We start from the raw sequence: 72,089 nt of genomic DNA, 5'->3' as shown, positions 1-72,089 counted from the left end.
AGGTTATTTTCCTGGTGAAGTCGAGAACATGAATATGGGGATTGTCGAATCAGGTAGCGTGGAAGCAGATGCGACAACCTTAATGTTTTCATGTGCAGCGAAATATGAGTGCGGAATAGTCTGTGCATTCCGTTTATATACGAATGTTTCCGCCTTGATAATCTTGAAACAAGCACCTGTGTAGAACAAAGCTCAGTGGTGTTGCCGCTGAGCAGTCGCGGCAAGTTTTATTCCCAATTTTCATCTCAACGACAACCGCCTAAGCATAACAGCATCAAACGGATTGAAAATCGAGAATTCAAACTGGTCAGCTTGTTTGAAAGTGATGATGATCTTTTTTTGCTGGCTACAGTTTATTTATTTTATTGAGGAGCTCAAAATGCTAGATGAAACATGAATTAGAGATCGTAACCGCGCTGTATACTTCAGAATTTCGCGGTCATTATGGCAGCTTTTCGCTATATTGATAAACTAAAGCAATAGGCCGGAAGGATGGCTTTAGTATTACCGCTATAAACCGCACTAGGATCATTGTTAGGCAACGTTTGAACGTGACGTGCATAATTTGCAGGGGCATAGAGGAGCTTCTAGTATGCCCCGTGAGCACCTATTTCGTGTCAAAGAGTTTATAGTTCATTAGTAGGCTTCTGCTTATATCATTGCGATGTCAGTTAGTACCTTCGCACTGCTCACTAAAGTGTCGTCTTAGAATTTGTTGCCGTCCCTAGCTGAGCAGCTCTATCATTCTCCTCTCCTAACTCACCGCATCCCCACTGTTCTAACGCGATAGATTTAAGGGTCCCGTTACGCGAAAACCCGTCATTGCCGGCGTGAGCGAAAAATCCCCACAGGAGTAACCTAGGTGAGCCACCTATAGATGGCGGGTGGATCGCCTAGGTCATGGGACCCTCTTGCCCACAGAATTGTGACCAAACTGCCCACCGTGGCAGGTGGTTTTTAACCTAATGAATGCCTGGGATAGGTTATTCATCGTCGACAGCGCTAAAAGAGACCACTCTAGAATATTTGCATGAGAAACACGGACACCGACTGCACGTATACAACGATGGCTCAGTGACTCATTCCAGTGCCTCGGGATCCGTAGTCATCCCCGTAAGGACCATAGTTAATAAAGTGAAAACATTACACCGAAATTCATCGACTGGTGCAGAACTTACTGCTATTCGTGTTGCCATTGAGCACATCAGTGAATAAATACCCCAGCAATGGTCTGTTTTCATAGATTCAAAGGCAGCCCTCGAAGCGTTACAATCTGCTCTTCGTCATGGGTCCCATGAACGACTTGTCGCCGAAATATGAGAGCTCCACCACACAGCCATCAACAAAGGGCACGATATTGTTTACCAATGGCTGCCAGGACACAGCGGCAGCGCAGGCAACCACCGTGCGGACGAGGCCGCGTGAACTGCACACCATGAGGGCGGTTGTGTGTCCATCCGCATCACGAGAACCGACGCAGCGGGCAGGCTTAGACCACTGCCGCGGGACATCACGCTTGCCGCGTGGAATTAGGCCAATTCTCGCATTCGCGTTTAAATCCTTGAACCCAGATCTGAAGCTTCGGCTTCCATCCGGCCTACCACGACGGGAAGCAACATTGTTGTGTCGACTGTGGCTTGGTGTAGCTTTCACCAAGCACTACTCTTTCTTAATAGGTATGGCTGACAGCCCTGTATGTGCCATCTGCGGGTGTGATGAGGCTATAGCCCACATTCTTTGTGAATGCCCTGCCTACAGCGCCGAAAGACAGTCTCTCACTGGAGCATCTAGACCTGCGCCCACTGACGGAAACGAAGATTCTCGGCCCTCGGCCACTGTCCGCGGCGGTCGTCGGCGGTGAAGGCCTCCAAGGCACTGCTCCACATTTTGAGGATTTCTGGCCAGCACGATAGGCTGTGACTTCACTGAACGCGCTGACATTGCATAGTGGAATTAATTTCCTGCAATTGTATTTTCTTTTTCACCTTTTTCTTCCCTCAGCCTTTTGCCCCCGTGCAGATTAGCTAACCGGCTATTCTGAAGAAAGGAAGGAAGGCCTCAGACGTTGCTGGCACATACCCACTACGGGGGAGTGGCCAAGACACAGGCAGTTAATTGCTGGATACAGGAAAGTTTTGACAGGAAAAGGAGTGGTAATAGGATGTAGCCTGATAGATTGGAAGACGGAAGGACAGGGGTCGTGTTAACGTGGAGATCGAAGACGGGACAATGGCTTAATGTGCATAATAGTATACAATGCCTGTAATGTTTCAATGTCGTACTGACTGAGAGCGGGAAAAAGAAATTAGAATGGGAGGCGCTGAGTTTCTTGAAGAAACTTCTATTCTTCTAATCTTCTGGTTAACCTCCCTGCCTTTCCTCCTCCTCCTCCTCTTCCTGGGATAGGTTGCTCGGGGAAAGCAGCCTTGGTCGCATTTTGTGTCTAAGAGGTACGATCACGAACTCAAAGAGAATTTAATTGTGGGACAAATGCCTTTCGTTATTCATTTTTTTCCACACAATGTCAGTGAATGGAATCGACTTCCACAGAAAATTGCTGAATGTCACAGTGAAACATTGTTTCACGCTTTCTTGTCAGATGTGTAGCTGCTTGCGTGGTGCCTTCGTTTATTTGCTCGTTCATTCCTTTCAATTTTTTTTTTATGTTGGGGCCATTCTGTGTTCTTTTCTCGTAATTTTTTTTCACACAGCGGCCTCTCGCAAACAATATGTATTCCCCCTGCAATAGTCCCTTCGGGCGCTGCAGTTATTTTAAATAAATAAATAAATGAACCTACAAGTGGCAGCACCTGCCATCGCAAAGATGTGTCGCATCGCTTAACAGCTGCAACACTCCGCCAGGGGCAATAGGAGGACTTCAACGATCTACGAATGCAAAGTAGAGAATGATAAATTCCGCATATGTGGGCATTAAGTAATTAACGCAATGGCGTAATACCATTTAGACGGAGTTTATGCCCAGTCCAATTTTTTAAATTCCAAATAGTTGACGATTTTTCTGCTGACCTTTCATACGATGAGTGGGGATGCTACATTGAATATCAGTATGTTCACCTATTTCCCTATGTTGCCTGCCCGTGGAGCTCATATCGTCTGCAGTGTCAAATTATGGCCCCAAAATTTCCATTAGCAAGCACCCGGCTCGGTTTCACAAAATTACTAGCTTCTCTTTAATTGTACGGGAAACGGCATTTTACTCTCTGCGATTTTATTTTTAGAGTTTTTCTAAACACAGACCCTTATTGTGACACCATCGCTGTCGCCAGCGAAACCATGGGGCTGAAAAGCCGACGCAACCACGATTCCGTGTGAATCTCAGCCGGCGGTGCGCATGTCGCGGGCACTTGTAGGCATGACTGCGCGAGTTTTTCCGTCATGTGTGGGTTGCTTGCTCTGTATGAAGGGGCATGATTTCTGGCTTTGCATAGCCATCAAAGAAAAGAGTTTTTCCAACTATTGGACGCTAATTTTACAATTAAAACGAAGAATGCGTAACTTCACCAAAATAAATCCGCCAGAAAATTATATTAGTTATAGCCAGGTATATCCAGTTAATACATCTAGGGACTTTCCCGATATCAGACATCAGTGACATTTGCACGTCGGAGTAATCTCACTGTACACCCAAACAATTTTTTTAGATTGTTGACAATATTCAGGGCCAAAACAGGTATGGTCATGACACACAACAAAGCCGACAGATGCCACGAAGGTCTCAACTCAGTTTTATTTTAGAATTGAGATAGCAAAAACCCATAGAAGTACATGTCTGAACGGCGTACAAGACTCTTTATTCCAACTACCATGGCACAGAGCCTGAAGGGTTTTAGTGCTAAGCACAGGGCCACGGAACGTTCACGCCAGCTGTCCCGGCCGCATTTCTCAGGAAGTAAGGTACGAAAACGCTTAAGCAAAGAGTTCTAACTGCTGTCGAAAAGACATTAAATGGTTGAATTCAATCCGGAGGCACTACACTGGGGCGTAATTCAGAGCCAACATACAGTAAACAAATGCCGCTCTAGAGACATTCCTTGCCAGCTTTCGCATCAGCTGTATACTATTATAGCGAGAATAGTATACAGAGTGTTTTACCTAAGACATGACACAAATTTTAGGGATAGGATTTTAGAGTTAGAATAGCGCTTTTTTCAGCATAGCACTGTCAGCTCTGTAGTACATCAGAATGCGGCTAAGACGTGCTATCTTGCTGGCCGGTTAACTAATATTGAATAATTAACTTCTTAACTACTGTTTGGCTCCTTAATTATTGAGAGGCGTATAGCCCACAGTAATTAATAGCAATATCATTTTCAGAATTTCGAAAACGCGGTTACCCTCGGCGCTGTGGCGCAACAATTTTCGGCTATTTCGATCGTTTACGTGCACTAGTGAGGTTTCCATGCCTGCAAGCTTCTTGGAGCGACGTTGCCGAAATTTGTTGCGCCGCAGCGCCGAGGATAACAGCGTTTTCGAAATTCTGAAAACCGACATCGCTATTTATTACGGACCCGCCGCGGTGGCTCAGTGGTTAGGGCGCTCGACTACTGATCCGGAGTTCCCGGGTTCGGACCCGGCCGCGGCGGCTGCGTTTTTATGGAGGAAAAACGCTAAGCCACCCGTGTGCTGTGCGACGTCAGTGCACGTTAAAGATCCCCAGGTGGTCGAAATTAATCCGGAGCCCTCCAATACGGCACCTCCTTCTTCCTTTCCTCTTTCCCTTCCTCCCTTATCCCTTCCCTTACGGCGCGGTTCAGGTGTCCAACGATATATGAGACAGATACTGCGCCATTTCCTTTGCCCCCAAAACCAATTATTATTATTATTATTATTATTATTATTATTAATATTATTATTATTATTATGATTATTATTACAGTTAAACCTCGATATAACGAAGTCGGAAAAATCGGCACTTTACTTCGTTAAATTGAAATTTCATTACGCCGAAATTCGCCTCCCAGCATGCAAAGGAACTTCCAAAACGTGTTGTGAGTGCGGTGCACGCACGGCAAAACGCTTTATTAATGGTGAAAATAGACTGTTATCTTTTTCTGCGCTTTTTTCTTCATCAACAAAGGCGTCACACGTCGTTCGTAGGCCCAGAGTGACTGGATGGCATCTTGGTCTTCTTCTGCGCTAGCAAACCGCCTGAGCACGTCGATCGCGTCGGCCACTTCGCGAGTGGTTGGGATGTCGCACTCATCGTCGGCTTCGCCTTCGCTGTCGTCTTGAGAGTTTCCCAACACGTCGTTCACGATCGTTTCCACCGTCACCTCCTCCGTCGCGAGGACACAGGAGTCTCCAAAAAGATAGTCATCCAGCTCGACTCCTTCCGGGATGGCACCGTCGCTGCGAAAACGCTGCCACCTCTCATCAAGCGCCTCTTCTTCCAGCGCGGGCAAGTCCGCTTCAGAACTAGCTGCTCAGCTGTCTTGAAGCCCGCTTTGCGGAAGCAATTCTCAAAAATCTCCTTTGAGGTGGAGTTCCAGGACGCGGACAACATCTCAAGGGCCTGAAACAAGTCCACTTTAGTGGGGCGTTCTAGTCGGAGGTCAAGCAGCAGCTTGTCAATTAGCCGCCGGCGATATGCACACTTTACGCTGTTTATTATGCCCTGGTCCAGGGGCTGAATTAGTAACGTGCAGTTCGGCGGCAGAAACTTCACCTCAGCTTGCGACAGTTCTAAATCTTCAATGTGGTGTGCGGAGCAGTTATCCAAGATGACGCACACTTTGCGTCCAGCGGTTTTCATGTCCGCGTCGAAGGCTTGCAGCCAGCCACGTAAAATATCACGCGTCATCCATGCTTTTTGGTTGGATGCGTACTGTATTTCCAGCTGGCGCGAATTGCTGAAGCACCGCGGCTTCTTGCTGCGCCCTATCACGAGCGGCACACGCTTGTCGCTGCCATCCATGTTGGCACAAAGCAAGACCGAGATGCGCAGTTTGCTATGTTTCCCACCGGGACACTTTTCACCTTTTAATGTCAACGTACGACACGGCAGCATCTGATAAAACAACGCCGTTTCGTCGGCGTTGTAGACGTCGGCTGGATCATAGTGCGCCAAGATCTTCGGCACTTCTGTGTCGACCGAAGAAGCCGATCCTGTCGTGTCAGCTGATGTTGATTCACCACTTATTTTGCCCACGATAGCATGACGGGCTTTGAAGCGGTGCAGCCACCCGCTGCTGGCCTGAAAATCGTCGTGGCCGAACAGACAGGCAAAATTCCTCGCCTTTTCTTGCAGTAATGCGCCGCATATGGGAATGTTCTGTTCTCTAACCGACACAAACCATGCAAAGACCGCCTTATCCACATCTTCGAAAGTGGGAACCTTCAACCTTTTTCGTTGAGCGTTTGTTCCGTTCTTCAGGGATTCGAGGATAGAGTTTTTCGCTTTCAAAATCGTCGAAAGGGTGCTCTGCGGTATGCCGAACCGGACGGCGACATCCTTCTTCTTTTCACCATTTTCCACGGCTTTGAGCACATTCGCCTTCTCTTCAAGAGCTAGGACTTTGCGTTTCCCACTCATTCTTTCCGAGATGTCAGGCGCGCGCACAAAAACACAGCGCGAGACACATCGACGCGTACACTTCAGCAGCACAAAACCGTCAGAAAACTTGCCGTGCATGCTTCGGTGGCAAGGCCTAGACTGCGTGGGCGAGAAAACTGCGCGACTGAATGTGTCGATGCTAGTGTCCTCTAGCGGACTTACTCGACACAACGTTCGGCAGTGTCACCCGTGCTACCCCAGATGGCGCGGCAAACGGCACCTTGTCATCATCATCGCGATTTCCAGCCATGTACAGCTGCGCCGCGGCCGTTTTTAGGGGCGCAGGTTAGTGCGCGCGCACGTTTCAACCACTAAACTTCGCAGTATACTGTTATTAAATTATTTTGGTTCATCTCGAGCCAGCAACAAAATTTCGTTACGTTGAAAGTGCGCCAGAACTACTTCGTTATACAGAGGTTGAAAATACATTGTGTTCTATGGAAGCTAAGTTATAGAAACTGAAATACTTCGTTACATCGAGGATTTCGTTACACTGAAGTTCGTTACATCGAGGTTTAACTATTATTATTATTATTATTTATTACGGTGGACTACACACCTCTTAATAATTAAGGAGCCTAACAGCAATAGTTAAAAGTTAATTATTCAGTATGAGTCAACCAGCCTGATAGTTAGCACGTTTTAGCTGTATTCTGATGTACTACACCGCTTACATTTCTGTGCCGAAAAAGGCGCTTTTCTAACTCAAAACACCTAAACACAGTGTAGTGCTTCTCGCAGCAAAAGTGCTGGCAGAACATGACACGTCCACAGCCTGGATATGACTAAAAAAAAAATTGAAGCGTACTCTTAAGCACCGTTTTTAGAGTACTGCACGGTAGCGTTAACAGTTTATTGCCCATGAATGCGGACTTGGTCATTTTCTACATTAACGCCATGCTCTGGAGTCCTGGTTTCAATTCTGGCGTAGTGGTGCAGCGGTAAAGCGATGCGCCATTGCCCTGCAATGGTAGGTGCTGCCATGCGTGAAGCTTGTGCGACGTACCCTTACAAAAATATCTTTAGACAGCCTATGGACTGTCCATAGACTTCTGTCTATAAGGTCTATAGACTTTCTCTAGACAAACCGTAGAGAGCAGTCAATAGGCAATGAAATACCTATAGACAGTCTATAGACAATCTATAGATTTATGACCATACACATTTAGTAGACTTTTGCCTATAGAGAGTCTATAGACAATGAATAGACAAAAAGAAATATCTATAGCAAGGCAATATAGTCTATGAGAAGTCTATAGACTGTTTATAGACCATTTTTATGAGGGTTGGTTCGTCTTCCCGAGCAACCTTTCGCCACCAATCATTAATTTAACTGCTACCGGCTACAGTGGACACAGTTTTGCCGCAATCCGGCGGGCAGGTTGTGATGACCCCACAAGATTACTAGACCTGTATACACAGGTGGCCTGCGTAAGGTGCTTCCTTGGCGATTTGTCGTAGATTTTTCGCTCACGGTCAAATAAGACGACGAGGACGATGACGCCGGCTTGTCTGCGAGAGATTTACTTAACGCTGTCGCCGTAATATATGCCGGAGCCGAGGAAAGGAACGTTAGTGGTAACGTTATTGCACAGTCATCACTTTTGGACCCCAGTTACGAGCCTTTCCGACGGCAGTTGGCCGCCTCATACGCGAAAGTTTTTTCAATCTATAGCTCGTGGCGTTCTTTAATTTTTTCCAGGTAGAGATGCACGAAGGATTCGCGAGTATTCGCGAAGGAAGTAGAGAGTGTAAACCTAATTCGATCCGGTGTGAACGTGACAGGGATGCCTGTTTCTTTGAGACACTTGATACAAAGTCAGTGAATATGGAGATCTGAGGATCAAGGGTGCCTGCTGCTGGCTTGCGAAGAAACGTCGCCTGAGCATGTGACTGATTGTGCCTGCTTTTAGGAGCGCACGTGATCGTGAACTATGGCGGGGTGCCAGCTGCCTCCGTTCAATACCTTTGTTGCTTGTCCATGCCGTCGGCTGCTATCTTTGTGGTCAGGCGACGAGGAGCTGTGAACTTAGGTCGGCAAAAAAAGTTTAAATTACGTTTTTCCTGCCAGCTGGATGAAAACCGGCCAAAGATTCAAAATCCCTCGTTCCTACGACATTTATTTCACGAACGAAAATTGCGTGTCCTTTACAACAATAAATGAAACACATGACAATAGCAAAAAATGTTCAAGGTCAAGTCAACAAATGTATTTCGAGACGGAGGCGGTACGCGTACATGGTAGTCAGTGCAGTTTCGAGCTTTGTCTCAAAATTCAGTGTACTAATAAAATATCCGCAAATATATAGCATTGAAATATTTTGTAAATGATACTTTATGGGATAAATAGTGTAGCGGCATTCAGAGCACGACTTCTACAAAAGGCACGCGCGTTTCTCGCCTGAAATAGAGTAATCGAATACTGGGGAAATAAAAGCGTGGAGTAACAGTGTGGAAACGGAAGGTGATCAGCAGCTGCAGCGGCAGCGCCGGCACACACGATATTACCGGTTGTTCCAAATAAATATGTTAAAGTTTATGCGCGCGCGCGCGCGCGTGTGTGTGTGTGTGTGTGTCTGTAGGAAGCCAACAGCCACCGATACCGAGGTGCTTAGAGGAATGCTTCTGTTTTTTTTTAATTTGTAGCGCTGATCAATGGGAGAATAATATGTCGATTAATCTGCCGCTTAAAGAAAATTGGTTACAAAGCCGCAGAAAAAACAATCATGCCGCCGGTAGTATGCAAAGCCACGTCCTCCGAATTTCGTGTGCGGTGCTCTACCAACTGAGCTACGGCGACGGCTGTCCAATATGCTGCTCTCGAGGGTATTTATGTTTACTGCTTGAAATCGAACCCTAGTTGAGAGTGTTCACCAGCGCCGCCCTTGTCCATAGGGGCGCACGTAGTACGTCCTGTGTTACCAAGAGTGTGACCTCTAACGCCATCTAATGGCGAGAGCAGAAGCGGTGCTAGACCCCTCTTATGCTACCTATGGCATCAAGAATGCCAGAACCAAGACCCTCGTTAAGCTATTAGCAGTGGAAAGGAAAATGAGGGGCTCGTTTAAAAGAAAATATGAAGGAAGCCAACAGTCACCGAAACCAAGTTGCATTGGGGAATGTTCCCTTGTATATATATATATATATATATATATATATATATATATATATATATATAAGCCGCCGCGGTGGCAGCGTGGTTATGGCGCTCGGCTGCTGGCCGGAAAGACGCGGGTTCGACCTGGCCGCGGTAATCGAATTTCGATGGAGGCGAAATTCTAGAGGCCCGTGTACTGTGCGACGTCAGTGCACGTTAAAGAACCCCAGGTGGTCGAAATTCCCAGAGCCCTTCACTACGGCGTCTCTCATAGCCTTAGTCGGTTTGGGACGTTAAACTTTCTAAACTAACTAAACTATATATACATATTAAGGAAGCCAACAGTCCCGAAACCAAGATGCATAGGGCAATGTTTGCTATTTTTTATTAATTTCTAATGCCAATCAATTGGTTTTTAAAGAAAATTACTTATAAACCAGCAGAAAAAACAACCATGCCGCCGGTGGGATCCGAACCCACGACCTCCGAATATCGCGTCCGGTGCTCTTATCAACTGAGCTACGGCGACGGCTGTCCAATCTGCTGCTTTCGTGGGTATTTATGTTTTGCGTGTTAGCGAACCTTGAGAGTGTTCACTAGCGCCACCGTCGTCCATAGCGGTGGACGTTGCACGTCGTGTAATACCGCAAGTGTGACGTAGAACGTCATCTAACGTTGAGGGCGGAAACTGTGCGAGAGCCCTCTTATGCTACCTATGGCATCAAGACTGCCAGAACCGAGTCCTCCGTTAAGCTATTAGCAGACAAGGCAAGTGACATGAGGGGCTCGTTTGGCAAACATATTAAGGAAGCCAACAGTCACCGAAACCAAGGTGCATAGTTGAATGTTTTCTTTTTTTTAAATTTCTAATGCCAATCAATTGGTTTGTAAAGAAAATTACTTATAAACCAGCAGAAATAACAACCAAGCCGCCGGTGGCATCCGAACCCACGACCTCCGAATATCGCGTCCGGTGCTCTTACCAACTGAGCTACGGCGACGGCTGTCCAATCTGCTGCTTTTGTGGGTATTTATGTTTTGCGTGTAAGCGAACCTTGAGAGTGTTCACCAGCGTCACCCTCGTCCATAGCGGTGGACGTAGCACGTCTTGTAACACCGCAAGTGCTCTCGCACAGTTTCCGCCCTCACCGTTAGATGAAGTTATACGTCGCACTTGCAGGAAACATACGCCGTCAACAGAGCGGTTTGAAGTTCAATAAAATGCTAGAAAATGAAAACTAAGTCTACGTGAATTGTGAAATTCAGAGAACAGTCCTAATTCTTTCTTTTGAATTAGAAATAAGGGCTCGACGAAACGAAGTTTTCTCACCGTTGCGAGTGTCGTTATGATGGCACAACCTGACTAAATACGCGTGTAGTAGAGCCCAAATTCAGTCGCTGGTTGTTCAGTGCATCCATCCAGGCACACTCACTAGCAGTTCCATTGACGTGACATTTTTGGCCAACTTTTGGCTTTGGCTTTAACTTCTCCCACATACGGCATTCATCCTTTTTCGAGGGACGGGGGTTGAAAGAAGGTTTCTCGAGGAGCTCCCCATACGAGGAAACACCGACTATAGCGTTCTTGAATTACAACCGTCCTTGGACTGGAGGAGTGCAAGTTTCCCCCAATGCACAGAGTGAGGGCGGAACGTCGAGTCGAGGCCCGTTTGTGAATTCCGCGGTTAGACCACTTGGGGTAATTTGACGCAGACTCACACGGTTCTTTTTTGCATTGTTGCTTCATTCCAAGGAAAGCTCAAGTGGCCCAGGATCCGGTAGCCCTCAACTTAGGTTTGCCAGTTTTTTTTTGTTCTTGTTTTACTTCACCTGTAATCGAAGCGACAAGATTACATGTTTCAAGAGAGGAAAGTGGCCGTCGTTGTTAACGTTAGTTAGATTTTTCTGTTTCCTTTCGAGTCCGGTGGGAAGAAAAAGCGGGAGCTATCATAGTAGACAGGCGTGCGGCTTGAGCTAGTTGAAGCTATTGAAAGGCATGACGGCCTGTGCGATTTGGTTATGCAAGAAGACACTTTTGTAGCACATGCACAGCAGAGCCCGTAGAGATGCCAAAGCACACACAAGCGCTCATGAGTGCCTTTCAATGTCTGCGCTAAAAAATTTGTCTGCAGCGATTGTGTCCACTGTGCGTGATGGAGGCGCACGAACGGCCTGGGCGCTTTTATGTTAAAATGCAGTTGTAACCTCCGTCTCGAGATATGCGCTTCTGTAACAGAACTACGGTCTTCGAGCGAAGCAGTTTCTCTGGGTGGTAACAGTGGATCTGTTTGGTAACACTATGACCATTAGTACCAGCAACATGAAATGTGCCCACTATAACAGCCATGATATAGTTAGCGGGTTTATATAATTCCCTGAAGCATCAACATAGTTTCAGAAATGTTTTTGTTCAAACAGCAAGGGCCACAAAAGTTTTCACTGTTTGTGTTGACATCAGCGCTGTGTGAAAATCGCTCCTCTTTCTATGTAGCGTAAGATGAAGTTGAGTTGAGTTGAGTTGTTGTATGCTACACGTGGGATTAGCCTTGCTTATTCTGCCGGTAATTGCTCCACCGTAGCGTCACTCATATGTTAATATTTACCTAACACCTGTCGGATGCACCCCGCTATGCCCACAGTCACTTATAATAGGGCATATTCCACTCCCGCCGTCACTATTTATGCACACGTTCACTCACAGTAGAACATAGTCCACTCCAGAAGACACCATCTACGCATATATTCAGTCACAGTAGAACATAGTCCATTGCAGTTCATTACAGCACTTTTCCATTCACACTTCGCGGCGACTCCCTTGCGTCTGCATTGCAGAGCTAATGCGGCTAGCAATCGAGCCCCCACCTCATCTGAATTGTGACAGAGAGCACCCATGAAGGCTATAAATAGAGTAAACTCTGCATACTTGGCCGCCCAGCTTTGAAGGTAGCTTATTCTTGTTGTGCAGGTGAGTTTGGACGAACAGGAAGGTGAAGAAGTGGAAGAGGTTATAGGCAAAGGAGATAGCTTTGGCAGTATGCGGGAGTGTCTATGAGTAATCAGCGGGATTAGGTTTCTGCAGAACAACACCAAAGACTTTGCGGGTACATCTGTATTTTTTAGGTCCTCGTGCATTCTGCTTGTAATGCGCCGGTAGTTTTCAATCTGATCTTCTAAGTTCTCCATAATTTTTTGATACGTCCATCTCTCTCTACAATTTGTGGCACCTCACATATGCGTTTTTCAGTAGATGTGGTATAACTGCTATGGTACATAACGTGTTTTTTATCAAATGCGAAGACAACGTGGACAGTGTCGCACTAAATTCTTGCGCTTTTTCTTATCGGAAGCACTAGGCATGCATTTTAATGAAATCTCTTCTGCTTGTTTTCGAACTTTCCATTTGGTGTATCGCCTTGCTGAGCTCACCAGGGACGTCTCTGCTGCTCTCACGTGCATGCCGGAAGCATTTATCTTAGATATCTAATGAGCTGGCTGGACACGTACATGTTTGCCAGCTCAGAGTTTGGCTTGAGTGTCCTTTCTATATTTAAGCGATGCGGCACTTCTTCAAGCTTAACTAAGCTAGAACTGATGCTTTTTTTTTCTTCGAAAACATCTCGTTTTGCCTAAGGTGTAAGTGCAGCCCGAAGCATCAGTAGGCCTCGAAGAAGCTAGTATTACAAAAAGTTGATCACCCAAGTGGTTGCTGTAGCAAGAATGCACTTTCACTAACATTCATTCAAAGCCACTTTGTTATTTTCCTTAACAATCTTTGTGCTGATTGTAATGCTGCTTGCAGATATGATCACAGGAGAAATGACAAATGTGAATTGTATATAGCTTTAGAATTTAGAGGAAAGAGAATGGAGGAAGGGACAGGCAAGAAAGAAGATAATGAGGCGCTGCGCAATGGCTCCCGTAAGGTCTCAAAAACAGGATACAATTTGTATGGACAAAGCTGGAACGCAAAAAAAAACGCTGAGTACTTGCAACGCTGATAACAATATAACGTTAAAGAAATAATGCTATAAAACTAAAAAAAACTGGCAAATAAAATTAATCTGAACCACGAAGTCTAGTGCTCTACACCTGGATGAAGAATATGGTACACTTCCAATGGTGGAGGGCGGTTTTGGGGTGAGGTCGCTGCGGGAAGGCAGCAACGGATACCAGCGAAATAATTAACTACTGAAGCTCCATCTTGTGGCACCCTGCAGCGGCACACGCAGAGGGAACGAAGGACCTTGAGCGCGAGCGGAGCAGAACGCTAGAGGCGCCTTGCTGGCACACCAGCCAACGCTACTTTCTGCGGCACTCTCAAATAAATGTGGCCGCACTGCATCTGGTTCCTTTGTGCGCCACAATATCTAAAGCTCTCGAATTCATGAAGTGCAGAGGAGCCTCATATTCTTAGGCACGCCAGTAACACGGCCATGCGAGAGAAGGGCACACTCTTGTGGGCGAAGAGGTAGTCGTAGTGGCCGCATTCCGAATAATGGGCAATGCTCAAAAGAAATGAACACTCGAACCAGGTACCATATTATAGACTAGGTGACCGCCTTAGGTCACCGCAAGCGTTCAGCCAGCATCAGTCAGCCACCTTGATGCCTTGACATAGTACAATATATCTCCGAGGTAAACCAAGTCTGTTACGTGAATAGATAGGGAGCCAGCAGATGCCGGTGGTGCGGTTGTTTGAGAAGGTGACGGCAAATTTGCTGTCGTGCCTCGTCGTAGTGATGTACAGCTAACAGGAATATGAGAGTAAACACGGAAGGGTGCTGCCGCCGACAGCCGAGACGAGAATGGTCGGAAAGAGCAGTCGGCCATGCTTACAAGGCATGTAACATTGGCGCCGATTCTCGCCACATATCGGTGACAGCGAAGTGCAGCGGCCACGCACACCCGCGTTCCCTCTCTATTGTCATAGCTGTACAAACCTAGCGGTGGAGTTGGCGTCACAAGCTGCAAAAGTTGACCACAGGCGTCATAGCCAGTTGTGCTTTTATTGGAAGAAATCCACTGATAGATTAGACACCTCTCCGAATAATATTTGTGAAGCTATCATTGAGCACTTTACACGATTAGACAATTTGTGGGACAGCTGGCGAATGAGCGCATCATGATGACTAGAGAATATTATTTGTCCTCAGCAGCATAGCGTTGCCTCTAACAGGTCAACGTCGACGACGGTATTTTTTCTTTCACAACTTATTGTGTCTGATCTTTATAACCAAAGCGTTGCTATAAGCATGTTTATAGACATAATAAAGCTTTCGAGAGTGTTTCGCGCTGTATTCTTTTAAAAGAACTGAAAACAAACGATGTACGTAGCAGCGCACTTGAATTCAATAAAATTTACCTATCCTCACGGCAGCAGCAAGTTGTCTTAAAACTGTTCAACTCTGCATAACAAAATATTACATGTGGGGTACCACAAGGCTCAGTTCTGAGACTTTTATTTTCACTCTCTTTTAATGACATCTTTAATGCATTTAAAGTGCTCTCAAGTTCTGCTGCATGCGAATGACATTGCAGTTGTCTGTACCGGCAACTCGCTTCAGGTAATGGAAAATCTTATAAACAGTGATCTCTTAAGCGTTTCGAATTGGTCGCTTATAATTGTCAAGCTTAATCACCGAAAAAACCAAATATATTATTTTTATTCAAAACAAAAAGGTTTTTGATTCAACTGTATTTTCTACATGTGTTAAAAACGATGTTATTTAAAGTATGTTTTTCTTCTTGGAAGGAACAGGTACATAGTGTGTGTAAAAAGGTTGCGTGCGGTTCAGTTACTTTGACAAAAGCACGGCGGCACTTTCAACGCACTATTCTTTGATTGCTCTGATTTTCATTATGTCACAGTCATCTGAGTTAGAGCAGTGAGTCATGGGGAACAACATACAAAACGCACTTATCATCATTCATTGTTGAGACTAGAAAAATGCGCTTTGTAAACCCCGGGTTACCACCTTCGGATAGTGCTTAAAAATTTTTTTGACGCCTTGCAAATCATGTAGATTATAACTATACGCGACTAAAAATACCTCTCATTTTGAACAAAATAATAAATGCCAAATACCGCTACCTCTTTGCACATTCAGTATACAGGGGCGCAACACTACGCAAGCCAGTAATTGTAGTTTCAATCTTCGTATTTGTCACAATGTATACGGAGAAAGGCGAATAGAATTTGCAGGTGGGAAAATTTGAAACTAGTTTCCAAATGAAATAAACAAGCTTGGAATTTCAAACTTACGTGCAAGCGACATATTCAAGGAACCGAAGCAAGACTACAACGTAGTTTTCCTCTGTGTTTGTGTAACGGCTGACTTACCCGTTATTCTTTGTATTGGACCATTGAGTAGCTGCAGTGGCTATCGGTCCAAATATTTGACTACAAATTTCCTTTCGCCATTCAGTTAAACTTCTTGAATTTTGAACAGTCCTTTAATTCGGGTTTTACCGCATGTCTTTCATTGCTTTATTATTTGCTACAAACTCTTAAGTTTATTACGCCGATGTTTTTCGTAATAGAAAAACAGGCCATGCATTTGTTTTCAAGCACAAAATAGTCCAGTTTGGTCAGAAGTACTTCCATTCCTGCTTTGCATAGATACCTTCGTGAGTACTTGAATGTGCCAACCATAACTTCATCTATGTGTGAGAGAATCACCGCACGAATTACCAGTATATGTTGATGTGCCTTTGCACGAATTCTGGGGTCGGCTAGCTTTTTAAGAAATTTTACGGGCCTTTGCCGCACGTATCCATGTATGTCGTAACAAGCGCTTCGTTTTGCTACCCTTGCTGCTCATTATCTCTCAGTATTTGAACTATGGCGGCGAAGCAACCAATTAAAAATTCTTCTTTCTTGTGGGCCTGAAGCAGTCCTTCAGTGTTCTGCAGAACCGATCTGTGAGCTTGCAACCTTAGAAGTAGCTGCCGCGCTTCATCTAATATAAACGAAGAAAGAAATCAGCCCCCCCCCCCTCCCCTTGGAACCAAGGATTAGCCAGAGAATAATACGATAGTGCCGTTCCAGCTCACCTGCCTGTCCTGGAAAAACGTTGACCCGAGGTACAGCATACATTCATCCTGCCTGGACACCTCTTTTTTACACTTGTGAAAGCGCTGCTGATGACATGCGTTCCCAGTGCAGTGATAGCGGCTTGTTACTTAAGAAACGATAGTGAACTGAACTCTGCCGATTTCACTGCATTACATCATGGGGTACGGTTGTCATTCGCCACCAGTCTATATTGGTTTGGTTTGGTTGGTTTACAGGGGTTTAACGTTCCGAAGTAGCTCATGCTATGAGATGCGCCGTTGTGAAGGGCTCCGAAAATTTCGACCACCTGGGGTTCTTTAACGGGCACTGACATCGCACAGCACACGGGCCTCAAGAATTTCGCCTCCATCGAAATTCGACCGCCGCGGCCGGGATCGAACCCGCGTCTTTCGGGCCAACAGCCGAGCGCCATAACCACTCAGCCACCGCGGCGGCTCAATCTATATTGCCATATACAAAATGCAGTGATAATTGCAAGCTTTAATTAAAACGTGAATAACTATCGCCATTGCGGAGTGTTTGCACGGTCGCTCCTTTTATTGAGTTCATCTACACTTGGAGGGTGCTGCTCAAGTGCTCGTGCGAATAACAGGAATGGACCGAAATGAAATTAACTGTACGCTTACCCTGTTTTCTGTTGTATTCCTGAATGATTATTATCTGCAACCTTAGATGACACCAAACTTTGCCGTTTCCTACTGCTCCACAAACCATCATTAACTTACGGCCTCATTGAACAAGGTAATAGTTGTTTGCGGCTACTCAGGACTTGTGCGGTGTGTACATTAGTTTTGCGCTCCTGGTGAGCTGATGTCGACGCATCAGCTGAGTTTTTCTGCAGGAGGTTACTTCAGCCAATTAGACTCTAAAAGCACATGTACTTTTGCTTGTGTGAGTAACGCAGGAAGCACACCTTCATAACAAATGAAATTACTCGCAGCAAAAAGCTGGAAGAACGCGATTATGATGAGCAGTCTGCCAAGCAGTCGGACACACAGAGCCAGAGCCCACATTCAATGCTTCACTTGTCTATAAACATGACTCGAAAGCGCTCGTTAGAAGAATAAATTAGAGCGGTTCATGCATGGAAGACACAGCGTTAACCACACTTCCATGTGGAGATGATTGCGCACGTTTAACGATTACGCGTGGAGAAATTAACGAGTATATGGTTGATTTAAATAACGTCCCAGCACGTAAGTTGCGTCTCGTGGCTAAAATCTCATTAACTTGTGCATGCATGTCTCGTAAAGCTGTAGCCGTGAGCAGAAAGCTGCGGCATGCCTTTTCCTCTTCCTGATCACAGAACATACGTTCGCAGTGCCACGCACCGTAGGAACGTGGAAGCTGCTGAAAGGAATGCGTGCTTGTGGTGCCCAATGATTCCGTCTTTTTTTTAGCTATGAAGCAATCTCCAAGTGTTTTTTACACTTTATCTTTCTCTTTAAGCCTGCTTTTCAACATACTGTGTTTTTTTTTTCTATGTGAGGTCGGAAGAGTATAGAAAAAGTATTACGGGTGGTGAACAGAGAGAAAAAATAAGTATAACAAAGTCTAAGAGGATATTTTTTTCTTGTTTCTGAATTGGAGTCAAACATTATTCTACGGAAAGACAATCATACCACGCGGTCCTTGAAAGACTGCTTTCATGAAACCCTGAAGAGAAGGCGCTGCAGAGATACGCTTGCTCAATCATAAAAATGCTGCCGCGTTTGGAAGGCTTAAGAATGCTTAGATCAGCGCTGCCCTTATTGGGTGCGCACTCTGCTTTCATGGGAGAAAACGCAGCCTTAATACTATTGAAGAGAACGGTTCGTTGTCGACTCTGTGTGTTGTCGACTGTGTGCAAGCGTCACAGTATCACGCTCTTTGGCTACATATGAGCTTCAGCTGGCTCTCAAAGAGAAGTGCCCTGTCAAAAGCAGAGATTACCCTGTTGTGGAACAAACCTTGTGGACCAAAACGTTGCGGCCTTGCGTGGCTGCAATTCATCAACCATGCTGCCACTTCTATGCTGAGAATCACTAAGGAATACCACATGCCGGTAAATGCAGCTAAACAGATCGTATGATTCTACGATACTTCAGAAGATCAAGTAAAATTACAGGGGTGTGCCATTTATTTTATTTTCTGCGTCACAATTACCCTAGTTGTGCCAATATTAGACTAGTAGAAACCAATAGCAACCGTTTGAGCTCAATCTTGGTCGACATCATATTGCACCCCTATGTGCACTGCGGATATCTTGCTTTTTTGTTTTTTTCTTCTTATGATATTAAACCTTGAACTTGTTAAGTGCACACCTGCTTTGGACTTGAAGCAGTAGAGACTTAAAGTTTTTGGGTGGCCGTTATTTTGCCTGAAAGGGGTCGATGGGCCTATTAATAAACATAGTGAGTTCACAACATTAGTGCGCAGCGTTAATAATTATTTACAAACAATGTTTTTTGCACTGGCAGTTTCAGTCTTGGTCGACGTCAGAGCTGAAGTGTACCTTGACATCAGGGTCGACAGGCCAATCTGGACTACCACGATAATGACAAAGTCGGCGTCGCCGGCAGGCACTGGTTCTTCCTGAGAATAACCACTGGGTTAGTTGACGTCAAAATAATTCGGGCAAATCCAACTTGACGTCACTCGATGTGGGTTGAAATGATGAGGGGCTCCTCAGGTAACATTCAAAATCAAATAAATTAAGTTGCGCTCAACGCCTGCAGCTTAAACCTGATTGAAGACATCTCCTTACGCCCATGAAACAAATCATATCGTTTGTTAGCGCTCGGAATTATGTTTCTATATTCCTTTAAGCACAATGTAAGTGGGTGAAAACTGCTATGCTAAAATGCGTCCTGGCACAAGATCTATTTCTGTAAAGTCATAAGAAGCATACAGTGCTCCTTAGAGGGCAAAGTTATTTTGTAAGCCGGTAATTTTGAAAACAAATCTTATCGAATTTGATGCGTGCTCTGTTTCTGTGACGTTTCGGTATCACTGCCAAAAATTCAGTACATGCTAAAGTTCAGTAAAGAAGAAAGAAAGTTGTACAGCCTCTGTGATCCGAGCCCAACGTAAGTGCCCATCACGCATCTCATTCGTGAAATCGGCTCGTGACAGTGACGCCTTCATTTTGTTATTTGGTTTTTTTCCAAATTATTATAACTCAGCTTTCAGTGAGAGGGTATTTTTGCCTTTACACTGCCGTAATTAACCGATATAGGCAAATCAAAACTTGCCCTCAGTGTCCTCTTAATTCGCGGCTTGCATATCTGATTCTTGTGACCCCCTGACTTTCCTGCGAGTTCGGCTCGTGTAAACGGTAGGTTGTATTTGAACAGCGCCATCTGTTAAAGCCAAAGTTTTCGAAAGAGGCGTATAGTTGTGTTAGTAGCAGGCAACACAAAGCGTAAGCAATCACGAGATCCCCCCCCCCCCCCCCCCATGCACACAGCCAGTGTCCAACGCCTTCCGCTATCTCCAAGCTGCAGGCAGCAGCAAGACGGCGTCAAACGCCTTAAAGCGCTGCCCAAGCTAACAAAAAAAACCTGAAATTATCGCATGGTGCGACCTCCTGTGCACCTGCGCATTGGAATCCTCAGCAGATTCCGCATGGCGCCAGCGGCAAGTAGCACACCAGTCGCGTTGTTAAAGGGTCAGTCCTGGATGCAGCTGAAGAGGAGCGTCTTGATCTAAACGCTGCACTGATGTAGGAGTCAAAAGCCACAAACGTACGGCAGGTCGAAAATAGGATGAACGCTGTGTGGACACTGACCGATTGCGCGCGGCATGACAAGATGCTCGATTCATGCCAGTTCACTGCTGTCCCCTACCATTTGCTGTAATTAAGAAATAAACAAAAAAAAATGTCAGCGCTCACTCATTCGTTGCATAAACATGGAAAGCAAAAAGTAACAAATTAAAAAAACCGAAAACAAACAACCTAGCGTTGATCATCTGCATTTTAACGGTCCTAATCGCCACTGAATATCTTTGCAATAATTACGTTTCACTTGGAATCATTTTTAGAACTTTGAATTAGCTCCGTTCACTTTATTATTTCCTCGCATTGTTCTGGGCCAATCAGTATCAGTGTCCTAGACAGGCAATGCCCAACAGTGTGTCTAGATATTAATTTCAAGCGATCTAAAGTAATGATCAACAGACTCGGAAGGTAGGAAGGCGGCGGCTGTTTAAGGTAGACGGTGCTAAATTGGATGTATTAAGAAACTACACAAACTCAGTACTGGCAGTGATCGCAGATTGGGGGCCATGATATAGAAGTGGCTAGGAGAATAAGAATGGGGTGGACTGCCTTTACAGGGCACTATCAGGGGATGAAAAGTAGCTCAAAATATTTTTCCCGCGAGAAAGCTATCAGACATTTATCTTTACGTTATGGCTCAAAAATATGAAAGGCAATGAAGTTGGTTGAGCATAGGTTAAGGACAGCGCACCGAGCCTTGGATAGAAAAATGGTTGCTGTAACAATAAGCGACAAGAAGAAAAGAGAATGGTTTAGGAAACGCTGATACCCTAGTCAATATCAAAAAGTAATGTGCATGGAAATGACATGTGCTGCGAAGGCAAGACAGCCGACGGCCCTTAAGTTAGCGGACCAGATTACAAGAAAGGGAGAGCGTATTTGACGCCGCCAGAGGGTCAGGCAGGCGGAGGAAGTTACGAGTTTACGGGGATTAGGTGGCCGGAAGTGGCAGGGGACAAGGTTAATCTTTTGGATAGGAAGAAGATTGTCCTGTAGTTGACGTGGTCAGGCTAACTGTGATGATGGGTCTGACCGCGGCAACCTCGACACGAGACTTTTACTCAGTGCAAATATTTATCAAACTGACATATGAGCATTTTACCTTTTCCGCAACATTACCAATATCGTGGCACCAATTGAATCACTGTGCCAGCTGTCGTTTTTCTCTGTGTGACTGAATCTGTTGCAGGGTGAGTCGTGTAGTCGCAACTCGCCTGCCTCAGCGCCATCGTTTGAGGCATTTATTCGGTCCTAGAATAGTTTGGGCTGCTGCCGTTTGGGAAATCACGAGAGAAGGAAAAGGACACTGCAATATCAGTGAGTTTCTTAATATTGGCTTCAGCCGCCGTAGGATTGACAGGAGATGTGAGCATTGTATTCAGTTTCTTTCAGTAGTGCCAGCCGGTCTTGCATACGTTACAAAAAACACGCAACCGATTACAATTACTCCCTCTCATGTGCAAATGAAATAATTTGTTATTCGCAAGCCTAGAATAGGAAAAAAAATCAATTGTAGAAAAGTTATCCTGAACTATTATCTTATTCTCATTCATCGTCTCTTCTTACAGCACGTATAGTGTCACGCAGTGGTGACGGCAGTCCGGCGCGCAGGAAGACAGGAAAAATGGCTTCAAAAGGAAATTCTTTATAAGGCTGACTTGCGTTAAAAAAGAACTCGGCTTTGGTGTAGCAACAAGCGTTGTCGGCGGTCGTCGAACAGAATGCCCGCTGATCGCGGTCGTGCTCAGTTTGTACGAGTGGACAAGAATTAAGTGGACAAATGGACAAGGATTAGTAGCCAGGGCTGTTTGCTTGATTACTGCTGTTAATAATTTCACCTGCAGTGGTTTTTCAAACTGTTCTTCGCCTTTTCCTCCATGGTTCCTTGTGAACACATCAGCTGCGACGCTCATGAATATCGCGATGTACTCGAACAAGTCAAGTGCGTTGCTTTGACAAACGAAGACGTTACACACCATCTCGAAGTTGCACAACGCGCAGCACTTCGCTGTTGTTCACGCTTTGAAGGGAGAAAGCATAAGGTCACTAAATATGACATTCCGTAGTGCCGTATTCGTAAAATACGAAGAGCGGAACCAGGCGCTGGTAAATGCAGGTCGTTCGGGCCTGCATTTGCTGACGTTCAAATGCGCGCTGCTTCTCCATACATCGACTAAGGCCGCCCTTGTTCACAGTTTGACAGGTTTTGACAGGAAGACAGTACTTTAATCTATTCCAAATAAGTTCTTTTGAAATCTGCTGTTATCTCTTATATCACGTATATCAATCAATGGACGCAATTATTATTGACCGTTGTAAATTTGAAACAGCACTTTTGAAGTCATGCGTAAAACACTTGTCCAGCTGTGCTTTAAAGAACGACATCTACTTTTATGGCAAACGAATCCAGCAAACCAACTGCTAGTGGAATACGAAGGTAGTATTTTCCGGAATCTTTCTAGTGGGTAGTAACCGGAACGCAGGCTTTAACTCTGGAAACATGTTTCAAACGCTATCGTTTTGTGCCGCCGCGGTAGCTCAGTGTTTATGGCGCTCGGCTGCTTACTTGAAAGATGCGGGTTCAATCCCGGCCGTGCCGCTCAAATTTTGATTGAGGCGAAACTCTAGAGGCCAGTGTACAGTGCCATGTCAGTGAACTTTAAAGAACCCCAGGTTGTCAAAATATCCGGAACCCTTCACTACGGTGTCCCTCATACCATGAGTCGATTTGGGACGCTAAACACCATATACCACATTTTTTTCGTGAGCTTAACAAAGTGCCTGAGATCTTCGTCTTTATCTTCCACACGTTCCTAGTCGCCCTTCTCTAATCCTGCTTTCATGGATCACTGGCGCAATTGATGCGCTCCGCGCACTGCTAAACTCCGACTTTTTGTGCCGTCTTTGTGATTGTCTTCGTCGTCGCACATTCCATGGCGGGCAAACTTTACCTGTACCCAATCACATCTTTGTCTATTCTTGCATTTCTTGTCCTCCGTTTCTCTTCCAGCGCTACGAACGCGCTGAAGGTAGCGTGTACGCTCTCTGTGGCGTGTCATAGAAAACTTGTTTCTCCCTTGGCATCGACGCGGCCGACCATCCATGCGTCGGGACTGCGCCTGTTGTGCGAGGGTTCATCTTCCTCATGAGGAAACCGGAAGTAACGACAGAAGCACCACCTAGACGGCTGCGCTCTATGCGGTGGAGCAGGTCAGCGCCTCTTCGAGTTCCGGCCAGCGTTACGAGTGGTTGAGGCCACACGCTCTCGGCGCCTCCAACTGCAGGCATGCGTGTCTTCGGTATTCTGGTCCTGGGCAATGAAGCGAGCCGAGCAAACGCACGCTCTTGTGTCCTCTCTCATCATGAGCCCGGAGCTGTCTTCCCCAAGAAAATGACGTGCTCCGCAAGATCCAATTGCGCTTTGCCGCTATACATCCCGCCGATGCCGTTGAAGTCGCGCCTCTCCCCAGCCTGTAATTCGGAAGCCCTTCTTAGGTGGCCTTCTACTTCCGAAGAAAGTCTCGTTAATGACTTGTAGCTAGCCGGCGTCCTCTCTGTATAAATTTTAAGCGCAATAAATAGCATCTGAGCGTATAAACGCTGTCGTCCTGCCATTTTGTTCCCTCTGCGGGTAACGAGCAGAGACGCAGCATACAGGTAGGCGGAGCGGGGCGCAAGATTTTAACGTATCCTCACAGAATCTGGTTCGTACTGCATGACACAAAGCCTAGTTATCTATGAGTAGTGCAGCCGAGTAGTCGCGAGCAGCTGAAGTGGTGAGACAGGTGTGAAAGTTCTGAGCTTCAAGAATTGAATGACTGCCCTTAAGTAAAATTTCATTTTCCTTATCTCCTAATAACCCACGGTGTCATTGATGGAAATAACCTGAATTTTCAGACCTTGCAGGAAACCCTTATTCCATTAGCGCAAACATTACTTCCTTTGCGGATGTGGCTGTGCTGATGTCTCAACAAACCACGTGTCAGTTGCTAAGTCCACTAGAGTTTACGTCGGCAGATTTAAGGCCAAAATGACTGGAGGCGTACTTACATATTTCTACATGCCCGTACTGCATGCAGCTAGACTTTATTGCGATGCAGCTAATCGCATCTGGGGTAAAGAAATATAGCGTAACGGTCGTAAGCATAATGACGTTTTTTACAGACTGAAAGGTCGTTATATATAGCGTTTGCCTATTTAGTCTTTTGCTTTTTTGGATTACAGGCGCGAAAACAGACAGACCACAAGGTAGATAAACGGGACGGAGCGCCACTCACAACTGATTTATTCAAAGGCACGACAAACATATATATACCCGCTGACACGCAAGGAATACCATCATGTTCCAATCTGATATGACAGCGAACGCGTGAAAAAATCGTTCTCTGCCCTATACAACGATATGGACGTGTCGCTGACACACATGCTTCTTTTCTTAGCAATAAAGAATGCTTCGATTATTTCCCTGGCTTTTGTGTCTTTACTTCTTGATAAAATTCGCACACCAGAAAAACATGGCTCACAAGAGCGTGACGGGCAAGACCTTATATGCTTAGGCAAATTTGGCCCTTCCTTATTTTGCTCCACATTTCTTTCATGTTCCCTGATTCGCTCATTAACACAGCGTCCAGTTTGCCCTATATAGGAGCGGCCGCACGAAAGGGGGATTTCATAGACCACACCTTCAGTGCACTTCATGAACGATCGCCCATGTTTGGTGCCACACCCTCTCTCATCATTTCGTTCTCTTTCAATGCGAGAACAAAGGCTTCCGAGCTTTTTTGGGGCTGAAAAGACAAGCGGCACACCATGCCTGCTCGCAACCTTTTTCAAATTGTGGGATAACTTGTGCACATAGGGCACCACCACCGGTCGCACCACCTCTTCTCGAGGGACATCTTGGCCAGCTCTCACAGCCTTTCTTTTTATTTTCTGTAGTAGGCTTTCTGCGACCGCCGTTACGAGCGAACCAGGGAACCCGGCTGAAGACAGCCTAGCCAATTGGTTTTGGAAACTTAGTTGCATCTTGTGAGAGCATGATTTTCTAATAGCGGATTCGAGGCAGAGTGTAGCAATCCCCCTTTTTATTAGCTTGGAGTGAGCAGAATCATATGGCAGAAGCCCCTTTTTTGCGCGCGGATCATACGCCCAACAAACCTGTTCCTCACAAAAATCAAAACTAACATCTAAAAACTGTAAAACATTACGTTCAGGAACTTCACAAGTAAAACTTAAGCCATTTCCATTTTGTCTAAATAAGGATAACACATCACGCACACTTTCTTCGAAGTTTAAACTTCCGTCCTTGGTAAGAATGATTAAAAAGTCGTCCACATATCTGAACACTTTAAAAACTTTGCTGGCTGGTAAAACCTGGTTCAAAACTTGATCCATTTGGGAAAGAAAAATATTACACAAAACCGGTGCAACACAGGAGCCTATACATATGCCAGCTTTTTGCAGAAAACACTGCTCGTCAAACGTTACGAAGGTAGACTGTAAATAAAACTGTAAAAGGGTTAAAAAGTCATCGATGGATACACCCGCAGTATTTTGAAAGGAAATAGGGTCTTTACTTTCAATGCAATCTCTGACAGCAGTAAACAAGGCTTCGTGAGGAACAGAATAAAATAAATCCACAACATCTACCGAAAAGGCGCGTCCAACATCACGATGCGATTCAAAGAATTCACACACTTGATCGGACTTTTTGGTAAGAAAGGGGTCTTCTATATCAAGCTTACCCAACTTATCTAACAAGAACCGGCTAAGCAGCCTCTGCCATGACCCCTTTTCAGTAACGATAGTTCTAAAGGGCATACCTTGCTTGTGCGTTTTTACTGAAAAGAACACTTTTAATGCATTATTCTTGCATTTGGCAATCTGTTTGCTCAACCGGACTAAACCGAGCTGCTCACACAATGCAACAGCTCTGTTCTTAACTTTTGTCGCTTTCACTTTGACAGGCGAAAAATTCTTATCAATTGCCCGGGTTGCTCTTTCCGAGAAATTATTTTCCGATAAAACTACAAATCCACCTTCTTTATCTGCTTGTAAAAGCTTTAGGTTATTGTTCTTAAAGAAAGACACAATAGCTCGGGGTGAAGTTCCCTTATGACGAACAGGTGCCCGGTTACAGGATTTAAGCAGGCAGTCCACGCCCTCAAGTAGACACTTTTCATGCTCCTCTGGATTGGCCTTACTGGCGATTCGACGATTGATGGCTATCAGTTCTTGAGGCGGCACTTGTGGTTCCAGTCCAAACTTGGGCCCCTTTTGAAGCACTGATGACACTTCCTCAGGCAGATGAATGTCCCCCACAACCACTAAACCTCCCCCACAATTCTTCTTCTTCATACTTCTTTCCTTTAGCAGCTTGTCTAACATGCACACCCAAAGTTGTTCAGTCATTTGGGAAGCTAACGTCTTCACGGAGCGAAGATTTCTGTCAGCGAGCCAGGTAGGATATTGCTTTTGGCAGGATACACGTAGAAGATCATTTAGCAGGCGGATTTGACGCCATAACTCAGACCTGAGGATCCTACTTATCCGCTTCACATGGCCCCAGGAGGGTAGAATAGGCCGGAAAAGGGCACTTACTTCAGCAGGCACCAGTCCATTCTTGATACAGAAGGCAATATTCCTTGCACGACAGGTGGTAGCCACGGAACATGAAATCCATTGGTCAATAAAACATGGAGACGACACACACACAGACAGGCCCACTGTACTAGAAATATAGCTTAAAAGAACGTCTTGCTGGGCAAGTTGGTACATCTTTGGATTACAGGCGCGAAAACAGACAGACCACAAGGTAGATAAACGGGACGGAGCGCCACTCACAACTGATTTATTCAAAGGCACGACAAACATATATATACCCGCTGACACGCAAGGAATACCATCATGTTCCAATCTGATATGACAGCGAACGCGTGAAAAAATCGTTCTCTGCCCTATACAACGATATGGACGTGTCGCTGACACACATGCTTCTTTTCTTAGCAATAAAGAATGCTTCGGTCTGTCTGTTTTCGCGCCTGTAATCCAAAGATGTACCAACTTGCCCAGCAAGACGTTCTTTTAGTCTTTTGCTGCGGTTTTATCAGACAAAGGAAAGAAATCTTGTGTGAACAAGTTGTGAGGACAATGCAGCAGTGCCTATAAATTATGTGTGTATTTAAGACTCTTATAGCTGCATGTAGAGATGCCATATTTTAAACTCTTATAACAGAACAAATACTGCAGAGCGAAAAATGTTGCGTCATATTTGCAGAGCAATTTTATAAAAAACCGAAACCCCAAGTAGCACACTGCAGGCTCATCGGCTAAGCCTGGACAGCCGTCTTCGGCAATCATTTTGTGGGCCGGCACGAAACACTGGCGTAGTCCTTCTAAACTAAAAAAAAATTTGTTGTCCCTTTCTTTTTGGCACCTGCAGGCACACATTATTCTTCACTCTTTTTACAATCCCACAATGTCTCTTTCTTGTTAGGGGAAATCCGACTGCGTAGCCTGCTCGTGCCTCCTCCCCCCCCTCCCCCCCCCCACCCCGCGCCTACAACTTCTGGCCGGTGTTATTTCGGCTACTAGGGTTTGTTCTATTGGAATGCCGGTTGTGGGGATGGGAATGGCCGGGACTCATCCTCTGGGGATGCAAACCCCATGGGAGTGGCAGCGACTGCCACGCAACTGTGAGGGCCAGTTGCGCCCTCGAGGCCCTATATTTGAGTGGAGGCAGGCCTAGGTGGTTGGACTCACGGAATCTGGCACGGAAGGCATGTACAAGCGCCAAAGGTTTTCAAATACATGCTACCTTCGTCCGCACGAAGGGGCTTGTACGTCTGGCTACCGACGCGCCGGTTTATGGTTCCGGAGAAACCAAATCCGCGCCGCGGGGGTTTATAGTAGCCGGGCTCTAAAGCGACGTCTCGGGGAAGCGGTCTTAGGCCAGCCACAGGGCCGTAAAAGTTGTTGCGGGACGCCGAGGAAGAGGATCGTAGTACGGCCAAACGCAAAACCCGATGATGTTGTGGAGTGCCGACGCAGTAGGCTCGGGCCATCTCACCCTATGCCAGGTTCTTGGTATGTGGCCGTCCAGATCTGCCTTGAACACTCCCTCCTTTGTGGGTGTGGAGTAAGCTTGGGGAAAAATAAGAAGTGCGCGTTTGGTTGGATCCGGTCTCTTAACGTTGCACCTATCATTTTTCTTTCCATGGCTCGCTACATTGTCCTTAAATTAAGCTGAACCCTTTACGCTAACCTCCACGTCTCTCTGCGTAGGTAAGTACCGGTAAGATACAGCTGTTGTACACTTTCCTCTTGAGGGGCATAGGTAAACTGCCATTCATGATCTGAGAGAACCTGCCATGTGCGCTCCAACCTATTCTTAACCTTCTAGTTAATTCCCTCTCACAATCTGGTCCAGCTGTCACTACCTGCCCTAGCACCTCGCTGCCAATTGTGAACTGTTGTTCCGTTGATTGACAGTTGAACATTACTTTGGTGTTCTGCATGTTAATTTTAAAACCTACCATTCTGCTCTGCCTGTCTAACTCATTGATCATGATTTGCAGTTCCTTCACCTCCCGAGTGATTTAGCAAGGCAATCCCACCAGCGAAACGCAGATGATTTAGGTGTTCTCCATTAACTCTTATACCCAACTGTTCCCAAGCGGGCGGAGTTTGGAAACAAACTGGGGTAATGACATCCTAACCGAAATCAAGTGAAGGAAATGGACTTGGGCAGTGCATGTAATGCGAAGGCAAGATAACCGCTGGTCTTTGAGGGCAACGGGGTGTATTCCATGAGAAGGCAATCGTAGTAGGGGGTCGCAGAAGGTTAGGTGGGCGGATAATTTAAGAAGTTGGCAGGCGTAGTGTGAGCGCAACCGGCAAACCCTTCGAAAGAAAGCCATTAGAGCAATAGAAGGCTTAAATCCTGGGAAACCAACCAGAGATTTCTTCGAAAGGCACATCGTGTTTTATATGCATCGGTTATATACTTATGAACTTGCAATGCACATTTATCTAGAGAGAAGGGATAATCGCGTTTTTTTTTTGGAGCAATTGTAGTTTGAAAACAAAATGAATCCTTTACTTTTAGAGCAACTGAACATAGAATGCCACGACATAGAACCAACTAGGGCCAACAAAGTTTTAAATACCTAAAATACCCTCCCCTCTAAATCAAAATAGGGAAGTTAACATTGAAATGGAAACTTCTTCAACCGGAGTGTTTAGACAGACTTAGTTAAATATTTATTTGAGCAATGTTCCACTCTTTGATGTTTTGATGAATTTTTCTTACTAATGGTGACTTCTGTCCGCTAACAATTTTCAGTTTATTAATACATGATTCCTTTTCGTGCAAGACACGTGTGTGTTGTTTTACATGGGATATTATGTCTGGTTTGTTGATAAATTTGACTACCATTTTGCTTGAAGTATTATGTTTGTTGTAATGCTCCTTTATTAACTCTGTATGTAATGTTATTTTATTGCTGTATTTGTAGTTGCTGCATTTGAATTTCATAGGTTCGAATTTGTGTTTTTTGTTCTGAAAAATTGCGTTGTTTCCAAACAAAGCAAGGGTTTAGGGACGTAGGCATTTACACAGTACCGTTTGTCTCTGATCCTTTAGCTTTATGTTTACAGAAAACTAAGAACAAATAAAGGAAAAAAAAGCACTGGGTTAATTGCAGAGGCGTGGGGGAGGCCTTTTCCATGCGGCGACTGTAGTCAGATGATGATGGGTGGTTGGCTGCAAACGCGGGTGAATCCCACTGGAGGTGTTAGGTCATGGTTCGGAGGGCTGGTCACGATAGGCTGACGATCTAAGCTTCTAATGCAAGGATATCAACATACATACTTCTGGTGTCTCAAAAACCGCGAAAAGCACTCGACGACTAGTACCTAGTAGGATGGAAACAACTCGCTTGAGTGGGAATAACCGACCACTTGGTCTGCGATTGGAACGGGCTGTGGAATCAGGCGTCGTGGAGGGGCTCCAGATAGCTAACCCTGTGTTAGGCTCTCCTTTCTGCGGCAGTCGGGGCCCGTTGCGTCGGTGGGTGGTCGGGCATCCCGTCAGTGGGGGCCACGCCACTGAATAATCTTGACGCTCTCCCTGTCCTCTCCAGACAGGTAAGTAAGGTAGTCAAGACAAATTTGAAGGGTCTGAGCAAAAAACTAGCTGTCCGCATTCTCGTCCCATTTCACATAACCCATTTCCTGACAGCCATATATCTCATTCATGCAGCCCACCATTACCGCTACTTCCCAGGGGCGACCTGGGATGTCTCCACGGGTCCGCTTTCCCGGCTGTGGGTGGCTTTAGTAGCTTTCCCTTATTGAATTCTTTCCACCTTGCACTGGCAAACTCCCTGTAGTCTAAGGGCCACATCTCTTATTTAACAATTTGTATTATACCCGCGATATATTAGTAATGAAGGAACTATTTTTCTTGTTCCTTTTTTAATGCCCAATATACATTCTATATATGTCCCTCTGTTGTTATGATGAGAAAATTAAAAGTTCTGAATTCCACCTACTTCAAATAATGAAACAGACACAGTATTTTTGCCTCAAATGTTACTTTATTATAAATACCGACTTGAGGAATGTTGGCACCTAAAGAGCAGCTATGACGTTCTTGGTAATGTAGATGATTTTCTGAAAAGAAAAGAAAGAGATGGTTAGTTTTCTTTTGTCAAGTAGCCGGAAATTTCAACCTAAGAGTTCCTTTCACTAGCTTTTCTCGTAACACCAAAAGTCTGATGCGTATGATTCTCCAAAATTTTTGTTTCTTGAGGCTTAACGAGAAAAAGATACCTCCTTAATACCTTACTTCAGAATATTTTGTTCATTAACACCATTCACAATACATACATGAGAGCTATTTATGACTCAACTTAAGCTGCAGGGAATGAAAGCAGTTGCTATGATAGTATTTCCATACTTTGGAATTTCGCGAGAGTAAGATTCTTCTATCGTTTTACAAAGATCACGAAAGGAGGCCAGAAAAATATTTGTTCCACTTTGCTCCATATTCGATCCAGTTTGGGCTGACTTTATGCAATTTATAGCCCTGCTCCTACCGCAGCAGAACGCAATGTTCAGATAAATTACAAAAATTCAAGGGATCACCCTCTTTACAAATTCAATGACCATCATGAAGGAGTCGAAGTGCACCCCATGGACATTGAAAGCGCTTATTGCAATCATAAATATCCAACCGCTACGTGCCTTCGCTGAAAAAAAAATGGTCTACTTACACTTCTTCTTGCGGAGGAGGAGGTTGGCATAGTTGAAGGGAGTGCCAAGCCCGTAACCGTAGTTCAGGCCGTAGGCGCCAAGACCATGACCGTAACCGAAGTGTCCAATACCATAGCCGAGAGTTCCAATGCCGTAGCCGTAGACTGGAGCGGCGGCCACGATGGGAGTGGCATGGAGGGTGGCGACAGCAGGGACGGCGTGGGCAATGGTGGCGATCTTGGTCACAGCTGGAGCGGCAGCCACAACTGGTGCAGCAGCAACAGTGGCAACAGCCGGGGCAGCGTGGTAGGTGTCAACGCGGGTAATAGCTGGGGCAGCGTGAACGGTGGCAACGGCTGGAGCTGCCTGGATGGTGGCGACGGCTGGAGCAGCGTGAATGGTGGCGACAGCTGGAGCGGAGTGGTAAGTGTCAACACGGGTGATGGCTGGTGCGGCCTGGACGGTGGCAACCTTGGCGACGGCTGGAGCAGCGGCAACGACTGGAGAAGCCTGGTAGGTGGCGATGGCCGGAGCAGCCTGGTAAGTGTCAACGCGGGTCACAGCAGGAGCAGCCTGAACGGCGGCAACCTTGGCAACGGCTGGGGCAGCGGCCACGAGTTGGGCAGTCTGGTACGTGTCAACACGGGTCACAGCTGGAGCAGCCTGAACGGTGGCAACCTTGGCAACGGTTGGGGCAGCCTGGACTGTGGCGACGGCTGGGGCAGTGTGGTAAGTGTCAACGCGGGTCACAGCTGGAGCAGCCTGGACGGCGGCGACAGCTGGAGCAGCCTGGACGGCGGTGACGGCTGGGGCAGTGTGGTAGGTGTCGACGCGGGTCAGAGCTGGAGCAGTCTGGACAGTGGCGACGGCTGGAGCAGAGTGGTATGTGTCAACGCGGGTCAAAGCTGGAGCAGCCTGGACGGTGGCGATGGCTGGAGCAGCGTGGTAAGTGTCCACGCGGGTAACAGCTGGAGCGGCCTGGACAGTGGCAACCTTGGCAATGGTTGGAGCAGCAGCAACAGTGGCTACAGCTGGGGCAGCGTGGTAGGTGTCAACACGGGTCACGGCTGGAGCAGCAACGTAGGAAGCTCCCAGAGCGACACCTTGGCTCAGTCCGACGCCGGTCGTGATGACTGGGTGACTCAGAGCGCTAGCTACGAGGGCCAGGATAAGGCTTGCACGGAACTAGAAAAGAATCACGTGCTTGTACTAACTGTATTGCCGAAGGTGCTCTAAGTGTATGCTTGTAAGACATATTATCGCGTTATATGTTTAGGCAGCACAGCTGGCGCGAAAAAAACGAAATATTCACGCTCCGCTTAGTGTAATACGGATGCGTTATGATTCCGCAGCGTAATTTTGCCAATCGTAACACGTCGTAGTCAGCCAACAGCTTAAATGAAAGGCACAGCAGGTAGCGAAGTCACTACGAGGATGATTATGCCGTTCTTAGAGATTAGCGAATTCAAGGTGGCTTTCGAAAGCTTCCAGTACAAAAGTCATCAAACGTTACTAGACTCACCCTGTCGGAGCATGAAGACACCAGCGATTTCGTATTTTTGGAAGGATAATATAGCTTTACTTTCCTTTCCTTTCATTTCTGCCTTCACCCCTGCCCATGCACCAGGGTGCAATGCATTTATCACCAATATCATCCTATCGATTTGAAGGACAGGAATGAAATAGTGCCGTAGGAACGGTAATATCACGACTCACATTACACAGGCGGCGGGCTGTGAATATTTCTGCATACTAGGCATGCACTATTAGTTTCAAGAGCATGGCAGGGACGGTGTAGGATCATTATGTTGTCTTCAGAGAAAAAGGTATTTCGACGTTATGAACAAAAGCTCCTTGTCATGCCACAAGCTTTAGCGATACCCTGGTGCATTCGGCTTCAGTGATTCCAGAAGTAGCAATTCTGGTAGTATTGCGCTGAATTTACAGGCTCTGTTGAAAGTATTTATGACAAAAACTATGTTTAAATTATATACTTCTTGCTGCTATTGTTGTGATACATAATGCTTTTCTGTAAATTGTGCCCTTGTTTCGTTCAAAAATATCCGGCGAAAAGCTGAGCCTAGGATGCCATTTTTTGTGTCCAAAAAACAGCGGTGCAACCTGACTTCTCTTTTTTAAGCACTGAAAATTTCATGTCCAAATCACCGTAAGGCTTATAACTGAAGTCTGCGATATATGTAAAGCTTTTCACTCAAAAATTCGCAATACCAAACAGGAGGTATACTCACGGCGACCATAGTTGCTGCTTGCTCCAGGCCTGCAGAGGTGAGAGTGTACTGCTGAAGTGTGCCGGGAGGGAGAGTCCTTATATACTCCTCTTATGCGGCGAAATGAAACAGGCAAGACACTGTAAAATGAAAAAAATTAAATGGGAACATAGGAGCCCTCTCCGGCTGTCTAATCACTAGTTGACGAGAAGAAGAAAAAAGTATGTACTCTGCATGTGAAATGCTCCCGCAGAAACCTTGTCTCTCGATGCAGAATGAAAGAACAAAGATAATAGGTGTGTGTACAGTTATGTTAAGCCTCCTGCTGCGCTTCGTGAACGTGTCTCTAATCCCGAAGGAACTCGGGGCAGCCCCACTGCCCTTGTTCTTTCTCGCGTTTTTCGCTTTCCGGTGAATTTCAAGGGCTCGGGCAATTTATCGGCGTAGATGTTACGTAGCCATCTCTCCGCGACCGCGTAGTACATCAGGATCCGCATTTATCTTGCAACAAATTCCTAAGCACTTGGGATCTCGCACGTAGTCTCACTGAGTATGCATTGCAAGGATTTGCTAACCAATATTTTCAAACATAATGGATGCTTTTCTGCGCCTTTATTATGCACTTGGTTTCATTATTCACCCATTTTTACACCTGATCATTCATTTATTGCGCCACTTTCTTTGCCGATATTGATCTTACTTGGCGGTACTCCCTTCAAAGTGCGCACAAAGCCATCATTCTGTGTTTAGCATGCACCTGCAGAACTACAAAGGATACTGAATTCCCACAGTGGGTGTTCCCCCCAAAAACGATTCTGTGGCTTAAGTGACCACAACCGAGCATTGTGGCATACAAATTTTTATTTCCCCACACCCATTTCTATTCCGTGTGCTACTCCTTATGAAACCTGACTATATCAGAGCGAAAGCATTTAACTGGCGCACTTTGTCTTCCGTATTGCGACATCTAAATACGTGCTCAGCCTTCACACCACTTATTCTCCCGCATTCAGCGCATCACTCAAGCTGGCGGTGCCTTTCGGCGCCACTTTTTTTATTCTTGAGCTTCATCTTGACTCCTCCTTTAAACGTGCTGAGAGCTAAAGCAGTGTTAAGCGGATATCCGCCCCAATAAAAATTAAATTCCGCTTTATTCCTCAGAACCGCCCTTGAAAGCCTGCAAGACTAGTCGGATGACGGCACTTGTGACCGAACGACTCTGTCCTTTTGACTATACCTACTATTTCGCTTTCAATATTTTATTCCCGCCAAGTTCTGAGGCCGGCCATGGTCAGACACGGTAATTTTTGAGCGCTCAATTCTGGTCGGAGATCCATATTTGTGTGCACTGTTACGGCAGTGTAATTCAAGTGTTGTTCATGCCTCTGCTTGTTTGAAAAGAAAAGAAGAAATGTGAAAGCGAAATTCAATGTGCTGGATTTTCCAGCTTTCCTTAAAATAAAGCAGCTTGAAACTGGACGCTCAGTAATGTTTCTCTTAGTGTTCCAAACGCATAAGAAAATTTCTTGCTTCATTTCTTTAGCTTCTCTTCCCGACCGCAGGCAAAACGGGCGACGAAGCGTCCGAATTCAAACTCTTACATCCCTATATATAGCCTGGAGAACTTTTGTAGGCTGATATTTTTTTAATTGCTTCTTTTCTGCATGAATTAAGATTAGGCTGGCTCAAATTTGTTCGTACAAGTTTTGAAGCAGGTGGCTACGGATTTTTTACAACATTGTTCACTCTTTCAACTGGATGAAGCCGACTGAAACGCTTCGAACTGACATATAGAGGCTGAAACGTGAAAGTTAACTGTTTAGGACAATCAGAACACAAAATACTTGGTGTATTTCCGTCTGCTGCTTTAAATGCGGACTAACATGTGAACAACATATGTTAAAGGGACACTAAATGGTAGTATCATACAAAGTAAGACGTGCAGGTTAACCCTAGGGAATACTAGCCACGAGTTTTATTCAGCGCGGAAAAGTTGCTGAGAAAACTGCAAATGAAAGTGCGAAAACTCTGCCACATTCGAAGCGCCTGCGAAATATAAACTTTTGTGAAGTCATTTCTATGAAGTCTTTCTAATGGAGCTCTCCTCCCAATCAGAGGCTCCACTTTCAAGTTCATTGCAATTTATTATGCCTTTTTTGGTCATGGCATTGCGTGGCTATGAGTTGTTCTGCCCGATCTTTTAGACATAAATTTTCTCCGCTGGCCTCCTGTTGAGCGGATCGGTCAAGCCCAAGCTCGCCTCAATGCTGGCCGGAACACGATTGGGCTTGACTGGGGGCCAGTGCGGGCCCTCTTGGTGGAGCGGGTGATGTAACCGTTGGTCAACCGCCAAGTGTATGAAAAGAATGCGCTTGAGGCCAAAGCGAGGAGAGAAGGAGAGAGCGAGACGCATTGAGCGAGCATTCGTTGTTCAAGCAAGCCCGTCTCGGGGAGCCGTCCCGCTATCGATCAACGCGCCGAACCTTCGTATTTCCATAGAAATATTCTATACAGGGTGTTTCTTCTAAGACTTCAAACAATTTTTAGAAACAGGCTTTTTGAGTTAGAAGACAGCCTTTTTCGGCATAGCATTGCCACCGGTGTAGTACATCAGAATACTGCGAGGACATGCTAACAACTGCAAGCTGGTTGACTTCTGTCGAATATATAACTTACGAACTATTACTGTCAGGCTCCCTAATTATTGAGAGGTGTGTAGCCAGCCCTAAATAAAATGCATATCAGTTTTCAGAATTTCGGGAACGCCGTTACCCTAGGCGCTGTGGCCAAACGTATTTCGCCTACATCGCGCCAGAATATATACTTAGTCGATAAGCTCACAGGCAAAGCAACTTCTCCAGTGCACGTAACTCCTCCAATTAGTCCAAATTTGTTCGGCCACAGCGCCGAAGGTTCCCGCGTTTTCGAAATTATAAGAACTGATATGAATATTGCTTGCGGTGGGCCAAATGCCTCTCTAATAGAAGAGCCAAAGGGAAATAGTTAAAAGTTAACTTTCAGCATTAGTTAAACAGTCTTCTAGTTCGCACGTCTTAGCTGTATTATGATACATTACGTCGCTGGCAATGCTATGCCTTAATAAAGCGCTCTTATGACTCAAGAAGCCTGCTGTTAAAAACTGTGAAGTGTTAGGTTAAACATCCTGCATATAGCCCTTTTCATAACGGTGCAACGTCGACTTTCTTCGGCTGGAATGCCCTTGCGTGGACGCTGCGCCGACTGTCAGCTAACGTGACCGCTATACCGCAACCACCACAACATCACAACAGTGGTGACAGCGCAGGGATTCCCCAGTAGCGACAAAGCATAATCATAGTCACACTCCTCTGCCTGCTGAGCGCTACGTATTTCGTGACGATGTAGACTACGTTGGGTTCTTGTCTAGTTGATTACTAGTTGTTTACTAGATTACTAGTCGATTGTTCTTGATGACATCAGCATTTAAGTCGCCAATTGGGGCACTTCAGGGAGTGCCATCGAAGTCACCGAGTGAGCCTTTATAATTTCCAAGATGCTTTCCTGAGTGGCATTTGGAGGGATTTGAGAGCGCCATGTGGAGTGTACACGCCCTGGGGAACAAGAAAAAAGGCAGCAGGATATGCGAGGCACACGTTCTTTCTTTTGTTCTTTTCTGTTCTCTCTCTCGCACTCCTGTCTTCTTCTTTCGCGGCGAGAGAGAAATAACTTTAATTTGTACCCGTGAAAAATGACGGGGGAGAAGGCTATAGCCTAAACCCCCATTCATTCCCCTAACCGTCGGCCGGAATCACTTGGGACTCGGCGGCGGTCAGGGCGATACCGATGACTTTGCGTTGTTCTTCTGCTTCGTGGTTGCTCAATAAGATCTCCCAGGATTGTACATTTCTATTCGGGTCGGTATAGAAAGGGCAGGTCCAGACCATGTGGACTGGATCTGAAATGCTATTCCAGTGTTTACATCTAGGATTATAGACTTCTGGATGCCATTTACTGCACAGTGGGGGGTTTGGAAACACCCCGGTTTGCAATTTCCTCCACCTGATTTCCTCTTACGTACTCAGCTGTATATCTGCTACTGGATAGGTCTTACGACCGAGCTTATAATGAGAAATGATTTCATGGAATGCTGTGAGTTCGTCAACCGATGAGAGCTGTTCCTCGCGAGGAGGAGGCGCGTCAGCGGCGATCGACCGGAAAGTGAGTCGCATGCGCCTTCTCGTTCCCCCACAGGCCCTGATGAGCCGGGGACCAGATCGTGGACGCTCGGATGTGGGCGTCAACAATGAGATTCGCAGGGATTTCGAACTAAGAGAGGCGCAGTAAATCGATTTGCTTACCGGCACTCCAACTCACGCTGCTGCCCCGGCATCCGGTGCCTCCGAGCATTACTGCTGCCTTTTTTTAGTTCATAGAAGAAAGGCTCTTTCGTCTGCACAATGTCTTTCCTCATATAACCAGCCACTTTTTTGCGATATCTCTCTCAAGTTTTACGTGCTCTGTAAGGAGGCTCCTCGTGCATGTTGAAGACGTGCAGAGGTAGCAAGGATGGGAAGCTATCTTTGGAGGTTGGCTTTGCTCCACATGTGGGCTACGCAAGCAGTTCTCGAACACTATCTCGTCCACCGTCGCGGTGTCGAATGACGGCGACCTCTCGCCGTTATACTGTTTTAGAGAATAAACCTCCAATTGACATGATATATGTCTAATGAAGATATGGTTTTTTCCCCCTGAAAGCCTAAACAGCAGCGCAGAAGGAATAATGCCGGTTTTCATTTTCCGACTGCACTTTGTGCCAGAATGATGCAGGGTCACGACGTAAAACTAACACTCAATGGCTTGAGCAACAGTGGGGCAAGCACGGCACAAAGTGCTATCCACCGCGCTAATGTGTATGTTATACTTCGTAGTTTTCACGCAGCATGTCAGCTGGGACGCGGAGAAAGTAACTTTGTCTTATGTAAACTCGCCCACTAAGAATAAAGCAGCAGCTCATTTACGAAGTACCCAGAAATTGTCACCAAACTTCATTATGATTTGCGGAATATAAAAAGAAAAACTCTACTTTATTGAAGAGCTGGTGGCGGACGTCTAACGGTCTTAACAAAAAACTTACCATCGAAGCAATTATTGAAACTCAACTACGGTGCGGGGAGGGGAGTGAAGGTAAATGATCGCGGAGTGAGATTTTGTTGAATTTTTACCCAAACGCATTTGAATGCATTTGTGTGATCTTGGCCCAGGACCGCGCAGAGTACCTGGGTTCGAACCCGACCGCTGCGGCCCCGTTTCGATAAAGGCGAAACGCGAAAGGCGCCCGTATGCCGTGCGATGTTACTGCACGTTGAAGATCCCCGCTTGGCCGAAATTATTCCGGAGACCTCCATTACGGCACCTATTTCTTCCTTTTTTCTCTCAGTCCCTCGTTTATCCCTTCCCTTACGGCGCGGATCGGATGTCCACCAGGATACCTGAGACAGTTGCTGCGTCACTTCCTTTCCTTAAAACCATTTTGTTTTTCATTTTTTCGCCATTTCTCCTAACGTGGAGAGCAATGCGCGCTCCTCAGAGTGCATGCTTCAGAGGGAAATACACAACATGGCAAAGACGGTAACATGGTCGGCAACGAGATAGCTCCACGGCGGTGAGCGCCACTTGCTCGCACGGAGGTCCCTCACTGGCAATGGAGAAGCTTCGCCTGTGTCAGACATTGGCCCTCCCCTTCACGGGAAACGCCTCAATATGTCGAGTCCCGATGGATGTCTCACTTTTCATCCCGATCGGTCACATACGTAGGCGCCTTCCGCGTTTACGTCCGAATCCTTTTGTGCGCATTGCAACGGTTTCGCTGGCGTAGCTACACCCTCGTTTCGCTGACTGTCAACGCGATGGCTGAATTGTTGTCACCATGCTGCCGCAAATCTGTGGTGTCGCAATGTATGATATCCCGCCAATTGTCTTGAATAATGGAGAAAATTGTTTTCGCTGTAACCCTGGCTCCCAGGTCATTGTTGCCTACTGCTACACTGCGGCGGCATTGCTCGTAATCGCAATTCAGCGACAGTTCAGGCATCCATGCTTTTATGACCATCGCTCCTCACATGCTAGGCTTCAGCCAGTTGCACCGCGCGCGGTAACACATGCCCCGGAGCAGCGCGAACAGAAGCTTCCCTCCGCCTCCTCTTGTTCCCTCCTTCTTCATGCTCAGAGCTGGCAGATACCCCCGGGCTCCCGGAAGATGGAGCAGCAGTTCTTCCCCTAATATTCAAGATGCACTACAGCCCTTACCTTATATACCGAATAAGTCAAAGCATACGGCGCCGTCAGGTGCTAAGGCGTGTTGTTATATTGAAGGTGGACGCAATAAATTTTGTGTTCTATGCCGCAGCTTTAGGTAGAGTTATATGCTGAAGTCGCCTTAGGAAATATGAAAGAGAGTGTACATTCAAAGTCATGAGCGGAAAATATGTTGAGCCTTTTTTGTTGACATCAAGAATACATTTTGTTCGGTTTATAGATTTATCGGGTTAAACGTCTTAATATGCCACCCTGGCGATGACGGACGCCGTAGTGGAGGGCTCCGGGTAATTTCGACTGCCTGAGGTTTTTTTAAAGTGCACTGACATCGCACGCTACGCGGGCCACTAGGATTACCTTCATCGGAATGTGATCGGCGAGGTCGGCATCGAACCCGATTCTTGGGGATCAGCAGCCGAGTGCGATAACTTGAACCACCTCTGCGGCTCGTAATTAATTTTTGAACTTAGCATAACAGTCAACAGCTACTAATATGCACGGAAGTAGTAAAACGGGTACTGCGATGATTCTCTAGGCAGGGAGATCAATTTTCCTGAATGGGCAAAACACGCAGCGTATGGCAGCCATGTTGTTGTCATTATCATGGTGTGATGTTCCTTGTCAGCTTCTTCCCAGTGTGCCCACACAGGCATGTGACAGCAAACCTTCTATTCTTTACTAGAACGGCTGTGATTAAACAAACGCGTTCCTGCGGTAACGGTCACGGTGTAAAAAATGCAGGTAACGACACGACACGCGAAATGCTCAAGACGCCGCAGCCCAGATAAAAGTACCAAACACGCCGCTCCAAGCCGTGCTTGGGATCGCAGCGTTTTCTACCGGCCAAGCGGCGAAATTTGTGCAGCAAAAAAAATAAAAAATACTTGCACTTTCTCTTTGCCGCCGAAGCTGGAAGTTATCGAAGGGCCTTAGTTTTTTGGCGCTTGGGAACTGTTGAGCGAAATCATGCCACAGGCGTGCGGTAAGCGACAATTTTTATTTATCATTTCTAAGCGCGGGCACTGTACGGGGCTCGGTAACGGACGCTAAATGTGGCGTTGAAGGAACTACCCAACTATCGAGTTAACAAACGAAGTAACTATAGGGACGCCAGACCAGCCTACTGCTTCGCCATCAAGATACCGGTTTATAGCCACATGACAGGTTCAATTAAGAGGCGAGAATGGACGCCTCCCGGTACAGTTGTCTTGTTGCTACTGGAAGAGCTATAGCGGGCATGTCTTCCTACGCCTCTGGCCAGTGTGTCTCCACCCATGCGTCTTACAACATGGTCAAGGACAGTCGATCGAATGTTATTTTTTCTACTTCTTCACACATTACTTATAGCTGAAGCCCAGCACATAGACTATTCAAACCTGTTAAGCAATTACTGCGACGCACTTATCATCGCATGTGGCGCCTGGCTAAATAAACTGCTAGCTGTAAGTTATGCAGCCCTAAGAACACGACCACATTTTCTGTACGAACGTATGAACTCACAACATGCATTATACCATATTATCCAGCCCCAGATGACATGACTGAGAGCATATACGAACTTTAAACTTCAGTCTTAAATTAATAAGGAAGCAACTTGTTTCTGTAGCTCTCAGAACCCATCTGAAAACCAGAGGAGGAAACGGCTCGCCGGTGCTTCCTAATTACTGACCTGAGGGTGCCCAGCAGAGCAGTACGATATGGGGCAACAACCACAAGAGGTGACGGTGGTTGTTCAGAAACATTTTTCCCCTAAACCAACAAGACTACGATAGAAACCCGCTGAGAAAACTTAAATTCACATGTTAATTCCTGTTAATTCCGCTCGACATCTCGCTGGGTCTCTCTGGCTGCCTTCTCGTCTTGACCTAATTCCACAAGCTGTTTGTCTTCCAGCTGGTCAGCGTGCTCTTCATCGCTCGCCGCTCTCGGTGCTTTGCGTGACACAACGTTCATCGGCTTTTATCCGGCCTGGACAGCGCGTTTGTCGTTCCAAGCGGATTTCGCTGCTGGAACCAGCATTTAACGGCGCCAGCGATGCGTTCGGCCCACTTGAAGGCGTTTTTACGTTTGTGTGCAGTCACATATTGCTGCCGTTGGCAACATATTCAAGCCATTTTCTGCAGGAAACAGTACAGCGCAAAAAGAGGACTAAATGAGCGGACAGACACAAGGGACAGACAAAGACCGAACAAGGTAAAAAAAAGGAAGCTCTGCAAAAGTGTTAGAGGCTCGGCCTGGACAAGCTTGCGGCTGCTGTGAACAAAAGTTCGGTCTTAATCCAGCATCCCCACAAGAATGAATGTCCGTTTTGGGTCATTATTAGCGAAAAAAGCACATGGCAACTTCCCCATGGCTCCTACCTTCAAAAGAGCCTCTACAAGCTAACAATCCGGGACCCTTTCCAAGTGCGTAGCACAGCAGTTGTGTCCGATTTCTTTAAGGAGCACAGACTAAAAAATGTCAACGCCTTGTCCATCGACATCAAGCACATGTCCTATTCCCTTCCTCAAGACGCAATGCACAGTGCTGTGGTTCGAACTATTGACGAGTATGGCATTACAAAATTCCAAAACCACTGTGGCATCGACTTGGACAGCCTTCTCGAACTCCTAGCCCTATACCTACGCACTACGGTCGTACCCTTCAGCGACAGACATTTCATCCAGAAGGAGGGCGTTTGTATAGGCTCAGGGCTAGCTCCTTTCCTCAGCGACTGCCTCCTAGTGTGCTTTGACCAAAGACTGCAAAAGTCCTTACCCAGGGCTTCAGTGGTACGTGTTTGTCGTTATGTCGACGATTTCTGGTGATTTTTAATAAGGATGACTACACCGATGGAAATCAAGCCAACGATATTTTATCCCTGTTCAAGTCCGGTCTGCATCCGTTTCGACTAACAATGGAAGTTCCTGATCGAGACGGGATTTGTTTTCTGGATTCACAGATGCTAACGAGCAACGAAGAGTTGTGCTGGCGTTACGCACCCCGAGCGCAAAAAGGATTTTTACCCTACTCATCTTCGCACTACAAGCTAGTTAAACCATGCGTCGTGACAGCTGCCTTGAAAATGCTATTTCTAGATTATGCTGCCACCAAATGCAAGCCAGCTTCAAAAGCCAGATAATGAGCCTGGGATTGGCTGGTTTTCTGGACCACATCATGAGCGCAGTGGCGGAAAAGTTTCTTGTCCACTTCCAAGCAAGAACAAACGTGCCTCCCGTAATGATGTGCACAGCTGTGTTTTTGCGGTTATACCTTATGTACAGATGGTATCGCACAAATTGAAAAGGATAGCCGGGAAATCCCGTGTGCGAGTCGCTTTTTCCGCTCCTGACAAATTGCAGCGTGTTTTCAAGAAAGACAACTGTGAAAGACCGCCACCTTCCGATTGTGAGAACAACCATGAATTCCTTTATCTGCCGGGCCGAAAAATTGTAGTGTACAAAATTGAGCTATCTTATGAGCTACGCTACAGCGGACAAACTGGGATATCCGTAAATGAACGTTTAAGAGAACATGAACGCTCCTTGGCACCCCCCCCCCCCCCCCCCAAAACTAATCTTTGCCTTACATTGGCTTGAGTGCAAATGCACCCCAGCTTTCAGTACGATAATTTTGTACAGGCATAGAGACCAGCACACGCGGGAAATAGTTGAAGCGTTCCTGCTTCATGAAAAGCCTGAAAAGTGCGTGAGCAAAAAATCTCTTGCACTCGCTCGCAAAGAAATTGATTATCTCAGCGCCTGAGTGAGTAGTGCTGGTTTTACCTCTTTCCTGCATTCCTTCTGTTTTTTTGACGTACTCAATCAGAGATGCAATGCCACACGTTGATTGTGCTTAGGTTCTCATATTTATTGCCCTTCATAGCAATAAAATCATCAGTCCTAAGTACAGCTCCTCTGTCTGTCCGCTCCTTTAGTCCTGTCTTTTTGCGCTGTACCTTTTCCTGCGAAATGTACCGTCTAGATCAGACTAATAATAATTTGCCCTTTTCTGCCTCGGCTTAAAACTCGCGTAATTTCTTCACATATAGGAGGCACCTGCTATTTCTTGCGCGCTCCGTCTGAACTATATGGCGGCATCAACTATTGCCAGCGAGAATTTGGAAGCTCAGAACTAAGGGATGAAAAATTCCCACGATGTGCTTTCGTGCAGCAATGGCCAGCACTTTTGCTGTGGGAGTATATTTTAAACGCCCACCTATTTAGAGTGTACTGCTGTCTGAGCTGCATACCTGCTACAATACGCCCTGCGGGTCCTTGAGGTAGTGACTACACGAACGACACATATCATATCTCTGAAATGAATGCCTCGCTAGATGACATGTCACAAAGCTGCTCAATTTGCGCCTATGGTCGGTTGAGATGCCGCTTAGTGGGGCGAGAAATATACTTTATTCTCATAGTTATCATTTGGATTGACATTCTGCCGTCACAAGCTGTTCGTTTTGGTGCTAGTTTCAGCTCCTTTTTCTGCGGCACGTTCGAAAGCATTCGGGAGCGATTTTTCAAGAGCGTGTTTATCGAGGTTAATCGCTTTGTTCATAGAAGGTTGTGGCCAAGTACTACACCATGGTTGCCAAATCCTGTTCTGGAGAGGGAGTGTGTTGTCCGTTCTGGTCACCGGGGTCACGCCGCACCCCAGGCCTGAATATGCAATTGCATCGACTCACGGAGTTTTTTTCCCAGGCCGGTGGAGAACTTTGCGGCACCGCGATTCGAGCACCCGTCCTTTTGCACGTGAGGCTGATGCTATACGTCTACGCTATCGCCATAAACTAGCCACCGTATACGCAATGCCTTGTGACGTCGACCTTATCAGAAGTTATATTAATTCATAAGGAAGGAGACGCGAAGGACTTGAAAAATTACACACCCACCAGCTTATTGTCCGTTGTCTACAAGGTATTTACTAAGGTAACTGAAAACAAAGTCAGGGCTACCTGACACTTCAGTCGCCCCAATGATCAGGCAGGCTTTCGTAAAGAACATTCCACAACAGCTCATATTCACATTATCAAGCAGGTGATAGAGAAATGGGCAGGATATGACAAACCCCCATATCTAGCCTTCGTTTAGTACGAGAAAACATTCTACTATATATATATATATATATATATATATATATATATATATATATATATATATATATATATATATATATATATATATATATATATATATATAAAGCAACTGCAAAGCTACCATAGTCTAACCCATATAGGCCATTTAAAATTACAGTAAGGAAGGGAGTCAGGCAAGGAGACATGATCTCGCCAATGCTATTCACCGCCTGTTTACAGGAGGTATTCCAAGGCCTGAATTGGGAACAGTTGGGGATAAGAGTTGATGAAGAATATCTCAATATATGCGGTTCGCTGATGACATTGCCTTACTGAATCACTCCGGAGGCGAACTGTAAAGCATGATCAATGAGTTAGACAGGCAGAGCAGAACGGTGAATCTCTAAAATTAACAGGCAAAAAATCCAAAGTATTGTTCAAAAGTCTAGCAAGCGAGCAGCAGTTCACAATCGGCAGGAAGGTGTTGACATGGTAAAGGCCTTAGTAGGGCACGTAGTGACCGCTTTACCGGGTCGCGAGATGGAAATAACTACAAGCATAACAATGGGATGAAGCGCATATGGCAGGTTCTCTCAGATCATTAATGGCAGTTTACAAATATCCGTCAAGGTAAAAGTGTGCAACAGCTGTATCTCACCGGCACTCACCTACGGGGCAGAAACGTGGAGGCTAGCCAGAACGGTTCAGCCTAAGTTAAGGACAGCGCAGCGAACATGGTGTTATACAGGGTGTCCTTATACAGCTTATACAGGGCGTCCTAACTAAATGTACACATGGTTTACAATTCTGCCGCCGCAATCTAAAACAACGCGACCAAATGCATGTTGCTAACTATTCCGCGGAGCAAAACACAATAACTTTTGTTTAGGGCCTAACTGCATAATTAGTGGAAGTTAATCAACCAACCTCGAGAGCGAAGAAGATAGGCGAAAAAGTCCAATGTGAAAGTTGTAGAAAGGTCCGCGAAACCTCCAACTGAGCAGTTGTAAGTTTCCATCTATTACGTATCGGCTTTTTTTCGGTCTCTGCAGAAGGCCGAGAAATACAAAAAGTAATATAGTATTGTGCGTTGTTATCGTGAAGACTTTCAAAAATATTCCAACTCAACCGCTGACGAATTTGCGGTGAAACTGCACACAGAGCTTGCATATTATATTAACCTTTGTATCATAGCAAGGTTTACGACGGTACCCACTTAGTTGAGCCCTGCATGATGCGAAAACGTAATCGTCTACGTAGAGATCGGCGAACCAAAAAAAATAATAATAAACCCGCCAATGCCATTTTTCACAGAAGGGCGGCAGTGTCGCCATCTGTTTTCTGCACCGGAAAGCGGCGTGACGACAAGAAGCCGAGGCGAGCGTTGCAAGAGGCGCGGGCCCTTTGAATATGCCGTTCCGACCGTTTCGTCTGCTTCAACTGAAGCGATTCCAACGTTTTTGGCTAACTGAGTGGGAAAAAAACCCCACAACCACTGATTTAACGAGGCTTTTCCTCTCAAAAAATAGTGTTTGGTCTCTTATTCTGGGAGTGACTTTATCCAATTCAGCTCATATCGTCTTCTTTCGTGACTCTCCGAAAGGATCGGAGGGTTGCAGCAGGAAACAGATGGCGCCACTGCCGCCCTTTTGCGAAGAAACGGCGTTTGCGGGTTTTTGGGGGGTTTTTGCTTTTGGACCCGCCGCGGTGGCTCAGTGGTTAGGGCGCTCGACTACTGATCCGCAGTTCCCGGGTTCGAACCCGACCGCGGCGGCTGCGTTTTTATGGAGGAAAAACGCTAAGGCGCCCGTGTGCTGTGCGATGTCAGTGCACGTTAAAGATCCCCAGGTGGTCGAAATTATTCCGGAGCCCTCCACTACGGCGCCTCCTTCTTCCTTACTTCTTTCACTCCCTCCCTTATCCCTTCCCTAACGGCGCGGTTCAGGTGTCTAACGATATATGAGACAGATACTGCGCCATTTCCTTTCCCCAAAAACCAATTATTATTATTATTATTTTTGTTTTCCGATATCTACGTAGACGATTACGCTTTCGCATCATGCACGGCTCAACTAAGTATGTACTGTTGTAAAATTTGATATTTTCCAAGAGTTACGAGAGTACGCAAGCTCTGTGTGCTGTTTCACCGCAATAGAGCCAGCGGCTGAGACGAGGAAAGTTTTGAAAGTCTTCGCGATAAAAATTCACAGTACTGTGCATGACATGACCGCTTGCGCGCATCGATTGCGGTGCTCTCAAACGTTCCGCCCTAGAAACAAAAAGCTCATTTAGCCGTGTGTGTTGCTGCTTAAAAGGTGACATGGCTGCGACCCACGCGCTGGCTGTACGATTACGGGAGCGCAAGCGATAAGGACTGTGTCTGCTTGTCGCAGCACCAAGACGGAAGCATACTGCTGGCGTAAATCGCACAGCCAGATGCTACGCCGCTGCTCTGTCTCCTTTTAAGCGGCAGCACACTGGGCAAACTGATCTGTCCGTTCTTACATGGAACGTTTGGAATCGCGACGGTCAAGCGGGGACGTCACATGGTATTTTTTTGCTTTTCTCGGCCATTTGCGGTGTGCGAAAAAAAGTTTATACGTAATAGATGGAGAATTTGAATTGTTCAATCAGAAGTTTTGCTGACCGTTCTACAACTTTCTCACTCGTCTTTTTCGCCTATCTTGTTTGCTTGCGAATTAGGTGAATATCGACTAATTATGCAACTCAGCACAATACAAAAAAGTGGGACTTGCTCCATACAACAGCCAGCAGGATGCATTTTGTCGCGTTGGCTCAGAGTGCCTCCGCGCATTTTTATACCTTGGATATAGTTAGCTGGGACACCTTGAGGTGAACAGCAAATCCTCAGGGGATTTTCGAACGCGGTGCGTCGACAGTGGTGCATCAGACAGGGGAGCGCAGCGCGTGCCAGGGAAGCTTTGCGCGTGTGTACGTGCGAATTGTGTGTGCGAGGCGACGACGGCGAAGAGCGAGGCGAGCACGAGGAGCGCAGAGCTGACGTGTCGGAAAACCGAGGTGTGAAGGGAGACAGACCCCGCCGCGGTGGCTCAGTGGTTAGTGCGCTCGGCTACTGATCCTGAGTTCCCGGGTTCGAACCCGGCCGCGGCGGCCGCGTTTCTATGGAGGCTGAACGCTAAGGCGCCCGTGTGCTGTGCGATGTCAGTGAACGTTAAAGATTCCCAGGTGGTCGAAATTATTCCGGAGCCCTCCACTACGGCACCTCTCTCTTTCTTCTTACGGCGCGGTTCAGGTGTCCGCCGAGATGTGAGACATACCGCGCCATTTCCTTTCGCCAAAAACCAATTATTATTATTAAGGAAGACAGCTTACCGGAAATCGGGTCATTCGAGCGTGAGGTGGCAGCCGTCGGACATTGGGTCCGCGCTGCTGGGGACCTCCCTTGGATCACCGACGCAAACCTGCGCAAGCCGAACATGAGGCTCAACGAGAACATAAAAAGGCGCCAGCCGAGGCTGAAGAGAGAAAACGCAAGCTGAACTTGAGCCTCAACGTGAGCATGAAAAGGCGATAGCGGTGGCTGAAAAGCCTTAAGTGCAAGCCGAACGTGAGTCTCCACGCGAGCATTAAAAGCCGCTAGCAGAGGCTGAAGAGCCTAAAGCACAAGCCAAACTTGAGGCTCAACGGGAGCATTAAAAGGCGCTAGCAGAGCCTGAAGAGCCTACAGCACAAGGCGAATGTGAGGCTCAACGGGAGCATTAAAAGGCTCTAGCAGAGGCTCAAGAGGCTAAAGCATATGCAGAATGTGAGGCTTAACGGGAAAATTGTAAGGGGCTCGCAGAGGCTGAAGAGGCAAAAACAGAAGCCGAACGTGCGGCTCAACGGGAGCATTAAAAGGCGCTAGCATAGGTTGAAGAGCCTAAAGCACAAGCCTAATGTGAGGCTCAACGGGAGCATTAAAGAGGCGCTAGCAGAGACTGAAGAGCCTGCAGCATAAGCCAACTTTGAGGGTCAACTTCGGCATTAAAAGGCGCTATCAGAGGCTGAAGAGCCTAAAACACGAGCCAAACGTGAGGCTCGACGGGAGCATTAAAAGGTGCTAGCACCGGCTGAAGAGCCTAAGGCATAAGCGGAACGTGAGGATCAACGGGAGCATTAAAAGGTGCTAGCAGAGGCTGAAGAGCCTAAAGCACCAGGCGAACGTGAGGCTCTACGGGAGCATTAAGGGGCGCTAGCTGAGGCTGTAGAGCCTAATGCACAAGCCGAACGTGAGGCTCGACGGGTGCATTAAAAGCCGCTAGTAGAGGATGAAGAGCCTAAAGCACTAGCCGGACGTGAGGCTCAAGGGGAGCGTTATAAGGCGCTAGAAGAGGCTAAAGAGCCTAAAGGACAAAAAGAACGTGAGGCTCAATGGAAGCATGAAAAGGTGCCAGCAGAGGCTTAGGAGCCTAAAGCACAAGAGGAACGTGAGGCTCAACGTGAGCATAAAAAGGCGCTAGCAGAGGCTGAAGAAACAAAACCGCAAGCCGAACGTTATGCTCAACGGGAGCATGAAAAGGCGCTAGCAGGGGCTGAAGAGCTTAAAGCACAAGCCGAACAAGAGGCTTAACGCGAGCGTTAAAAGGCGCTAGCAGAGGCTGAAGAGCCTAAAGGACAAGGCGAACGTGAGGCTCAACGCGAGGATGAAAATTCTCTAACAGAGGCCGAAGAGCGTTAAGCACAAGTCAAACGTGAGGCTGAACGCGAGCATTAAAAGGAATTACGAGAAGCTTAACAGCGTAGATTGCAGCTTCAATTAAGGATCGTAGAAGCTGGTGGGGGCAATCGAGAACTAGCATCGGGGCCCTAAGCCGCCGTTAGCCCCTACAAATTGGTCTCGACTTTCGACGATCGCAGGGATGACTTAAATGCAGCCCTCAAACGTTTTGAGCATATGCTTTAGGGCTCAGCTGGCCCAAGAAAAAAGGGCTGCAGCACTGAGTATCTATTTGACTAGGGAGGCCCTCTGTGTGTTCGGTCGGTAGTCTCCATCGGATTCAATGGATTATCATAAGGCAAAACTAGCCCTGTTCCAACATTTTCGGTTCACAGCAGAGGGTTATCCCGAAAGGTTACGTGAAAGAAATACACCTCTTGAAGCAGCAGTCAAGCAATACACAGCACCCTTGTTCTGCCCCTTTTTGAACGATGGAGCGAGATGGAGCGACTACAACGTAAAATGATTTACTTGACTTGGTGGTGGCCGAACAGTTGATGAGGAACTCTCATAGTAGTCTGGCGATTTTCCTTCGAGAAAGAGAGTGCAAGGCGCTGGACAAAGTTACGTAGGCAGCAGATAACTTTACAGAGGCCCAGTGGCAAAGAAACTTGTCTTTCTTTAAAGAATTGTTAGAGGTGGGCATCCTGAGAGAGAAGGATGTTCCATCATGAAGACAGCCTGGAAGGCGTCTCATTTGTAAATGACGTGGACGTAATGCTGCGCCTGCCGCCCTAAGCCAAATACAGCTTACTTATGTTTATTGTCGAAAAACAGGGCACAATGTAAGTTCCTGCTCCAGAAAGCTCGAAATCCATTGTCAATAGTCCTGTTGTTTTCACGCAGGGTGTTTTGGGCCTGAAGCGGTGTCAACAACAGCAGGTAAGCTTGAACTAGTTAAGGATAAGGTGGTGGTCGGACTTCTCCAGAGAAAGTCTGCAGACGCACTACACATGGCGGTTCTTGAGGGAGATCTCCGAGGTCTACCCATACGTGTTTTACGGTACACGGAGAGCAATACGGTGCTTGTGCGGAAGGCATAGCTCCTGCCTCAGCTCTCACGCGCTAAAGATGTACGGTGTTCCTTGTTGATGGCAATAGTCTGGAAGTTCCCGAGGCAGAAGTCTATATCGCTTCCCCTTATTTCACTGGCACGGCCCTGGTGAAGTGGATGGGGACGCTATTGTACGGTATCATAATTGGACATATACCAGAGGCCCGTGAGGCTTCAAATCCAGATAATAATTGGAAGAAATAGAGGACGTTGCTAAAGTATGTCCAGGCATAGGCAATGACGAGGTTGCCAGTGAAAATGGTGAAGGCAAGAGCCCAGAAGTGGTGCTGGCTGGAAAGGAAATTTCCAGACGAAGTAAGGAAAATTCTGCTTTAAGCGTCAGTTTCATGCGGTTCACAAAGGAAATGCTAGGAAAAGAGCGAAGAGAGGATGGGTCATTAAAGGCATGTTGAATGAAAGTAGGAAAGATGTTCCATGGCAAGCATGGCACTTCGTACTCGTATTCTGTCGAAAAGGGTTTGCTGTACCGCCTCTATCATCTCGCCTCCGGCTGAGAGGTTCGACAGGTAGTACTTCCAAAGTCTTGCAGATCGCAGGTGTTAAGCCTTGCCTACAATATCCCGTTGGCGGGGCACCAGGGAATTAAGCAAACAACAGATAGAGTTCTGGAGGAGTTCTACTGGACAGGATTGCAGGAGATTAAGAGGTATGTTGGTCGTGCGACACCTGCCAAAGGATGTGCTCGAAAGACAAAGTAGGGAAAGCTTCGTTGGGACGCATGTCTCTCTTCGACTCTATTTGATAGGGTCGCTCTCGATATTATCGGTACGCTGTCGCCCACATTAGTGAAAGGGAATAGATATATGCTCACTCTAGTCGATCTTGCCACGCGGTGTCCTGACGTCGTTGATCTGCCAAAGATTGATTCAGAAACCGTGGCAGAAGGTTTGGCGGAGATGTTTTCACGAATAGGTTTTCCGAGAAAGATACTTTGTGACCAGGGCTGCTGTTTTATTCTTAAATAATGACAGAGGTCAATGATCTCTTGGCGGTGAAACATCTCAGCACGACCCCTTACCATCCAATGTGCAATAGGAATGTGGCGAAATTTAACGGCACACTCAAGCAGATGCTGCGGAAGCTCAATCAGGAGCAGTACAAATCATGACATAATTATATCGCCCCGCTTCAGTTGCCATAGAGAGAGGTGCCACAGGCGAGTCTGGGGTTTTTTTGTTTGAGTTGATATTTGGACGGCATGCGCGAGGGCCTCTCGCAGTCCTTAGAGAGCTCTGGACCGGAGAAGAGCTGGGAGAAGACACGAAAACGTCATATGGCTACGTTCTCGATCCAAGAGAACGTCTCGAGCAAAACTGTGAGAGCGGCACATCAAAATTTGTTGCGTGCCCAACATTTTCAGAAGAGATTTTATGACAGGAACAGCATGAAGACATGAAGAGGCTTTTAATGTTTGTAGACCGTGCCCTCATTCATTTGCCGAGCAGCCACAATAAACATCTGATGTAGTGGGAAAGTCCCTTTGTGGTTTCTGGAAAAGAGACTAAAGCGGAGCCACAGTCGCTGCCTCGTGCTGAAAGTAGGAGAGTTGAAAGATGAGAGTGAAAAGATAGAAAGAAAAGACGAGGGCGCGCTATCAGAACCCGGGCGGATCCCGGAGGCACTTCAATACCGGGCCAACCTGTGCCGGAGAGCTTTAAGCACCCAGCTACATTCCAAAACTACGTTTATTATCTTGGGTCCAAATAGGACCCGTAGCTGATAATAAATTAGATATTGAATCGACTTGGGCCACTCTAAGAAGCTCTTCCACAACAATATCCTCTGGGGCCACTCTAACATAGCTCTCCTACATCAAAATGCTCAAACGATACGAAACGTGTGCGTCCCAAGAGACCGTGCAATCGTCATCACTCGCCGTAATCGAAGAAGGTGACTCAGGCTCGGAAAACGTAGGCGCTGATTGCATGAGTCATTTGTAAATTACCGGAGGGTGATGCCCAATGTACTATCGGGATGGAAAGAAATGCGGACAGCGCCGTGCCCATGTGCTTTGCAGTTGGAACTTATTTTGATCGCGCTTTTACGTGGGAGGTAAGAAAAAGACGTTAGTGTCGTCCTAGAATGCATCACGGACGACCTTAGTGTCTTTTTGCTACCGCCTAAGTAAAAGCGTGGTGAAAAGAAATGCAAACAGCGGAGCGCCTATGCCTCGCTCTCTTCGCGTTTCTTTCCATCGCCCCTGTACATTGCTACTATCCGGTTTGTTGCACTGGTTACTTGTAGTCTACGAGTCTAGGAGTGGTTGCGAATTTTTACTTCTCTTCGTTGTGTGTAAATGGTGTGTCCAATGATTTGCAAATGGTTTGCTTTTCCTTGGCGAGATGAATCATGTTTCACCACATGTGCGTTTCTATGTGCCTCTATGTGTAATTGCCTAAAGCGCCTTCGGTGACTTCGACGGCGTCTAAGTCGACCGCTTCTCACGTGAACATTAGCGTTGTGTGCACCGATGGCAGTTTTTTCTGCGAAAAAACTTTTCCGAATGGGGGTCATATGTGAGGTGCACAACAAATCGTCGGGGGATTTTTGAACGCGGTGCGTTGAGAGTGGTGCGTCGGACAGGGGAGCGCTACGCGTGCCAGACCAACACTGCGCGTGTGTACGTGCGAATGGTGTGCGTGAGGCGACGACTACGAAGAGCGAGGCGAGTACGAGGAGCACAGACCTGACGTGTCAGAAAAGCGAGGTGTGAATGGAGACAGCGCAGCGGAGATCGGGTCATTCAAGCGTGGTGGTGAAAGGCTTCGGACGTTGGGTCCGTGCTGCCATGAACCTCCCTTGGATCACTGACGCAAGACTCCTGCGTCCCTTGCCAGCGTGGAGGTGGCAGCCGATGGTCCGTGCTTCCGAAAGGCACTTGTGGATAGCCTGCTTAAGCCTCCGGCGTTTCGTAACGCCGTCGACGGGTCCTGGCTGCGGTTCTCCTGCTGCTGCCAAGGTCTTCGGGCCGTTGACGGTAGACCACCGGCGTATTTCTGCAGTTCCCTCCGCCCTTAATACCACCTGGCTCCCTTCCGCCGCTTCTTTCGACGCAATGCCAGCGACGCATCGCACTACAGGGTCGTTCAGTAGTTGGTGAACTCTTTTCTTTATACTGCAGTGTTCTACGCGTGTTGAGTGCATGCGTTTTCTTGTTTTCGTTTCGTATCGGCTCTGTTCCTTTAAATTATAAATACGCCTTCGTTTTGTTTTGCCTGATCTCTCTGTTACTTCGTTAGAACAAGCACGCGATAGCGTTCCCTCGGTTCGGAAAGTCGGGGACGCATTACCAATTTGCGACAAAGGTCGACCATATTCCACATGGCACTCGCTGTGATACAGGACGTAATACTTCCGCCGCTGTTGACGAAGGTGGCGCTGATGCAAGCTCTGAAGGCCACGTTGAAAGCAGAGCTAGCACCCTCGAAAGTAGATGATTGGACGGCCGCCTTCATAGATCAGTTGTTAGAGCTTCGTACGCGAAATTCAGATGTCTTGGGTTCAGATCCAGCCGGCGGATTGTGGTTGGTATTTTTTTACTTTCTTACCAGTTATCTGATGAACCATAATGTAATTGCAGTATACGGTTCCTATTTATGAATATCGCAATGAAAGAAATAAGAAAAATTCGAACACTCCTAATGGTCTACATTGTTTCCATTACTGTTGGCTTCCTGTATTTTCATTTCAGATAGAGACAAGGCAGGTCTCTAGGTCGGCTTTCCATTGGCCTGGCTAGGAATTCTTTTGAATTTCTTGCGGTCTCAATTTCTTCCTGCTAGTGTCAAAGATATTGCTCTCTAGGATAATCCGTGTCAAATGGACATGCGATTTAGATCTCTTCGCTCTTCTATGCACGAACTGATGGACGCCGTGGTAGGTGCGACCGAGTTCACCGTTCCTTGTTTTCGGAACATGGTGGGCAAGTAACCATCGTATAGTATAGCTATTCTATAGTATTTTGCCATCACTTTGAAGCCGATCACAAAAACGTTTTATGTAAAAATTAGAATGTACATAAAAAGGCTGTTTGCGCCATATAAAATGCCATGTGAAAAATTGGTAAGCGCATTTCTAGCTAGAGCAGATTTACTGCAATGAGCTCAGAGAAGGGACTCGCCGCGTCTTAGATTTCTAAAGTAATTCTGGGATGTTACAATTTCCATTTTTCTAGCATCATACCTTTTTCTTCTGGGTGTGCCTCAAAGAACGTCATTATGGGATAAAACAGTTTTTCACACAAATCATTCTCTCCTTCCAAGAACTGCGTCTGGCCTGAAACATCTTACACAGAAATCAGTCACAACGGTGCACTAAGCCGCGGATCATAAGAAGAACTCGTTGCCGAAACCCGCACGCTGTACCACGACGCCACATTAAAAGAACATTAAAATTTTCTAGTGGCTGCCAGGACGCTACGGTATTAAAGCAAATCACCATGCAGACGAGGCTGCCCGTTCTGCCCACAACCACGGGATCCATCTCAATGTCCCTGTAACGAGAGCTGACGCAGAGTGCGTGCTTTGTTTTTGACGTTGGATATCACACTTTATGCGTAGAACACAGAAGAGCTGTGCAACCGTCTCTTCAAGGCATTGGACCCCGGACTGCGCCTCCGTCTTCCATGCGACATAGCTCGTCGCGAAGCAACATTGCTGTGCTGTCTGTGGCTCGGCGTGGCCTTCACAAAGAATATGCTCTCCGGATCGGGATAGCCGACAACCCTTCTTGTGAATTTTGTGTCTGCGAAGAAACAATCGGTCTTCTCCTGTGTGAGTGTTCTGTCTTTGTGAACGGAATACGTAAGCTGCGTTGTGCTCTGGACCGGCTTGGCTTGATTGACCGATTGTAACTGTGGTTCCCGTTCCTTTTTTGTTCCCTTTTTAATACCCTCATTCCCTTCAGCTGTGCAGGGTAGGCAATCGGAAGCCTTTGTGGTTAACATCCCTGCCTTTCCCTCCCTCTCTTTACCTATTTACAGACAATGCAGGAATACAGCCGTTGATGCAAATGGGGGAATATTTTGTGTAGTTCACTTTGCTATAGTTCAGTTTCTCTTGTGCTTATTGGGCCTATATTTTCTTGCGGTTTTGTCTTAAGTTTTCCTGTAGTTTTGTTTTGAATGTTTTTTTTTTATTGCGCTTAGTGTTGCTTGTTCTCTAGACTCCGAGTTCCTGTAAATTGTAGCTCTCAATTTTTGCACGTTTGTGTCTTGTTTTCGCGTTTGTAACCTGCTAAAAACCCTCCATGCGTTCAAAGTGTGAAGAAAGAGAGAAAGAAAGAAAGAAAGAAAGAAAGAAGGAAGGAAAGAGGGAAAGGAAACAAAAAAGAAAAGGAAGAAACAAAGAGAGAAAGACATAAAGAAAGGAAGAAAGAAGGAAAGAACGAAAGGAAGAAAGAAAGGAAAAAGAAAGGAAGAAAGAAAGAAAGAAAGAAAGAAAGAAAGGAAGAAAGAATGAAAGAAAGACAAAAAGGAGAGAAAGAAAGAACGTTGTCAGCTTTGCAGGGCAGGATAGTGTTGAAATAAATAATACATGCACTTATATGCCCATACAGAATCCGATGGATTACAGCATGTTGCTTGCTTATACAGAGTGTCCCAGCTAAATATAGGAAGTGTTTAAAAATATGCCGCTGCACTCTAAGACGACGCGACCAAATGCATGTTGCTAGCTACTGTACGGAGCAACTTATACTATTTTTGTAGTGGGATTAACTGTATAATTAGTCGAGATTAATTAACCAACTGCGCAAGCAACGAAAATATGCTAAAGTTGAGGAACGTTCTAGAGAAACTGAATGAGAAAGTTGGAGAACGGTCCGCGAAAAGTCTCGCTGAAGAATTTTTAACTTTCCATCTATTCCATTTGGGCTTTTTTTCGCTGTTTGCAGATGCCCGGGAAATACAAAAAATACCAAATGACACGTCCGCTTGCGCCATCATTGCAGGGCTCTGAAATGTTCCGCCCTAGAATGAATCAGCTCATTCAGCCGGGTGTGGTGCTGCTTAAAAGGTGACAGTGTGCGAAGCACGCGCTGGCTATCTGATTACGAGAGGGCTAGCGATAACGGCTCTGTCTGCATGTCGCTATCAAGCGCCGCGATGGAAGCATCCCGCTGGCTTCAATCGGACAGTCAGATGCTGCGCCGCTGCCCTGTCGCCTTTTAAGGGGCAGTAAACAGGGCTGAATGATCTGTTCGTTCCTGGTCGGAACGTTTGAGAGCTCTGCAATTGAGGCGCGGAAGTGGACAGGTCACGTTATTATCAAACAGCCGCCAAAAGAGTATCAGTAAAAATAATACCTTCACTTAGCGTGCACATTCTTTTTCATTACGGGTTATCCTTATGTGTAAACGGTGGGGAGCACAGTCACTTTTCGGATTGGTTGCTTTTTTCCTCATTATACTCCTGGAATTAAAATGGGTAGATTCTGCATTAACGATAGTAGCTGTTGTACATGTTCATTGTGCTTTTCTACCCTCTCTTAGCATTCACTCAAAACACCACATGTGTGAAAATGTACAAGTTTATTGACACATGACACCTCGCTGGAGGACGCCGGAAAATGTTTGGTGTTGAGTGTAGGCGTGGTCTTTCTTGAGTTTCTGTAATAAAAAAAAATGAGGAAAACCAAGAGATAAACGCTCAGTCTTTCACAAACCCGTCAGTTGACTGTGTCACCCGGCACTGCTACTCTACAAAGGGATGCGTTTTGGCTTAAATTGGGGTGTCTTAGCATATTCACAGATTGGTGGGGCCAGCAGGAACACTTGGCTTGGTATGGCCATATACGTGAAGAACGTCCCATTTTTAGCAAGTGTTAAAAAAAGCTCAGTTTTAACTAGTACCAGTGGTTTCGTTCAAAATGGCACATATTGTATAATACTGACAAACGCTGTGCACATGAGGAAACTTCAAAGTACTCACACTTCCTCTTGCGGAGGAGGGTGGCGTAGTCGAATGGAGAGCCGAGGCCGTAGCCGTAGTTCAGGCCGTAGGAGCCAAGACCGTAACCGAAGCCGTAGTGGCCGACACCGTAGCCGAGGGTGCCAATGCCATATCCATAGACTGGAGCAGCGTGAGCCACGGTGGCGACAGCTGGAGCAGCGTGGGCAACAGTGGCAACAGCTGGGGCATGGTGGACGGTGGTGGTGGCAACAGCTGGGGCAGCGTGGTAAGTGGCGACTGCTGGAGCGGCGGCGTAGGTGGCGACTGGAGCAGCAACAGCGGTAGCGACTGGAGCGTGGTAGGTGGTGGCCACCTTGGTCACAGCTGGAGCAGCAGCGATGACTGGCGCTGCGGCGTGGTAAGTGGTAACGGCCGGGGCAGCGTGGTAAGTGGCGACGGCTGGAGCGGCGGCGTAGGTGGCTACTGGAGCGGCAACAGCGGTGGCGACAGGGGCGTGGTAGGTGGTGGCAACCTTTGTCACGGCTGGAGCAGCGTAGGTAGCGACGGCTGGAGCAGCGGCAACAACTGGGGCAGCGTGGGCCACGGTGGCCACAGCTGGGGCGGCGTGGTACGTGGTGGTGACAGCTGGAGCAGCAGCAACGACTGGGGCAGCGTGTGCCACAGTGGCGACGGCTGGGGCGTGGTGGACGGTGGCAACAGCTGGGGCGTGGTAGGCGGCGACGGCTGGAGCGGCAACGTAGGAGGCTCCGTAGCCATAACCCAGGCCGTAGCCCAGGCCGTAGCCGTAGCCTGGATAACCAGCGAAGGCGCTGGCGGCCAGGGCCAAGATCAGGCACGCACGGAACTGCGAAAGGGCGAAGGTAATATCAGGAGAAGTATTTATTTTCCGCGCAGATCAAGAACAGCTCTTCTGTTATTGAGAGAATACATACCGAACAAAACTGGCAAGGAACTTTCTTTCCCAACTGATTTTTGCGCAATGACGCATGCAAGGATGCAGTGAAGTTCCAAAAGGAAAAAAGTTTATGGGCAAAGGGACTCAAAAAGGCAGCCGTCTGACTTGATCAGAAATGTGCCTAACAGACCTGTAATTTTTTTTTAAGAACGAACATGCTTTTTCTCTTCTGGGTTTGTGCGCTAGACACATTTTTTACTCTCTGACAACACCTCAAGGCATTCGATTCTGCTTGGTTTTAGGCGCATAAATCGGTCGTCTAGAAAGGAAACGTGTTTGAATGGCCGGAAATATTTTTCTTTTTATTTCCTGCTCATATGTGTTTCTCAGAATATATTTTTCCCTTTGAAAATTTTCCCCGCAAAATTGTACACTGACACGAGATACATCATTAGCTCTAAATCCGTGACACAATCCTGGGCTGCAAAGGACATTTTTCTTTGCTTTGTGGTCCTTTTCATATACTATCCAACCACATCGAAATCCCTCCATAATAAATAGCAATCCCGAGACGAAGATCTTCGAGCTTGTATCGATAACTACATGCGGCAACAAAATTAAGAATCAATTCGTGTGCCTAGAGGATATCCAGATCCTAGGTGGCAAAGTACACTGACTTAAGTACTCTGTTTTACTTGCTGCAATTTGAAAAGTCAGAAATTACACTAAATATCGTTCGAACTCGGTATCAGCAAATCATGTCGGAATAACTTTTTGTGGTCTCAAAACTTAAACAAACGACCCACATTTTAAATGCCGTTTGCTGAACTAGTGTGATGATGAGCATTTACCCTCGTAGACTGAAAATTGTAGTTGAGACGTTTTTCTTGTCATGACAATAGTAAACGTTAATCGCATGTACTGAAATAAATATGAGAAACCGGCAACGAGATATTCAAAAGAGCAATTTGTATGCAGAAAATGACTCTGAAAACATGAGGCGACCATCTCTAAAGCCAGCTTAATAGGACAGGTGTCTGAATTTTTCGAATTAGTGTTTTCCTAATGAAAGATTGAAATTGAGAAGCAGGCAAAAATAAGAAAGTTCTTTTTGAATTTGAATGCGATGCAAAGATTGGTCCCTTTTTCCTACAGGATGTCAGAAACACATTTACTACACAAGCCGATGGTTTTTAAAAGCGCGTATGCTTAACACTTGCTGAAACTTTTGACATGGGGCCTGCTTCATGCTGACTGCGCCTTACGGAAAATTCCATGAAGATGAGGCTTTGGTTTGCTTTCAAATCGAGGTGCGCTCAAAGGCTGTTTTTTTTTTCTCCACGTAATCATTTGGAAAACTACTATCTCTCACTGCGCGCACATCGTCGAAAACTGAATATATTCTTGGCGTCGATCAGCTGCCAATGATATAAGGTATACATCTTGCAGGAAGCTCTCTGTCAGCAGAGCAAAAAGGTAAGCGCCGCGCTATTAGTATACTTTCTAAACCAAAAAATAATTGTAGGGGACTAAGAGATATACTTTATGAAGCAATAAATCTGCATCCTTTCCTCAAAGAAAGTGAACTCCTAGTCATCACAGCCGGTGCCTTTGAGCGAAAGAAAGGAAGCAAAAAATACTCACAGCGACCATTGTTGCGCTTACTCCACTCGGTACCGAGGACAGAGGGCTGCTGGCTCCGGAGAGGTGGCCTACTTCCTTTTATTTGAAATCCTAGGGGAGAGGGTGCAGTCATGTGAATCGCATTGGAGGATAAGGAAACATGTCAAATACAAGAACACTGCCATGCCCTGACCAATTTTTTCTATGGTCGATGCGTCCTGCATCAAAAATTACTTCTGCCGTTGACAGTATTTCGAGGTGTTCCTGTAATTAGCGTGCAGGCCGCCAAAGTCAAGCATCTACGACTTCGTAGTGCCATCCAGTTTCACTGCTTTTTTTCAATTTTGTAGCATGGCTTCACTGGAGTAAATTTTGAAGATATTCAATTAACGTATTTCCAGGGAAACAGTACTTCTTATCGATATAAAATTCTCAGAATCGTGGATTCTCTGTCCATTCTTCCAACTCTGCCAACTTTTCTTTTTTCTTTTTTGTATTTACCCCTGCCTTCTCGTTCTGAGATGGAAAAAATAAAAACATATAAGTGGCCTAAACATCTCTACTGGTGCGTCAGCCTTACATGAAGGCCAGGGTCGAAGAGCCAGTTCTGGTAACCCACAGGTCGGAAATCAATTCATGCCTTAGGAAATAACGAAGAGCCAATTGCCTGCCCAAGACCGTGGTTTCTTCACCGTTGGCACAGCCGCTCTCGTTGCCTTAGTTAATCAAGATTCAGGTGGTGACGTCCTTTTTGATGGGGATGCCACCGCGAACTGGGTCTCTGCATTCCCGCTGCTTTTAGTCTCACATTCGTCGTCAATATCTGCGAGTTGTGTTATAAAAAAATAAAAAGGTAGACCACCCGGTCTTCTGCGGCGCTCATGTTCATTGCATTAACCCAAAAACAAAGAAAACGCCGCTCCAAGCATAATTTAATTCAGGCGATTAGTATTTTCTGCGTAAACTTGAAAGAGGCGACTGATGAGAATGAAAAGAATAGGCAGAGGTTTAGCACGGTTCCAATCCTCTAAATCTCTTTCTCTATTTTTTCGCATTTTTTTAATTTGTGGAATTTGCTACTATTAACTCAGTTTCAGAGGTCTGGTTCTTTCAACCTTTTCGCTTCTGGACCGAAGAACAACTGCGAAAGTTTTCAACTAAAGCTAAGCCGGGTGTCTCCAGAGCAGAAGAACTACGGACAATGGCGAAACTTCAGTTTAGCACAACTAAATTTTTTATCTCATAATCTTTTTTGAATGACACAGGACTAAAAGCCACAGAAACGAATTGAAATGGGTCCTGGAACTCGCAAGTTCGAACTTTACACAGTTCTGGCAACTTCATATTTCAAGCGCATTTTAAAAAAAGTACAAGTATTATGTGCTCGTCTCTAAAACAATTGAACATGGAGCAGACAAAGGAACTGAAACAAAGCGAAATAAATGAATGCATAAGTTACTGATTACCAAACACTGCTTGGACACTGCAGCTTATTACAGGCATGACTAGGGTAATAAAACAAGCTGAATTCGAAAACTGGGATTTCAAGAAGGCTCCAAATGATTTTAATGTCTTTTAATTAATCCTCCTCCTAACTTTTATGATCGCAAATTTTCTGTGCCGAACTGCACATTTTCGTTCAGTACGTTGTATTTATGCATTCGTTAAACCTGTTTTGCGTGCTTATGCAACCTGCTTTAGGCCGCTCAAGGCAGTCGCAATCCTCAAAAGAATTTTAATTTCATTGAATCGATAGGCTGAACTTGGTCTGGATAGGAAACATGAGCTGAGGCTACCATTAATCTCACCTATCATAACCAGTATTAGTATGCACCGTGACATTCAACCCTGCTCTGAAAAATCAAGCCAGTATTTATGGCACGTGCTGATATATCATGATACCACTTCGTAGCTTTCGTTTAGGCCGTAAAGCACGGACTCTTGATGGGGGAGGTCGCTTTTCTATTGCGATGTATGATAGGTTGCGCTCTTGAGTATACAAAAGCCTAAAACTGTTGATCACCTAGTGTGAGAAATAATTCACGCCACAATATCCGCCATTCAGTGCGCCTCTGCAACCACATTGTTGAAGAAACTTAACTGGATATCTGGTGTAGATGCTGCGGCCTCGCTAGGGCAGACGCGTAACCGATGCAGCTCGCCACCTTTGATTGGCTAACGGAGTTATAAAGTAATGCAACGACGAAACACAGGAAATATGTTCGATAACACAAATGGTGGCTTTGTTTATATCAGAATCACAAGAGGCAAGAAAAATTACTCTATTGGCCGCCCATTATCAATTGCTGATCAGGTCGGCGGTTTGACGGTCCAGGGCTAGTTGATGTTGCTGTGAGCACAAAGCAAGCCATGCCAGCGAGAGCAATAAAGGTGGGCGGAGAGAGAGAAAAAGAAACGTTTGATTACAACAAATTAGCAGAAGAAATATTGTACCTAGCGAGAAAAAAGGAAAGAGCACTTTGCTACACCAAGACGGGAAATAAGAGCATAAAATGTTTAGTTTATAGAAGGTTTTTATGAAGCCGCGGAACCAAATTTGAAAGGTGTTAACCTAGGACGCATAAAATGAACAGCACAAACCAAGCAGCAATGTCCCCAGCGTTCTCGCACTCTTTACAGGCAATAATAGAGACCGCATCGACTGACGCATTGAAGGTGTTGGTATTATTAATTTTATGTCCGAATGAAATCTCGCATGCATATTTTCTGTAATTTTGTGGCCTACGTACAGAGACAGAAAATAGAGCAATAATAAATTCTGAGCCACCGTATAGTGCTGAATTCATGCAATGCACATACTTTATTGCACGCGCATACGAATATCTTGCTTGGATGTGATGTATTTTTCGCAGCGCAGGATGCGTGTCTTGATGTGAGCGTCAGGTCCCACCGTACTGCTGCTTTTTTTAAAGCGAGTGAATTTATTATGCCCTACACGGCGACCGCTCGTTTCAAGACACTTTGATTGTGAAAGCAGTTTGTGAGTGAATGTCCAAATCTTTAAGAAGCAGTGCTTCTGAACGGGAGGTGAGGGGAGAGTGGCAAAACGCCAAACAAATTAGCAAATCAATGCCTTCATGTTAATGATTACAAAACATGAATTAATGAGCATTGCAGAATGCTTTGATAACATACTTGCATGTCGCTCAGTAAATATAGTAACATCAGCTTCAGCAGATCGCAGTAAAATTTTACAATAGCAGAATTTTGAAAACATGAAAGACTGCCCAAAACCCAGACAGTGCTCGAGACATTGAAACGCCCCTTGAAGAATAGTATGAAACCCAGTGTTGTAAAAAACAAAATTTCCTGGCCACCGTTTGCATCGAAAGAATATCTGAGAACATATCTGCATGACAAGCGCTGTGCCCATACTAAACACGGCATCGTTTTCATCCATGACGAGCTATAGTACAGATAACAGAAGGGAAATGAGGGCCTCGTTATGATGTACAAAAACGGAAGCCAGCAGTCACCGAAACCAATTAAAGCGCAGGAAAATGTTGGGTTTATGGTGGCTTAACATCCGATAGCAATTCAGGCTATGAGGGACGCCGTATTGGAGGGCTCCGCAAATTTCGACCACCTGCGGTTCTTTAACATGCACTGATATCGCGCAGTAAACGGACCTCTAGCATTTCGCCTCAATCGAAATTTTACCGCCGTGGCCGGGATCGAACCGGCGTCTTTCGAGTCAACAGCCGAGCCGCATAACCACTGAGTCACCGTGGTGACGGGAAGTGTTTATAATTTTTTAGATGTATTTTTCATCAGTGAGAATTTAATGGTGTAATTACTTTACGGCTTAAAGATAATTCTGTACAATGGAGAAGAAAAGATAACCACTTGCTGCCGAGGGATCACACACAAAACCACCGATTTTCGCACACTGTGCACTACCTCATGATATACTGCAGCTGCTGTCCAACGTTCTACATTCGGGAGTATTTATGTTTCGTGTGACGTAACCATGAGAGTGTTCATCAACACCACCATCGTCCACACCGGCGGACGTAGTACGTCTTGTATTACTGTGACTGTTACGTGGAATGTGATAGAACTGTGAAGGCGGACGCGGTGCGACAACTCTCTTATGCTGTCTATAGGATCAAGGGTGCCACAACCGAGGCGCTCGTTGGCTATTCAGCTAAAAACGGTGCGGAATTGGGGGTCTTATTATCACCAGTAAAGGAAGGAAGGCAAGGGACTTGGGAACAAAATAGAGAATGCGAGAATGTTGTAATTTTTTGTTTTTTTACTTGTCATGTTTATTGATATTGATATGCAATAAATAGTATAAACCTTTTCGCATGGTGGGTGTCCACACAGTTCGATCACGTCCAACATGGCTCTCGCTGCAGTACAGGACGTACTACGTCCGTCGCTGTTATCAACGGTGGCGCTGATGCACGCTCCGAAGGCCACGTTGCACGCAGAGCTAGCTACCCCGAAAGTAGATGAATGGACAGCCAACTTCGTAGATCCGTTGTTAGAGCTTCGTACGCGAAATTCGGTGGTGTGGTTTCAGATCCAGCCGGCGGATTGTGGTTGGTATTTTTTGCTTTCTTATCAGTTATCTGTTGAGCCATACTGTAATTGCAGTATTCGGTTCCTATTTATCAATAACATAATGAAAGAAATAAAAAGGATTCGAACACTCTTTATAGTTTACTTTGTTTCCATTACTGTTGGCTTCCTGTATTTTCATTTCACATAGAGACAAGGCAGTTCTATAGCTCGGCTTTCCATTGGCCAGGCTAGCAATTATTTCGAATTTCTTGCTTTCTGAATGTCTTCCTGCTAGTGTCAAAGATATTGCTCTCTAGGATAATCCGTGTGAAATGGACATGCGATTTAGTTCTCTTCGCTGTTCTATGTAGAAATTGATGGACGCAGTGGTAGGCGCGACCGAGCCCACCGTTCCTTGTTTTCGGTACATGCAGAGCAAGTAGCCATCGTATCTCTAATTCTTTAGTATTCTGCCATCACTTTTAAGTACATCACAAAAAATTCTGGAACAACAGTTAAAATGTGCATAAAAAGGCTGTTTGCGCCGTATAAAATGCCATCTGAAAAATCAGTACGCGCATTTCTAGCTAGAGCAGATTAACTGCAATAAGCTCAAAGAAGTCACTTGCTGCGTCTAAGATTCTTGAAGTAATTCGCGGATGTTGCAAATTCGATTTTGCTAGCATCATACCTTTTTCTTCTGGGTGTGCCTCAAAGAACGTCATAATCGGGTAATACAGTTTTTCACAAAAATAATTCTCTCCTTCCTAGAATTGCATCTGGCTTGAAACATCTTACAAAGACATCAGCCATAACGGTGCACTAGGCCGCGGATCGCAAGAATAACTCGTTGGCGAAATCCGCAAGCTGTACCACGACGCCATATTAAAATGACATGACATGATTTTCCAGTGGCTGCCAGGGCACTGCGGTATTAAAGGAAATCGCCAGGCAGACGAGGCTGCCCGTTCTGCCCACAACGACGGGATCCCTCTCAATGTCCCTGTAACGAGAGCTGACGCAGCGTGTGGGCTTCGTTCTTTAGCGCTTGAGCTCACACTTTCAGCGTAGAACACGAAAGAGCTGTGCACCCGTCGCTTCAGGGCATTGGACCCCGGACAGCGCCTCCGTCTTCCTTGTGACATAGCTCATCGCGAAGCGACATTGCTGCGCCTTCTGCGGCTCGGCGTTGCATTCACAAAGAATATGCTTTCCGGATCGGGATGGCCGACAACCCTTCTTTTTAACGTTGTGTCTGCGAAGAGACAATCGGTCATCTCCTGTGTGAGTGTCCTGTCTTTGTAAATGGAAGACGTAAGCTGCGTTTTGCTCTTGACCTCCTTGATCCTTGCCCTTGCACATAGGACAAGAACCTCGGTCCGTGGCCATAACAGTCGACTGCCGTGAAGGCTTACAAGGGACTCTTTCAACAAGATAGCGTGAATGGCCCCGTGTCGCAGAAAAGCAGGTGTCGTATTCAGCGTCGGCGATGTTGGCCGTGAGCGAAAAATCTCGGAAGCATTAATAAATAAAACCGAGTCGGAAATTGGTTGAGTTGGGGAATCGAAACAGGGCCTCCGGAGTGCGAGACGAACACGCTAACCACTCTGCCACGCCAAAGGGGTGTCTAGTGAATACGGTGTTGTCTTAGAAGGGTTCTGTAGGCACATGTATTGTTGTGTATACTAGTAATCACGAGCATGGAAATTACAGAAGTCGCAGTCAAGCGGGTAGCAAATTACGTTTCCGCTACTTTTCCTCTTCGCTTGGTGCGCACGTAGCCCCATCAGGCGGCGCACACTAAGACCACTCCCTCCTCCTCCTCTTCGCGATGTACATCAGTGCCTTAACAGATAGCATGCGACGCCAGCGCCTCCTAGTGTTCCTGTATATGCTTCCGCATATACAGGAACACTAGCGCCTCCTCCCGCTCGTCTCGTCGTGCGCAGTGGGGCCGTGCGGGGACGCAGGAATTACGTGGTGAGCGGCGAACAACGCAGCGCAAACCTAAGGCACGTTCACCACGAAGCTTGAGGCTTCCGCATATACAGGAACACTAGCGCCTCCCGCTCGTCTCGTCGGGCGCAGTGGGGCCGTGCGGGGACGCAGGAATTACGCGGTGAGCGGCGAACAACGCAGCGCAAACCCAAGGCACGTTCACCACGAAGCTTGAGGCTTGCTGCCCATCCGGTCGGCGCGGAGGCTGTGTTGGCTTTCGTGGCATCGGGTTTGTCGAGAACGATGTGCTAAGGAACTACGACTGCAGCTTGAGTCCCGCGCGTTTCGGCAAGTCGCCTTGGCAGCGCTTCTACGCGGTTTGCCGCTCCAAGTCTGTTTCACCGTATATAGCATCAGCAGCATCAGGTTCACGCGACATCGAAGACGTTGGCCGTGAGCAAAAAAATCCAGGAATTATTAGTAAATAAAAAGAGTAGCAAGTTGGTCTAGGTATGGAATCCATAACCCATTACGCTAGCGTGTGCGTCATACCCTCAAGGCGGAGTTTGAGTGTCGCCTCCAAATTTGTGTACCATCTGCATGTGCACATACCAAGGCATTAACGTAATAACAGCATTAAACTACTAGTGTTGTCTATAAGCCACAATTTGATCATATAGGTATATGTAATAGTCCCTCTTTTGATCGGCAGAATAGACCTCGCCCAAACGAGCAAGACCTCCCAAAAAAATCGCCGAAAGGCTTATTAGGGTGCCCCTCCCCACGGGAATCTTTAGTATAATGTGAAACCGAAGAGAACTTAACTTTACAGCCAAAGAAGTAATCATGCGGGATCACTCGAAAAGTGCATGGGGGCAAACAATATATCTTGCCAGGACAAGATTGGTACGATCTAATGGGGAGAGGCGCGGCGTGATTGCAGCAGGAAGAAGGAATGAAAGACCGAAAGAAAGAAGGAAAGAAGGAAAGGAAGACAGAAGGATAGAAAGAGAGAAATAAAGAAAGATGGAAAGAAATAAAGATGGAAAGAAAGAAAGAAAGAAAGAAAGAAAGAAGGAAGGAATGAAAGAAAGAAAGGAAGAAAGAGAGAAAGAAAGTAAAGGTGCTGATCAGCTTTAACTTTGAATCTTTCTTTTTCCTGTAGGATACTGCATTGCAGCTTCTCTTAAAGCTCCGGATCTGGATCTGGGCAGCTTTTAAAAAATTTGACTCGTTAATGAACTATCGCTGCGGGCAACGAGCGCCAATGCTACCCCGCTACCAGTGCTTGCTGTCTTTAAGGAAAAAATTTTATCCGGGAAAGGGCCTTCTTGATGCGGCTGTTATCGGTATCTTGCAATCTGTTATTATTTAAATTCAGGCCATTCTTTCATTGAACAACCAAAAAATATCATCGACAACCAATTAGGACAAGACAATTCCGTGATAATATTTTGGACTCTGAGAGACGCGCGCGCATCTGGCAGTGCTCTATTTTCCGGAGCTCTCTAACGGGCCGTGTCGGCTTGATCCTCCAGGTCGACGGTGCCTGCCAGTTCGTTAAGCGGGAACGCTCGTAACCCGAGAAATGCTCGGAGGCTGCTGTCGTGGAAGCACTGTAAAGCATTTTCATACACAAACGCCTTTAACAGCTACATTTGCCCTTCTCTTTGTCCACTAGCTCTGTCCGTCCGGTTTCCAACCGCCGGTCTACTGGTTTGCCGCGCTAAGCGTACATCGTAAAATGAATGTCTCTGGAAAACTACTGTTTCATTCATGCTTGTACATGACGCAGAGATGGAATACGACAATACTTCTGCTTCAATTCGAGGTTTGGATGAGTTAGTTTCGAGATTCGATCAGAATTACTTAGAAATCCGCTCCGACAGTAGCGTCAAAGACCAAAAGAAAGCAGCTTTCGCATAGGTGATGCCGGTGGCGCCAACTGGTGCCTGTTCAAAGAACGATTGTTTTACCATTTGAACAGCAATGATGGGAGAGGAGGAAAGAGCGGCTATTTTGAAGGTGCTTTTCATCTCCTTTCGCACATTATTGTAAAGAAGTTGCATGGACCAAACATTTCGACCCGTTTCTGAAAATCTCACTCGCTCACTGTGCTGCTATGACTTGACACAACGGCGTCGACATCGACAGAGCCCTCAGAAGTGCCACTGCTGATCACTGAGAACGTAGCCACCTTCGTGGGCCACAGGTGAGATCAACTATTGAATATGAACGACAACGCGAACGCCCAAGGAAGCGCCAGGAGAGATTTTTGACAACAGAAGACAAGCGTGATATTTGAGTTGTCGCATGCAGTTAATCGCTGTCTGGTCTGACAGATGAAAACAGAGGCATGAATAAAAGTACGTTTGCTCAAAAACCATTTTTTGTGGCGAGAAAACAAGAGTTAGTGCGCATCCATTTCTGCATTGGGCTAGTGTAGGGGCAGCGCAGATTAAAGCGATACTTTTTATCCCGGTCGGAAGGTTTGTGTTACGGGAAAACGATCCGCATTCAAAACTGCTGTGCTGCGTCGCATAACCTTGCATCAACAGACGAAGACTTAATAAGGGGGAGGAGGGCAACGCTGGCCATGCTCTTTGCAGCAGAAGATGTAGCAGCGAGTGAGTCACTGTTCTGGAGCGCACGTAAATCCGGTGCTTGTTTCTGTACGCTAAATCCTGAAAGCTTTAATGTCCCGGAAATTCATCGCCCCGAGTAATTAAATATGAGTGAGACAGTTATTCCACCCCACACATTTCTGACAAATTTTCCTTAGACCACGTTCTTCTGGTTGATCCTAAGTATGGCTGTTACCCTTGCACGACGTATGTATCTGGTACCCAAACACACGTCCACTCCTTTAACACATGCTCATTACTTCCGTACAGAAGTGAAAATGGCCGGAAACGCTTCTCCGCCTCGTTACGCAGGCGCATAGATTCTGGAGGTAGTTATGAAGACCGTTTCTTTTGAGCCTGTGCATAGCTGGATATATGGTGCCATAACATAAAGCCCAAAGTCAAAATGAAGGGCGCCCTCAAGAACATCGCTCTTCGGGATACTGTTTCGTCGGGGATAGCGAATATGAGATAAGCGGTAGGTTCTACACCGTTTTATACTCTAGATTGCACAGGCCCTACCGGTTCTATTTTTTGTTTACATCTAGACAAGTTCAGAGAAGTAGCTGAGAATTTTTTTAAACCTTCGCCATTGTTATAATCAGATATAACAGGGGCACGCAGCGTGAAACGCTGCAAAAATTATGCCTTCAAACCAATCACGGCCACTGACTGACATTGCACCACAGATAATCCTTTATTTTTTTCCGCATGCCTGTCATCGGCCAATTGTGCTAATTTGTTTTGCTCGCCGAGGTACATTGCTACAAAAAAAAATGAATCACTGTTTCTGAACATATTCAGCAATCTAACAGTGCCCTCTCAATAAATTAAGAACTCCTTAATTTTCATCATTCATGCAAGAATTCAATCAGAGGGCTAAGGCGGGCTGGTTTGTTCATGTTGAACGAAACGACAAAGCAGCTCTTACAAACGGGACGAGAGAAAATAGAGAAAGAGAGCGTCACAGCGTTCACTGAATGAGAGAGACTGCAAGCAAATATTGCTTGAGAGAGAGCCAATTGACTGAAGCCGACAACCTTCCTTACAAAACAGGCAGCGGCAGTGCGAGATGTTCGGAATGCAAAATGATTAAAATACAGAGTGGTCAATTAACAAAATTATCAAAAGAGAAAATGCTGACAACGCAAAATGTTGACAATGCAAAATATAGAGAATAATGCACTTCGACAAGAAATATTCTCTGATGTAATATAGAAAAAGAAAAAAAACATTACTCTCTTCGCTTATTTAGTAAGTAAGGATTGATGAAATGTTCGCGCAGTGTTCGCTTAGAAGTTTTTGTAAATCAATGTCTGATTTGTGGAATGAATTTACAAGTGTTGATAGTTAGTGTAATATTTTTTAGCTGAATAATTTGCCCTAGCAGAGACCACCCACATTTTTTTCAGTGCAACGAGTGGCGTATGAATTTGTGTGTATTATCGAGGTCCAATAATTAATGAAGGAACTTGAAATTTGCATTTACTTGCCACTTGAAGGCCAAAATTAGCTTATAATTGTACAGTTTAAACACACGTGTTTTTTCATTTGAAAAATAAGTATAAAGAATGAATATTATATGGTATATTAAACAGTGCTCAAACAAAGAATTTTGCAGTATACGTATTCATTCAAGACACGTACATGTCGTTGTGCCCCACACCAACAGAAAATATGATATAATGAAGAGCCAAAAGCCTATTGCAATCAAGGAGCTTTATGTTAACAGGGAATATAGCTGTCTCATGCCTTGAACACAACCAGAGATAACTTGCCTAAAACAGATTAGAAGATGAAGAAGACTTTTATTTCAGCAGAACGGGAGTACATGATACAAGAAAATATACTTTTATTTGTGGTTATAGATGTGCTGACTACCCGAGGAAAAATACGTCTACGTGACGCCCGACATGGCCTCGTGACCTTCGCATATGCTGCATGACAATGAACAGTTCTGTCGTTTGCTGGACAGAAGTCTTTATACCTGGTTACATAAGTGTCAAGATGGCCACAAGGAGTGACATAACATCAATACATGAATATAGAGATAGAGGCGCCATCTAATCAATCTACGGACAGCCAGACAAAGCTAATTGTGTATCCTCGTGTATGTGAATCCAGAAGCATAATTTGTGTAAACGTAATTACAAGTATTTTAGCACTGCTTACTATATATATATCTTTGCCCTTGGAATGGAGTATGATGATCCAGTTGTTTACTTTCTGAAATTTCAGCCTAAATTATGGCTTTTGTATTGTTTGTAATTATTTGCATACTTTTACTGCATGCTGACCATTTGTTAAGGCTTTTTAGAGCAGTAGTGGCTTTTTCTGAAGTATGTCAGTTTCTGAGGATGAAAAGCATATACTACCATCATCAGCTTACATTTTACATTTCGCATCTGTATAG

At 46.0% G+C, this 72,089-nt stretch overlaps 1 protein-coding gene across 1 annotated transcript; it reads right to left on the bottom strand.

Annotated features, from left to right (window-relative positions):
* Positions 1–28,107: 28,107 nt before the first annotated feature.
* Positions 28,108–60,651, bottom strand: LOC144119741 (uncharacterized). Its single transcript, XM_077652288.1, has 7 exons — positions 60,606–60,651; positions 58,085–58,910; positions 55,339–55,431; positions 34,012–34,100; positions 31,783–32,947; positions 28,575–28,648; positions 28,108–28,227 (listed from the first exon to the last, which is right to left on the bottom strand). Exons 1-7 carry the CDS (start codon positions 60,612–60,614, stop codon positions 28,108–28,110), a joined length of 2,376 nt encoding a protein of 791 aa, XP_077508414.1. The 5' UTR covers positions 60,615–60,651.
* Positions 60,652–72,089: the final 11,438 nt, after the last annotated feature.

The sequence above is a fragment of the Amblyomma americanum genome, chromosome 2, assembly GCF_052857255.1.
Source record: "Amblyomma americanum isolate KBUSLIRL-KWMA chromosome 2, ASM5285725v1, whole genome shotgun sequence".
Classification (NCBI taxonomy): domain Eukaryota; kingdom Metazoa; phylum Arthropoda; class Arachnida; order Ixodida; family Ixodidae; genus Amblyomma; species Amblyomma americanum.
The sequence above is the reverse complement of the archived record's forward strand: the minus strand, read 5'-3'. Positions and strand labels throughout refer to the sequence as shown.

Bases quoted from the DNA above. Each gene is read 5' to 3' on its own strand.
- LOC144119741 (XM_077652288.1), bottom strand. The intron at 32,948-34,011 runs GTGAGTATACCT...ATTCTTTTCTAG, and splicing joins AAGCAGCAACTATGGTCGCC to TTCCGTGCAAGCCTTATCCT. The intron at 28,649-31,782 runs GTAAGTAGACCA...TTTTTCCCCAAG, and splicing joins CCTCCTCCGCAAGAAGAAGT to CTTACTCCACACCCACAAAG.